At 47.0% G+C, this 72,089-nt stretch overlaps 3 pseudogenes; 1 reads left to right on the top strand and 2 right to left on the bottom strand.

Annotated features, from left to right (window-relative positions):
* Window positions 1–24,884: 24,884 nt before the first annotated feature.
* Window positions 24,885–25,122, bottom strand: LOC139229473 (U2 spliceosomal RNA; annotated as a pseudogene).
* Window positions 25,123–25,253: 131 nt separating this feature from the next.
* Window positions 25,254–25,491, bottom strand: LOC139229523 (U2 spliceosomal RNA; annotated as a pseudogene).
* A 32,368-nt stretch (window positions 25,492–57,859) lies between these two features.
* On the top strand, window positions 57,860–58,038 carry LOC139229413 (U2 spliceosomal RNA; annotated as a pseudogene).
* The last annotated feature ends 14,051 nt before the right edge of the window (window positions 58,039–72,089 follow it).

Genomic DNA, 72,089 nt, shown 5'->3' with positions numbered 1-72,089 from the left:
CATGGCAGCGAGGAAGTTTGAGAAGAGGGTTGGAGCGATGACGCAGCCCTGCTTAACCTCGGTCCGGACGTGGATTGGGTCTGTAATGGATCCATTGGTAAGGATCACGGCCTGCATGTCATCGTGGAGCAGGCGGAGGATGTTGAAGAACTTTTGGGGGCCATCCGAAATGGAGGAGGACGCTCCATAGACCCTCGCGGTGGACAGTGTTAAAGGCCTTTGTAAGGCCTTTATAGCCCCTTGACTATCCACTGTTGGGATATTGTTTGTGTCCTCTACCATAAAGATTGATACAAAAGTATGGACCAAAATCTTCTAGTAACACTGAACAAGCGGAAGTGATAAGTTGCAATTAAAATCCTTAACAGTCAGGATGGCCGAGCAGTGTAAGGGGAGGAGAATAAACCTAAAATAGTATATTAAAAATTATCTAAAAGTTCATTATAAGGCTCTGTGGGTGTTTTATTCAGAAAATAATTTAAAGGTAATATTTCTTCAAACCACGACCCAGGTTCTCCTGAATTCCAAGATTTTGAGGGGTATGGAGAGAAAGCAGGAAAGGGGTACTGAGGTGAATGATCAGCCATGATCTTATTGAATGGTGGTGCAGGCTCGAAGGGCCGAATGGCCTACTTCTGCACCTATTTTCTATGTTTCTATGTTTCTAATACAAAAAGAATGCAAGCCAAATTTATGCAACCTTTCCTCATAATTTAATCTCCAAACCCCAGTATCATTCTGGTGAATCTTCGCTGCACCTCCTGCAAGGCCAATATATCCTCCCTGAGGTTTGGTGTCCAGAACTGAACAATCGGGTCTGACCAAGGCTCTATACAACTTCCTCCACTTTGTATTCCAGCCCCCTTGAGATAAAGACTTACATTCAATTAGTCTTTTTGATAGTTTTTTTTTGTCTGTTGACTAGCTTTTAGTGATTTGTGTACTGCACTTGGATTCCCAAATGTCTTTACTCCTCTACAATCCCGAGTTTAATAAAATACTCCGATTTATCTTTCTTGGGTTCAATGTCTAATTTGAACTGAATAAGCGTCATGGCCCTGAGCGGTTTACTATATTATTGGGGCACAAAATGGTGGCACGAGAACGATGAGGACACCAGGTATTGGTCAGAGATCCATTCTCACTGGATTCTTGCCTGCCTTAGCCACAACGGACTTCCGTCTCGTTATAGGGAGGAGACACTTCCTCCACCCGTCCCTTATGCAGCATTTCCATGTCGATTAAATGGTAAAGATGGGATGACGTCACATAAAAATTCCCATCATTCCCGCCCTCTTTGTGCTGTGCGGAACATATGACGGGATGAAAGAGGTGATGTAGTCTGGTCAAAGTGGCCTGGTCAAAGTGCTGAATTAAAGGAGATCTGAGCCAGGGAAGGTTTTGATCCTGCCAGCATATCCTCAGCTTTTTTTTCTTGGGACATCAAACCACTAGAGTGAGAGACTCTCAGGTCATCTGCAACTTTTCACTCCCCCGCGCCCCCACCCCCCACAATACAATATATAACTCAACACTTAGTTTGGTCAAACCCACATTCCGCCCATGTACCGTCCAAAGAGCTGCTAAGATCCTGCCGGTACTTTGGGCGGAAGTTTGGTGGAAAAATGTAGGAAAAATCGCCCGGTGGAAAAAATGGGCCTTACATGCCAATTCTGGGCGGCAGCGGGCGGTAGGTCGGATTCCGGACGGCAAACGCGATTCCCGGCAAAGTAACGCCGAGGACAGAGTCGGGCCCAGGGAGGGGGAACAGGAAAAAAAAAAATTTTTTCAACAAATGTGAAAAAAAAACGATTACAAATCCTTCAGAAGACCCTATCCACCAAAATCGCTGCAAAAGAAATGAAGACAGCAAGTGCACTAACCTTTTCTTGCAGGTCTCCGTACTTACCGTTCAGGTAAGACCTGCCTCCACGCGGCAGTCTCTTCTGCTGCTGGAGTGGAGGACCGCACAGACCAATCTCGGGAGGAAGCGGGCGGGAGGACTTTTGTCGGCGTTGCACGCCGGCGCATGCCAGCGGACGCTCCCCAGCGGTCTTCTCTCCCCGCCCGCGTGAGGGCCTCACCAAACTCGCTCTGAGGGGAGAGCGCCCAAAAAACAGGGAGACCACCGACAGCCGACAGTAAGTCCACCAAATTCGGGCCCCATGTCTTTTGCTATGAGAATTCCTCTGTGCCCCACGTTAATGGAGGAAGAGAAAGATTTCTAATGAGAACAAAGGAGAGTGTTGCTGCATAGGTCATAGATGGGATCAATCCATCAATATTTCCCCACCTCCTTCCCCTAACAACTTTTATGAGAGCATGAGTGAGGATGTGCCTTCACAGGCTTAGATTCACCGAGGAAACCAGCTTCTGCACTCAGATCTACAGCCCAGATCAAGTGCCTGAACAGCTCTGTCACTGGCAGTCAATTAAGAACCACTCTCAACCATTATGGCACTGGCTTCTTCCAGCCAGCAGCTGAGGACCCGAGTAGCATCACCCAGGGTACTATTTCCAGATCGTGGATGCCCTCTATAGGAAGGCTGAGGAATTACTTCGATTTGGAATGACACCAAGGAGCAGCCAGAAAGGGCCATTCAGTTCTACAATGTTGCAGGTTTTCCCAAAGTTCAAGGAGAAAATTGCAGGCCCCTTTTGTGCACCAATTTAGAATTTATTTACTAAAATAGGATTCCACTCAATGAAAGTTCAAACAGTTTGTGACCAACAGCAATGACTTCACTCTGTGAATGCTGGATTTGCTGGGAGTTTTCCAGCTTCCCAGCTCTACTTAGGGAAAACGGTCAGGTGTCCAGATAGATTCTGGATGATAAGATGGACCATGGCTCATTGCATGGCTCATGACTCCTCTTCGAGTGCCATCCTCAGGAACTGAACATGAGTTCAGTGAGGCACATTCAGGCACCACAGTGGTAACTCGGAAGGGCTTCAGTGCCTCGCTAGATTAGGAAAGGCACTGAAGTTTGTTCGGAGCAAATCGAGTGCATCATGATTGCGTGCCGTGCCCTGTAGAATTTCACAAATCAAAATGGACTGGGGCTGGAATCTCTGGAGCAGGATGTCATGGTCCACTGTGGAGATAAATGCACCTGGAACCCAACAACAGGAAGATATTAATTTGGAGGAATTCACTGTCCTGTCTGCCAAGGAACCACACATGCAGATTATTAGTCAGACATTCTCATAGGATTACTAGCCCCTAACTGGGCATCCGTCACAACATCTTCCCAACATCCGTGGCTGTTCCAATCCTTTCATGTAAAAGCATCTGTCTCTGGTTCTCACAAACCCAACCATGTCAATTCACTCTTTCCACACCTCATGGAATTGAATGAACTCACTCATTAAATGTGATAGCAGTACATTGGCAAACAGACTTTTCCTGCATTGAGAAACCAATTTGAAGGGTCTAGGCTCATAGTGCAGGATATCACCAAGATTAGAAGGAGTAAGAGAGAAGATGAAATAAATCAACAAGCAGTGGCTAGATGTCACAAAGCTTAAGTTTTAAAAGCTGGTAGATTTGAACAAGAGGAGACGGAGTAAGATACAGTCCTCTACGGGTTTCAGGTTCTGGGAAAGAATGAGATAGCATTCTTACTGGCACAGGCGTGATGGGCCGAGTGGCCTCTTTCTGTGCTGTAGGATTCTATGATGCTACGAATAAGAATTGGTGTGATGAGTTTTGATTTGAACATTGAGAAGGCAAGGCTGAGCATAGGTGCGTAAAATACAGAGGATTTAATATCAGCATCTGCAAATGCACAGATGCAGAAAATGTATGATAATTGGATTCAAAAGGACAAATTATTTCCTGAAGATTCGGGCATTTTTTTTAAATGCATACTGGCATGAGATTTAGTTACAAGTTTGAACTGTAGGTCAAAGAAAAAATGCCATTTCTCTTTAACAAGCTTCTAATAAACTAATTTTCTTCAATCTCTACAATACTACTAAATGAAATTTTTTCATTAAAATTAATTTACTGAAAATGCGTGACTATTAATTAGAATTAGTGAAGTAGAAAGGAAAGGGTTTTGTAATGTTGCAGACAATGAGCACATTTAATGAGAATATTAATGGAGCTGTACCCTATAGGTGTTAGGTGCAGCTAAGCTGTTTCTACCTACTCCTGGGAAAGCAATTAGTTGCTGTCAAGATCAAATTTGACAAAAGTACGCCTAAAGTTAATGCTGGTCGGAAGAACAAAGAGAGGCAATATATATTAAAGGGTACAATTCTAAAGGGGGTGCATGAACAGAGAGGCCTGAGAGTATATGTGCTCAAATCGTTAAAGGTGGCAGGGCAGCTTGAGAAAGCAGTTAAAAACCATACAGGCTTCATAAATAGAGGCATCAAGTACAAAAGCAAGGAAGTTATGATGAACCTGTATAAAACACTAGTTCGGCCTCAACTGGAGTATTGTGTCCAATTCTGGGCACTGTACTTTCATCATCATCATCATCATAGGCAGTCCCTTGGAATCGAGAAAAACTTGCTTCCACTCCTGAAGTGAGTTCTTTGGTGATTGAACAGTCCAATACGAGAGCCACAGACTCTGTCACAGGTGGGACAGATAGTTGTTGAGGGAAGGGGAGTTTGGGACTGGTTTGCCGCATGCTCTTTCCGCTGCCTGCGCTTCATTTCTGCACGTTCTCAGTGTTGAGACTCGAAGTGCTCAACACCCTCCCGGATGCACTTTCTCTACTTAGGGCGGTCTTGGGCCAGGGACTCCCAGGTGTCAGTGGGGATGTCGCACTTTATCAGGGAGGCTTTGAGGATGTCCTTGTAGCGTTTCCGCTGTCCACCTTTGGCTCATTTGCCGTGAAGGAGCTCCGCATAGAACACTTGCTTTGGGAATCTCATATCTAGCATGCGAACTATGTGGCCTGCCCAGCGGAGCTAATCGAGTGTGGTCAGTGCTTCAATGCTGGGGATGTTAGCCTGGATGAGGACGCTGATGTTGGTGCGCCTGTCCTACCAGGGAATTTGTAGGATTTTATGGAGACATCGTTGGTGATATTTCTCCAGCAATTTGAGGTGTCTACTGTACATGGTCCATGCAGCCATACAGGAGGCCGGGTATTACTACAGCCCTGTAAACCATGAGCTTGGTGGTAGATTTGAGGGCCTGGTCTTTGAACACTCTTTTCTTCAGGCGGCCGAAGGCTGAATCTCCTCATCCATTCTGCTTTTGTTGATAAGAGGCTCCCAAGGTATGGGAAATGATCCACATTGTTGAAGGCCACGCCGTGGATCTTGATGGCTGGGGGGCAATGCTATGCAGCGAGGACAGGCTGGTGGAGGACCTTTGTCTTACGGATGTTTAGCATGAGGCCCATGCTTTCGTATGCCTCAGTAAATATGTCGACTATATCCTGGAGTTCAGTCTCAGAATGCGCGCAGATGCGGGCGTCGTCCGCGTACTGTAGCTCAACTTCTTCACTCAGAGAAATGTAAACTGTGGAATTCTCTACCACAGAAAGTTGTTGAGGCCAATTCATTAGATATATTCAAAAGGGAGATAGATGTGGCCTTACGGCTAAAGGGATCAAGGGGTATGGAGAGAAAGCATAATGGGGTACTGAAGTTGCATGATCAGCCATGATCATATTGAATGGTGGTGCAGGCTCAAAGGACCGAATGGCCTACTCCTGCACCTATTTTCTATGTTTCTATGTTTCAACAACAGAGGTTGGGGTAATCTTGGACCTGGCTTGGAGGTGGTGAAGGTTAAACAGCTTCCCACTGGTTCTGTAGTTTAGTTCCACTCCAGTGGGGAGCTTGTTGACTGTGAGTTGGAGCATTGCAGCACGGAAGATTGAGAAGAGGGTTGGAGCGATGACGCAGCCCTGTTTAACCCAGGTCCAGATGTGGATTGGGTCTGCAGTGGATCCGTTGGTAAGAATCACGGCCTGCATATCGTCGTGGAGCAGGTGAAGGATGTTGACAAACTTTTGGGAGCATCTGAAACATAGGAGGATGCTCCATAGACCCTCGCGGTTGACAGTGTCAAAGACCTTTGTAAGGCCGAAAAATGTCATGTATAAAGGCTGGTGCTGCTCCCTGCATTTTTCCTGCAGCTGTCGCGCTGCAAAGATCATGTCCGTTGTGATCTGTGGGGGACTAAATCCGCACTGTGACTCCGGGAGGAGCTCCTCGGCCTCAGGTTGAGGACCGTCAATTTTCCCAGTGGCTGATAGCAGGGAGATTCCCCTGTAATTGCCGCAGTCGGACTTGTCCCCTTTTTTAAAAATGGTCACGATCACTGCATCTCTGAGGTCACCCGGCATGCTCTCCCCCCTCCAGATGAGAGAGATGAGATCATGTATCTGCGCCAACAGTGTCTCTCCACCATACTTTAGCGCCTCAGCAGGGATTCCATCCGCTCCCGTAGCCTTGTTGTTGTTGACCTGTCAAATGGCTTTTCCTATCTCAATTGCCAATTCTGGGCACTGCACTTTAGGAAGGATGTGAAAGCCTTAGAGAGAGTGCAAAAAAGACTTACGAGAATGGTTCCAGGGATGAGGGACTTCAGCTAAGTGGATAGACTGGAGAAGCTGGGGTTGTTCTCCTTAGAGCAGAGAAGATTGAGAGGAGAATTGGGAGAGGTGTTCAAAATCATGAGGGGTCAAGACAGTGTAGATAGAGAGAAACTGTTCCCATTGGCAGATGGATCAAGAATCAGAGAACACAGATTTAAGGTGATTGGCAGAAGAACCAGAGGCGACATGAGAAAAAACATTTTTATGCAGGGAGTGGTTAGGATCTGGAATGCACTGCATGAAAGGTTGGTGAAGGCAGATTTCAATTGTGGCTTTCAAAAGGGAATTGGATAAGTACCTGAAGGAAACAAATGTGCAGGGCTACGGGGAAAGGGTGGGGGAGTGGGGCTACTGAAGTGCTCTTGCAGAGAGCCGGCACGGGCTCAATGGGCCAAATGGCCTCCTTCTGTGCTGAAACCATTCAATTATTCTATGATTCTATGAATTTTTAAATTAAGGGCGCGTGTAGTAGGTGTTACCCTGATCCCAAGAAAGAAGCTTTTTGTCCTCACAGATACAATCTTTGCAAACTTTTCCATGGATAGATGCACCATCTGATGGTGTACAGATCACGCAGAACCGGCTAGGTTCTCATCTTTAGTCTGTGCTCATTTGTACGATCTCACCAAGGGCAGCATTCAGGGTACGATAATCGGCCTCTCTATAGGCCCGCTTCTCGAGATCACTATCCAGCAATCCCTACTGGAAAAGGCTCCTGTGTGGAGTTCAATTGAGAACAGGATCCTCTTCGTAGCCTGCTAGTACTTGCTATCCGCGCACATACATGGAGATCGGCCACCTGTGTGAGGGACTGCAGGGCTGCCCACCACTATGGGCCTGTTCTCCAGTAAAAGGCAGCACCTACAGGAGAGAAGGTTAGAAAGCTGAAGGGTTGGGGGGTGGGGGGGCGGGGAGGTGAGAGAAAGGGTGGATAATTTACAAAAAAACAATTGTTTTCCAAACATCTGCTGTGCTATTTCAGAAGGAATAGTTCAATGCTAATGTAGCACTTCCCTTGAGTGCTGAATGCTAGGAAGTATACTCCTACTTTCCTGGTGACATCACCTCCTAACAGCTGCACCCTCTCATGTGGTTTATTTTGGACACAAATGATCTTACATTGCAACACTTGGTAATTTTTTATTCAGGTCTGTGGAGTTGCAAATCCAACCCTACAATGTGAGGCAACATGGATCAGCAAACTGGAGGAGAGGTGGGGAAGAGAGGCTTGGGTCCGGAGGGCGGATTAGCCCCAGCAAACCTATCCTTTTTCATAAATCTCACCTGCCACCTTCTCACCTTTTCCTTCAACACTTTCCATAATCTGAGGAAGGACATTCTTGCTATTGAGGGAGTGCAGCAAAGGTTCACCAGACTGATTCCCGGGATGGCAGGATTGACATATGAAGAAAGACTGGATCGACTAGACTTATATTCACTGGAATTTAGAAGAATGAGAGGGGATTTCATGGAAACATATAAAATTCTGACAGGATTGGACAGGTTAGATGCAGGAAGAATGTTCCTAATGTTGGAAAAGTCCAGAACCAGGGGTCACAGTCTAAGGATAAGGGGTAAGCCATTTAGGACCGAGATGAGGAGAAACTTCTTCACTCAGAGAATTATGAGTATGTGGAATTCTCTGCCACAGAAAATTGTTGAGGCCAGTTCATTAGATATATTCAAAAGGGAGTTAGATGTGGCACTTATGGCTAAAGGTATCAAAGGGTATGGAAAGAAAGCAGGAATAGGGTACTGAAGTGCATGATCAACCATGATCATATTGAATGGTGGTGCAGGCTCGAAGGGCCGAATGGCCTACTCCTGCACCTATTTTCTATGTTTCTATGTTTCTATAAGCACGCCTGCTGGTTTACTTTGCTGTGTTTTTCTGATTTTCTGTTCATCGGGCAGTTGTTAACTTTTCTCTATGCTTCTAAACTTGTGCCTGGGTGTATGTAATATTTCTAAGGCACAGACCTTGAGTTATTGCTTTTTTTGCTTGGTATTTCCATTGAAGTCAATGGAAAAAAAGTGGGGAGAGATGTAAAAGGGGCAAGCGATTTGCTATCGCTCGTTTTACACCATCGCACAAAGCCAATATCTATCCCATTGATTCTACACCATTAATGCAGATTCTTTCTGATTGGCTAATCAGTTGTGCTTTCATTATAATGCATCTGAACTATAAGAGAACATGCTAAGTAAACCTGCAAGAGGGAATAAGTAAAGGCCAAATTATCAACTGGTAGATTTAACACACTATCAGTGCACTAAAGCCACTAGTTGGGGCCAATTTTAACTTGGCAAATCAGCGCTAATGGGTTGGTGATGATCCCAATGAAGGATCGGTAGCTTTACCGCCCCATTAACATCAATGCTCCAGCTGCCAGCATTCTCAAAGAGGTCTTCCCTAGGGTAGCCGGAATGCCTGCCTGTTTCAGGAGGTAAGCTTCATTGCTATGTAAATCGGTGGGGTCCCATGGTCTAGATAGGACCAAAATTGCAATTTTCAAAGGTCCTGGTGCTGTGGCCTAACCGGCGATCATGAAAGCGACCATAGCTGCCTGCTCCAAAAACGACCCAGAAATTCGTTCTGTGAGATTTTGTGAGGCTAGGTGGAGCTGGAATGTCTCCTCGCTGAATTGACAGGCGGGCACTCAGCCTGTCAGCCACCCGCAGGTGAAAATCAAACCCCATTGTCTCTTGATCCTCCCCTTCAATGAATTTCCCTATTAGTCTATTGGATCTTTAATTCGAAAGGTAGAAAAGTGTTCCCTAATTTACCTTCTTTGTCATAACTTCCTAATTTCTAACTTGGTTCCCCAATAATTTGAACGTTTGCCTTCGTGAACAATTTACCCAGATTTATTTAATCACTTCTCCTAATCTTGGAAATGTTAATTTGATCATCTGAAAGACTTTGACTTTTCTGAAGGAAACCAGCCTGCCTTCCTCAGATAGTTGTGCTCTGTGCCTCGATCCTGCCAATGCAGAGCTTACCCCCTCAGCATCAGAAGTGTAGCCATGAATCCCACTCCACCAAGCTGCGGCGGAAACAGATGCATTCAGCTAAAGACACATCTAAGACTACCAGCAAAATGGACGCCGCAGATACATAAGCGCTCCCTCATAGCACCAAGGATGCTTAATCCACCAGACAACCAAAGGAATGGCCGTCTTAGTTGCATCACTGATGGATTACTACAGTGAGACACAGGTTGCTGCATAGAGTTTAAAGACTATTTAGGAAGCAGAAGAATACCATTGGGCCGAACTAGAGATTATCAATCAGCTCCTGAATATTCCCCTATCCTGGCATTGGTGCTGTTCACATTTGGCCTGTTGCCCTCCAGACCACGGTGCATGACTTGCCTTAAGCCGCATGGGAGCCATCATGTCCCATGGAGCATTTGATCATCAGTTTTACCTATCCCTATATGCATCAAACTGCATTTACTGAATGGCTGCACTCTTTCCCTCACAACATCCATCTGCCGAACAAATGAGAGATTCTGTCATGTACTGTAAAGAATACATGAAATAATTTCACCACAAACATAGGAACATAGGCACAGGAAAAGGCTATTCAGTCCCTCGAGCCTGTTCCGCCATTCAATTAGATCAGGGCTAATTTGTATCTTAACTCCATCTACCTGCCTTGATTCGGAACCATTAATACCCAACAAAAATCGATCAATCTCAGTTTTGAAATTTTCCCCTGAGCCTCAACAGCTTTTTGAGGGAGAGAGTTCCAGATTCCCACTTACCCTTTGTGTGAAGAAGTGCTTTCTGATCACCCCTGAATGGCCCAGTTCTAATTTTAAGTTTATGCCCCCTTGTTCTGTACTAATTTCACCCCAGGAAATAGTTTCTCTCTATCCACATTATGAAAACCTTTAAACATCTTAAACACCTTAATTAGATCACCCCTTAATCTTCTACATTCAAGGTACGAGCCTAGTCTATGCAGCCTGCATTTAGCCCATTTTTAGCCCATTTAGCACCTTTAGCCCATTTAGCCCATTTAACCCTTTTAGCCCCTGTATCTTTCTGGTGAATCTGCACTGCACCCCTCCAAGGCCGACATATCCTGAGGTACGGTGCCCAGAACTGAACAAAGTTCTCTAAATGGGGTCTAACCAGCACTTTATCTAACTGTAACATAACTTCCACCTTTTGTATTCCAGTCCCCTTGAGATAAAGGCCAACATTCCTTTAGCCTTTTTAATTATTTTTTATACCTGTCCATTGGCTTTTAGTGATTTCTGTACTTGGACCGCTAAAATATCTCTGCTCCTCCACAGTTCCGAGCTTCTCATCATTTAGAAAATACTCTGATCTCTCTTGTTTAGGTTCAAAATGGATGACCTCACACTTCCCCACATTGAACTCCATCTTCTACAGATTTGCCCACTCACTGAATCTGTCAATGTCTCTCTGTAGCTTTCTGCTCCCATCTGCACCGTTTACTGTGCCACCTAACTTGGTGTTGTCAGCAAACTTGGATATGTGGCTCTCTATTCCTTCATCCAAGTCATTTATAAATATAGTGACAAGCTGAGGCCCCAGTATAAAGCCCTGGGGGATCCCACTAGTCACAGCCTTCCAATGTGAGTACATATCCATTATATCTACTCTCTGTCTCCTATCTCCCCACCAATCCCCTATCCACACACAGCACACAAAGGAAGTAGCCTCCAAAAATGTTTGATCTCTGCTCAAAAGAAAATAAAAGAAAAGGACTTGCATTTATATAGCACCTTACATGGCCTCAGGGTATCCCAAAGTGCTTCACAGTCAATTAATTACTATTTGAGGTGTAATCACTGTTGTAATGTGGAAAACGTGGCTGCCAATTTTCACACAGCAAGATCCCACAAACAGCAATAAACTAATTGAACAGATCGTCTGTTTTTAGCTGTTGGTTGAGGGTTAAATGTTGGCCAGGACACCGGGAGAACTCCCGCGCGCTTCTTCAAATAGTGGCCTGGGATCTTTTACGTCTGCGTGAGAGGCCAGATGGGACCTAGGTTTAATGTCTCAACTGAAAAATGGTCCATATGGCAGTGTAACACTCCCTCTGTAATGCACTGTAGTGTCAGCCTGGATTATGTGCTCAGAGGCGAGAGTACCACTGAAAAATATATATATTAAAACAGTGTAACTATTTGTACTGCACTTTTTTTGGCAGACATGAGTCTGTCAAGCTCCGCCGCCCCCCCCCCCCCCACCCACGCTCCCCCCCCCCACCCCGGCCCGAATCAGTCTCTCCACGTGGTGCCGAGAAACAGGACCTGAGGCTCCGACACTCTTCGCCCACTCAGGCCCTGGCCCTCTCTCCTCTCCCCTCGCACTGACTCTCTCCACCCCCATGACTCTTTCCCCCTCCCACCACCCCCCGACCATCCTGCAGCCAAGAGCGGTGGGCGAGGGACTGAGAGCGGCGGGTCTGCAGACAAGAGGGCCCGTGGGCAGCTGAGAACGGCAGTGGCGGCAAGCAGAGAAGTGGCGGGGGATCTGATAATGAGAGAAAGGCTGTGGGGGGGGGATCAGAGGGGAGAGAGGGAACTTAGGGAAGATGGATCATGTTCTTCCAAACCCCTACAAGGGCCATTGTTGGAGTGGATGATATCCAGAAGTCATGACACTGTCAGTATTCACTTCATACCCAATAAACCAGTTAACAGTCTGTACACAATGCCCCATCTATGGTGGAGTAGAGGGGAGGGAAGGATGCACTTGCGCTGGGGTACGGCACTTTGGCTGGGGGAGACATGGCTTGGACTTGGGTAAGGCACTTTGGCTGGCCCTTGCTGTCTTCTAGGGAGCTCTGCCCTCTGTCACTTCAGGAAGTCAAAGTGGATTGAGTTACAATGTGGAAAGTCAGTGAGACTTTGGGATGGGCGGTTCCAGTTCCACATTCCTGTGAAACTTCAGGGTGTGGCTTATCCTCCAAGGGGACCAATCATAGACAAAGGGTGGCACATGGTGGCCATTTTTGCAGTACAAATAAGCACATCCTAAATAAAAACATAAAGATATGATCAGTAGCAGATACTATTGTACCCTGCAATAGCTCCACTTTACACTGCAAGGTCGAAGCTGCCTGGTGAGTTATGCAACATCCGTAGAGTGAGACATGAAGTGCTTCTACCCAGCAGCAAACTGTATTCTCTGTTGTTCTCCTTTCTCCTACAAATTTACCATTCCTTTTCTGAAGGCATTACTTATGCTAGGGTAGAGTTGCACAACCACAGCGAGCCCTCTTAAAGCTTGATCAAGTGACTATTCTTCATGTCTGAGCCTACACAGTGTCAGAAAGCTATTTGATTAGTGTATGCATCATAGCTGAACCTGACCCTGTCCTCAAGCATTGTCCGCATCCACACATTTTCCTCAATAGATCCCACTGCATCGTGATCGGGAGCAGCAACCCTGGCTTCTTCAGCAGATGGAGGAAGGAAGGGAGTGAACAAGGCAGCAATTCAATATTTTGCTACTTATATGGATAGGTACAAACTGATGATCAAATTTTTTTTTAATATTTCAAAATATACTTTATTCATATAAAAATTTGTACAGTACATTCAAAAGCAGTTCAGTACATTTAGCTGCAGTCAGCAATCCCATACACTACATTTGGGTGCTGACAGCAGTTCCGTTCGATACATTTCCTTGCTTTTCAGCTCAAGTACAATTCGATATATTGTAGTACGTTCAACAAATTACATTACATGTGTCACTATACAGTACACGGAATGGGTGACGGTACATTTACATTTTTCCTTTCCAACGTGCATCACGAAACAGGTCTTGCATTGTACATGGCACTACATAGGTGTTTACAGATCATGGTGCTCCATGTACTCTGGTAAGGTAAGAAAGACAACTTTATTGCGAACAGAGCTCTGGGAGAAGAGTTGAGATCCCGCGATCTGCGAACACAAATTGATGATCAAATGCTCCTTGGAACACGGATGTCAATTGTAGCACCTCTATCATGGCCCAGATCAGAGAACTTGGCACAGACGAGACCTGAACCTGGAACTTTCTGGTTTATATGGCTCAATACCATAATTAGGGAGCACATCTAGTGATTGTAGCAGGGGGTTTGTGTTCACATATTCATGGTACACAATTAGTATCTTTACTTTTGCCCAGGTTTGTGACAGACTAGTTGTCAGACCTACAACAAGATGAATATTATTACCTCGATTTTGAATCATGGGATTAGGAATGTAAGACAGACTTTGTTATTTGAAGGTACTGGAATCTGTTTTCTTAGCCTCTGTGGGTTGTGCCTGAGAGCGTCATCAATCAGATGGACATGTTTTGCAGCTGGAACATCCCCTGACATACTGAGTAGTTTACTAGGATTCATGCCCGACAATGGCTGCTTCTCTGAACAAGCACGGGATGTCCAACATTTACTTCAGTGCTCCTTTGCATGAAAATTGTTGCATGGATCACATCCACAGTGCTGTGCCATTCATCTATACCCAAGAAATGGCATCAATTCGGCCAAATTTAAAGTCAACAAAAAATCATGGGCTCTGCAGAGCATATAAATTTTCATTTTTAAAAGTATGATTTTGATATTTTTATTATACAGAAATTAATAGCATCTTGCTTATAAGAATTTAAAAGGGACATTTTGTTTTCTGCTATACTGTTCCTGTGGAGGGGGAGTATATGATGTAACATAAGAACATAAGAAATAGGAACAGGAGTAGGCCATATGACCCTTCGAGCCTGCTCCGTCATTCAACAAGATCATGGCTGATCTGATCATGGACTCAGCTCCACTTCTCCGCCCGCTCCCCATAATCCCTTATCATTTAAGAAACTGTCTATTTTTGTCTTAAAATTATTCAATGTCCCAGCTTCCACAGCTCTCTGAGGCAGCAAATTCCACAGATTCACAACCCTTTAGAAAAGAAATTTCTCCTCATCTCTGTACTAAATGGGCGGCCCCTTATTCTAAGATCATGCCTTCTAGTTCTAGTCTCCCCATCAGTGGAAACATCCTCTCTGCATCCATCTTGTCAAGCCCTCTCATAATCTTATGCATTTCAATAAGATCACCTCTCATTCTTCTGAATTCCAATGAGTAGAGGCCCAACCTACTCAACCTTTCCTCACAACCCCCTCATCTCCGGAATCAACCTAGTGAACTTTCTCTGAACTGCCTCCAAAGCAAGTATATCCTTTCGGAAATATGGAAACCAAAACTGCACGTAGTATTCCAGGTGTGGCCTCACCAATACTCTGTATAGCTGTAGCAAGACTTCCCTGCTTTTATACTCCATCCCCTTTGCAATAAAGGCAAAGATTCCACTGGCCTTCCTGATCACTTGTTGTACCTGCATACTATCCTTTTGTGTTTCATGCACAAGTACCCCCAGGTCCTGCTGTACTGAAGCACTTTGAAATCTTTCTCCATTTAAATAATAACTTGCTCTTTGATTTTTTTTCTGCCAAAGTGCATGACCTCGCACTTTCCAACATTATACTCCATCTGCCAAATTTTTGCCCACTCACTTAGCCTGTCTGTGTCCTTTTGCAGATTTTTTGTGTCCTCCTCACACATTGCTTTTCCTCCCATTTTTGTATCGTCAGCAAACTTGGCTACGTTACACTCAGTCCCTTCTTCTAAGTCGTTAATATAGATTGTAAATAGTTAGGGTCCCAGCACTGATCCTTGCAGCACCCCACTAGTTACTGGTTGCCAACCAAAGAATGAACCATTTATCCTGACTCTCTGTTTTCTGTTAGTTCGCTAATCCTCTATCCATGCTAATATATTACCCCCAACCCCGCGAACTTTTATCTTGTGCAGTAACCTTTTATGTGGCATCTTGTCAAATGCCTTCTGGAAGTCCAAATACACCACATCCACTGGTTCCCCTTTATCCACCCTGTTCGTTACATCCTCAAAGAATTCCAGCAAATTTGTCAAACATGACTTCCCCTTCATAAATCCATGCTGACTCTGCCTGACCGAATGTTGCTTTTTCAAATGTCCTGCTACTGCTTCTTTAATAATGGACTCAAACATTTTCCCAATGACAGATGTCAGGCTAACTGGTCTATAGTTTCCTGCTTTTTGTCTGCCTCCTTTTTGAAATAGGGCCGTCACATTTGCAGTTTTCCAATCTGCTGGGACCTCCCCAGAATCCAGGGAATTTTGGTAAATTACAATCAATGCATCCACAATCCCTGCTGCTACTTCTCTTAAAATCCTAGGATGCAAGCCATCAGGTCCAGGGGATTTATCTGCTTTTAGTCCCATTATTTTACTGAGTACCACCTCCTTAGTGATTGTGATTGTGTTAAGTTCCTCCCCCCCTATAGCCCCTTGACTATCCACTGTTGGAATATTGTTTGTGTCCTCTACCATAAAGACTCATACAAAATATTTGTTTAGAGTTTCTGGCATCTCCATGTTCCCCATTACTAATTTTCCGGTCTTGTCCTCTAAAGGATCAACATTTACTTTAGCCACTCTTTTTCTTTTTATATACCTATGGAAACTCTTGCTATCTGTTTTCATTGTCAGTGTGCCTATGGAGGGAGAGTATACAATGTACCTCATTGTCAGTGTTCCTACGTATCACAGGGATTAGGCTGGATAGCTCGGCCGGCACGGACACAATGGGCCGAAATGGCCTCCTTATAGGCTGTAAATTTCTATGATTTTACGTATTTATGATCACCTTCGTGCTTTAGGGAGAGATAACTTTAGGAACAGAAGAAACCTATTAGGCACAAAAAGCCATTCCCTTAAAGGTTGGCTTTCTTCTCATATCCTTCAAATCCTTCCCTCTCTCCAGGAGATTTATTTATATCCCATAAATATTGCAGAAGTACTTCCAGTGATCTAGTGATGATGTTCTGAATTCATCCTGTTTACACTGGAAGATGGATTCAGAGCATCACTGGAATAATTGCACATGCGTAATTGTTTAAAAGTTGCATATATGGCATTTTGTGACCCTTACCCAATATCGGAGGCTGGGGAATGGCAGGGGGTAGCTGGGAGTAGAGGGCGGGGTTCTGCACAGACTAGCGAACTGAAAAATACATTGCTAGCCCGCATGGACAGGCTGAGAATAAATTTTCCATTTGTCACTAGAACTGCTCACCACCAGTGTTCCCTGTAAGCTGCGCTTTGTTCTGTACGACCTGTTTTTTTTAGTGTACGGTCCCTTTAAATTTCCACGCATGCACCGTATTTACAATGGGAAAGCCGGTGAGCGGCCTGCATGGGATCCTGCCCATTACTGTGCAGCCGCGCAGGTTGGAGGGAGTACTGATCATATCCTCCAGACACTGGCCATTGGCGTGCATCCAAAATCTCTTGTATATTAGTAGAACAGGCAATCTTCTGTACCTTGCCTTTACTGTGTGCAGCTGAGCTTTCCGACCTTCAGTCCTCCTAACAAACATCCCAAAAGCAAAATGACTCCTCTGTAAGATTTTCCAGCTTGTAAGTCAGTGTTCAGTTTAACGATCAAAGTGCTGCTGCTGTTACATCGCACAATAATATGCTCACCCACCCAAAGGCCGCCCTCCCCTTCAGCCACCATTGAAAATCATCACAGGCCCACAAGCTGTCTGCGCTGATTGCCATGGCGCCTGCCCAGGACATGGTCTGCTTCGCTGCTCCCTCCGTCAAATCATTGTGGTCCAACTCCCATCAACCTCTGACCTGTTGTGCACCTGCAACTATCCCTGCCATATGATCTGTGATCCACTACCTGCCTCTGCTGCCTAATCAGCCTCCCCATACATCACTTCCCCCAGTCGATATCCCTCCGTACCTCCCTCACAGGTCCTTAATGCACTGCTTGCTTTGATTGGACAGCATAGCTCCCTACCTGTGGTGGTGCTCTTGATCAGTTTTCAGCAAGTTGGCGGACCTGCTTTGCGCACTACCTCCCCCCTCCCCAAGGCCCCATCTCCCCACTTCCTCACCTCCACACTCCCCCGCCTCCCCCATTCCCAAGTCCCCATCTCCCCACTTACTCACCTCCAGACTCACCCGCCTCCCCCCTCCCCAAGTCCCCATCTCCCCACTTCATCACCTCTGCACTCCCTCAGCTCCTCATCTCCCCACTCCCCCATCTTCCCAGACACCCACCTCCCCATTCCCCCATCCCAATCCCCATCTCCCCCACCTCCATCTCCCTACCTCCCCCACCTCCCCAGCTCCATACTCCCCCATCTTCCCAAACCCCCACCTGCCCATCTCCCCACCTCCATACTCCCCCACCTCCCCAATCTCCCCACTCCCCAACTCCTTACCTTCCTCATGGATCTTGCAAGATAGCCCTTATATTTCATTTTCGCCACTGAAGTCCTCACCTTTATTTGATTAATTTTAATGATTGAAGCCTCGGCCTTTATTTAATTAATGTTGATGATATGTTAGAGGCCACTCAATTCATTAACCCTACATTTTTATTTAGTTAACTTTGTCCCCAGTTTATGTAATTAATTTCCCCCACCTTTGGCATGTTTCTTTTAATTAATTTGTGCATTTCCCCATTTTGTAAAAGGCTGCTTTAAATTCATGAATCCCAAGCCTTTATTTAAATAGTTTTTGTCAGTTCCAGTTTTGTTTTCAACTACCCAGTCCTCTCCCCTGACTCTCTGCTGCACTCTTCCCCTTCTCTCTTCTTCCCCATCCTCTCCCTCCTCACCCTCCCGACCATTCTATCTCCACTTTCCCTCCCCATTTTTCTCCCCTTGCTCCTTAATATACTTGTGTCCCTGGTTGCAACAGTGTTGCTGCTCCCCTTAGCCTCCAATCCCCTCTGACATCCTTGGCAACCTTCAATTACCTCCCCTTTTCCACATCCCCAATGCTCCCCACAGACTTTTAACATTCTTTCTCTGGCCTCTCACTACTCTCTACCTTTCTCCTCCTCTGACCCTCTAACCCTACTCTATCAACCCCCTTCCACCTCGCCCCACTCTGCCTCCCTCCTTCCACCCGCCACACTCTACTTGCCCCCTCCTATCTCCCTTTCTCTTCTTGCATTATTTTGCCTCCCCTCCCACATCTTTGTAGTCCTACTTCTTCAGCCATGGTCCAATAACATTCATCCTCTAACCCTCCTTTAGTTGAAGACTGCAATTAGTCTAGACTCTCTGGGCTGCATTCTCTCTGAATTACCGCCTCCCCCCCGTCCCCCACACACACACTCATTTTGGGGTGGATTTGGGGCATACAACAGAGTAAAATTGGTTCTTAAAGGCTAACCTTTCAAAGCTGCTGGTAAAAGAACAGCACCTAAATTATCCTCCCAAAAATCGCTAGTCCAATTTAAGTCCTGCTGGAAGCCCATTCCCCCACATGTAAAGGTGGCATGAGGGCAAGACTAATTCCTCCAATCCATTTCCCCAAACTTCTGTCCTAATGAATTACCACCACTATATAATTGGTGGTTGGAGCTGCAGGGAGGTATCCCTGAGGTGGATACCACATTGAGAAGACTTTACTTGCATATTGATCTCCTTAGTACTTTGGAGGTTCAGTCAGGACTTTAGCTGCTAGGTTAACTCAGCCTGGCTCAAAGTTGTGCTGTGCATTGGGGACATGGATGCCTCAAGGGGAAACCCTTCTATTATGCTACAATGAGGAAGATGATGAGGAAATGAAAGAGGCTTGATTGAAGGCTCTTAGTATGAAGCATCACATCAGGTGTCTCTGGCTTACACCCACATACACACCCACAGCTGTCTGCATTCTAAGAAGGCCTTACTCAGACGCTGCTTTGAATTTCGAGTCAGCATCTGACGGCCTTTGCCACATTAGTCAGGCAGCTGATCACAACTGCATTCAGAGGTCACTGATGCTCTATTCAGGAGGGCTTTACAAGCAATCTCCTTCCCAGGAAACCACACAGAGAAAGAAAGAGAAACTCGTTCTACCAACTGGCAGGGTTCCCACCAGTGCAAGTAGCAATTAACAGAACATGTGTTACTTAAAGCCCCAGGTGACAACCCCCTCAACTTTATGAACAAGAAAGGCTTTCACTCCTCACAAAGTATTCACTGCTAAAGATTTGTGCCACGTTCTGTCACACTGTTTGGATAAAAGTCTAAATGGGGTAGAGGAGCAAAGGGATCTAAGGGTACAGACACATAAATCACTAAAAACAGCGACACAGGTTAATAAAGCCATAAAAAAGCAAACCAAACACTGGGGTTAATTTCTAAAGGAATAGAATTGAAAAGCAGACAAGTTATGTTAAACTTGTTTTGAACTTTAATTAGACCACACTTGGAGTACTGTGAACTGTGGTCTCCATATTATAAAAAGGATATAGAGGCACTGGAGAAGGGGCAAAAAAGATTCACAAGGATGTTACCAGAACTGAGAGGATATATCTATCAAGAAAAATTGAACAGACTAGGACTATTTTCTCGAGAGAAGAGAAGGCTCAGGGTTGACCTAATAGAGGTTTTTAAGATTATGAAAGGGTTTGATAGGGTAGACATAGAGAAGATGTTTCCACTTGTGGGAAGACCAAAACTAGGGGCCATGAATATAAGATAGTTACTAATAAATCTAATAGGAAATATCAGGAGAAACTTCATTGGAACACTCGATCACAAGGATTAATTAAGGCGAATAGCAGAGATGCATTTAAGGGGAAGCTAAATAAGCACATAAGGGAGAAAGGAATAGAAGGATATGTTGATGGTGTTAGACAAAAAGGTAATAAGACTAACGTGCACTTATATAGCACCTTTCACGACCATCGGACACCACAAAGCGCTTTACAGCCAATTAAGTACTTTTTGAAGTGTAGTCACTGTTGTAAAGTAGAAAACGTAGCAGCCAATTTGCACACAGCAAGCTCCCACAAAAAGCAATGTGATCATGACCAGAATCTGTTTTAGTGATGTTGATTGAGGGATAAATATTGGCTAGGACACAGGAGACACCAGGGATATCTCCCCTGCTCTTCTTTGAAATAGTGCCATGGAATCTTTTACATCCACCTGAGAGAGCAGGGCGGGGGGGCCTCAGGTTAACGTCTCATCTGAAATACAGCACCGAGATAGAGAAGAGTGAGAAGAGGCTCGTGTAGAGCATAAAATCATAGAGAGCTGGGCATAGAGAAGTTGGGTATAGAGAAGTTGGGCAAGGAGAAGTTGGGCATAGAGAAGTTGGGCATAGAGAAGCTGAAAGGCTTGTTTCTCTGCTGCAGACTCTATGTATTTCTATGTAAAGGACAGAAGTGTGCATTTTCCCTGTAATTATCCAATCACCCCAAAAGTGTAAGAATACACAGAAGTGAACTCAAAACTTTATGGTGCACAAGCTGTGTTTACTTTATAGGACACTATTCATTGAGAAATGCCAGCAATTCCAATTATCCAATCTACAACTGCTTCTTAACACCGTGTCTAACCGTTGTGCCACTAACTTACTTGCTCATGCTTCTGATCTACTACTCCTGAGAGGTGATTCCTGATTGAGATATGGTTGGGCTGTGGGTGGCTGGGATATTTCCCTTAAAGACTTGAGGTGACTTTCATCTAAGCCTTTCAGTTGCAATAGCAAGAGGTGCCATGCCCATGTCTAAATCTCCCTCCTGTGTCGGCATTCGATAGTGCCATAAGGAAGCAGGCTTGCTGCCACCCTACAGAGACAGCGGTGGCGGCCCCTACTCCTTGCAGCCTATGAGCTCAGAGGTGCTACAGGTCCATGCAATTTCTGATTAAAGGGTCCCAACCGGGTCTTGGGAGCCCTGTTCAAATGTGATGTTCAAGCTGACTCTTGGGGTATCTATTGATGCAGTTTTAACTGACACTCGTGGACCCACCAAAGTGCTTAGAATCTGTTACTGATGTATTCATAACCACCAATCTCCCAGGCCATCACTTGCTGTAAAGTGTGGCAATTCTTTCAAATATGGAAGCATTTGAACAGAGATGGGCAGGGGGAGAGTGACTTTTGTAACCCCGAACTATTTTAGCGCCCTTCTGAAAAATATAGCAGCACACTTAGTTTGTTCAATCCTTGTATTGCAGTCATATCACATTAACTCCTGCACAGCAGGTGAAGTCAGTTTTTGCTAAGGGTGAAAACAATTAAGCACAATTATGCTCTGAGGAGGATTTGAGTCAGCGCATTAGAGTCACAAATCTCTAAAGCAAAGGAACTGTTTGTGGCATATATTTTGAAGATTACGCTGTAGTACATTTTACAAATTGCAAAATCCATTCAGTTCAAAGGGTTTTTTAACTTTGCGTTGATGATTTATTTATGCTTGTCAAGGTGAGGGATGACAGTGCCGGGGAATGGAATGGAATAGTTTCCATTTCAAGCACCCTGTGGCTCCAGATCAGATGTAGCACACTGGGATGCAGAGTAAAGACCTTCCTTTTACTCAGCCCTGAGAATAAGCTTTAGCCCCAATCTCAGAAGAGTGGCCTTTACTGCACCCGTGTGACACTTTGCCACCTCGGTGAGATTGCCAGTTTGATGTCCCGTTACAGTTTTCTGTTGCAGACTCATCTGGGTTAAAACGATCCAAATCATCTAATTTAGATTTCCATTAAAACCAAAAAGTAGAGGAAACTTTGAGCCCATTAGTCTGGAGTGGATTGAACCCAAGTCCTAAAAGTGAAAGGTCAGTATCTCACCTATTGCACCCATAGTAGCTGATAATTTTAATGCTTTGGTATAAAATTCGAATCAGTAAATGTTTGTCATGAGTGATGATAAAGATGTGCCTCAGAGAAAGGAGCAGGACCTGATGTTTACGGGTCAGAGTTCACAGTTGCAGGCCTCATCTACCAATAGGCCACAAATATCCAATTATTAGTCCTCGCCTTCCCCCGCTCCTCCAGAACAAAGCCACGGACAATAGCAATCTCACCTGCAAGTTCTGACTCTATGGTGGTGTACCCTTCCACATTTACCAGCCACCTTCCACTATCTCACTGCATTTACCATTTTTCACGTGTGAGCCTAGGTAGGGAATATTGGCAGGCGATTTGTCGATGGGGGAAAGCCAGCTGAGTCTGATCCTGTCCTCATTTGATGCTCACTCATGCATACTTTTCCTTTGGTGTCACTTGTTAGCAATCAGAAGTAGGAGTTCTGGCTTTTTTTCCCTCCTCCATAGTCCTTAGGCGCTGAGGTTAATTGTAGCTCCCTAACCGCCATTCCGGCAGAGACCGTTTGGTCGAGGCCCTCTGGTTTTCAATAACGACGCAGAATGAACTGGTTATTATCCCTCTCTGCGCAATTGTAGTACCCCTACAATGTCAGCCGTGCCTCACTGGGTAGCACTCACGCCTCTGTGTCAGAAGTTTGTCGGTTCAAATCCCACTCCAGAGAGTTGAGCACAAATATCTAGGCTGACACTCCAGACTGAAAGAGCGCTGCACTGTCGGTGGTGCTGTCTGTCGGACGAGACGTTAAACCAAGGCCCCGTCTGCCCTCTCAGGTGGATGGTAAAGATCCCATGGCACTATTTCGAAGAAGAGCAGGGGGAGTTTTCCCTGGTGTCCTGGGCAATATTTATCCCTCAACCAACATCAATTAACATGGATTATCTGGTCACTATCACATTGCAGTTTGTGGGACCTTGCTGTGTGCAACTTGGTTACTGTGTTTTCTTACATTAGAACAGAGGCTGCATTTCAAAACTACTTCATTGGCTATAAAGTGCCTTGGGGCGTCCAGAGGTCGTGAAAGGCGCTTTATTACTACAGGTTCTTTCTTTACTTCATAACAGCCTGGTTGGAATCAGTTAAATCAGCAAAGACCAGGGATTAAAGCTCAGACTATATGATGTGTATGGATCAGTGGCCATCAGGGGAGCTCCTAATTCTTTGGTTAAAGAGGTCTGGGGGTTAAATTGAATAACCTCCAAAAGTGGGTGTGGGGACCATGGTACATGATTAATCTGTGCCCATACAATGGGCTGAAGTTTTGGCCTGAGTTGCTCCTACTTTTTTGGAGCAATTAGTTTAGAATGGAGCATTTTAGAAATTGCAATTCTCAGCATTTAGTTTGCTCCAGTTCTAGTGAGTTAGAATAGTTTCATTTTAGAACAGATGTTTTTTTCAAAAGGGGACGCGTCCAGCCACTTACGCCTGTTTTGCAAGTTTAGGCAGAGAAAACTTACTCCAAACTAACTTAGAATGGAGTAAGTGTAGATTTTTGTATGCTCAGAAAAACCTTGCTGACACTTATGAATCAGGCGTAGGGAACAAAAGATAGGGGGGAAGGGAAGTTTACAAACATTAAACACTTCACTTTTACAAATAAAGAGCCATCATCAATAATAAATGATAAATAAATCAATAAATCAACCAATAAATCAATCAAAAAAAATTAAAAAATTAAATATTTTTAAAAATCAATCAATAAATAAAAAATTATTTCCACTCACCTACTGCAGCACCGGGAGCCCTCCAACAGCGTGCTGGGATGGGCCCCCTCAGTGTCTCTCCCTCTGTCTCTGTCAGTGTCTCTCTCTCTGTCTCTGTCAGTGTCTCTGTGTTTCTGACAGCGAGGGGTGGGGGGAGAGGGGGGTGGGGGGAGAGAAAGGAGGGGGGGAGAGGGCGGAAGGGGGGAGGGGAGGGGGAGGGAGGGTGCAGAGGATGGGGAGAGTGGTGGGAGAGGGGAGAGAGGATGGGGGTGGGAGAGGAGTGGGGAGGGAGGGAGGGGAAAGGAGGGGGAGAGGAGGGAGAGAAAGGAGGGGGGAGAGGCTGAATGGGCCGGGTCGGGCCGCCGCCGCCGACACTTCGGGCGGGGCCCGCCCCCAGCGAGATGACAGGCGGGCGAGCCCCGCCGCCGACGAGGAGAGAGGGGAGGGGAGGGGGGTGGAGAGAAGAGGGGGGGGGAGAGAAGTGGGGGGAGGGAAGAGGGGGGAGGGAGGGGGGAAGGCTGAATGGGAGGGAGCTGAACGGGAGGGAGGTCCAGTCCGATCTTCGCCCGGTGAGCTCATTCGGCCAGGGCGAGGGTCGGGCCCCTCCTACGCAGCCTCGGGAGCCTGGAGCTACTGCACGTGCACGCATACTCTAGCGCGCATGTGCAGAGGTCCTGGCACTGTTTTCAGCGCAGGGACCTGGCTCCGCCCCCGACCCCTTGTGCTGCACCACGCCGAGCACGAAGACGTCCCGAGGAGACCGGAGAATCACAAGGTAAGTTTTCAGCGCCCTTTTTTTTTATTCGTTGCCAATCTTTCCAATTCTTTGTCAGATCACAAACGCCAGAGGTCACCTTGCACACATCAAGGATCACCCTGCGCCAATGCTCTTAGCCAAAAGGCCTAGAGCCCAAGCACCGTTCCTGGAAGTACTGCAATACCAGGTTCGTGCCATGGAGGTGGATGGGTCAGGCCCCCCACACACCTCCGTGGAGGTGGATGGGTCAAGCCACCCCACCCACCTCCTATTTCCAAAAAGCATAGGAGAATCACCTTCCTGATCCAGGGAGAACCACATTGGGGTCATGGTTACTCCCCTGTCAGGTCAGTTACACATGATCTTAGCCAAAAGGCCGAGAAGCGCCCTTTTTTTTTAAATTCGTTGCCAATCTTTCCAATTCTTTGTCAGATCATCTTGTCAGATTACAAACGCCAGAGGTCACCTTGCACACATCAAGGATCACTCTGCGCCAATGCTCTTAGCCAAAAGGCCTAGAGCCACTGCACCGTTCCTGGAAGTACTGCAATACCAGGTTCGTGCCATGGAGGTGGATGGGTCAGGCCCCCCACACACCTCCGTGGAGGTGGATGGGTCAAGCCACCCCACCCACCTCCTATTTCCAAAAAGCATAGGAGAATCACCTTCCTGATCCAGGGAGAACCACGTTGGGGTCATGGTTACTCCCCTGTCAGGTCAGTTATGCATGATCTTAGCCAAAAGGCCGAAAAGCGCCCTTTTTCTTCCAGAAAGTCGGCGCACCTTATCGAGATGTGCCGTTTTTCCAGAGGGCGGAAACTTGGGCCCATTGTGCTACAGGCAGCACGTTAAATTCATACTGCCTGCTGATTTCCATGATTGCTGCGTGCAGCCAACTCTACTTGCACTGTTCATTGGCTGCACGCATCAGTAAGGGGCCTGAGATTGTGAGTAGCAAGCCCTACTTAAAGGCAATCTACACCTCTTAAAGGTGTGGTGCATTGTGGATGCTGGAAGTGGTGTCAGGAAGTGAATTGACCTGGAAGAATTTGGTCAATGTGGTTCAACCAGTGAGAGGGCGCGTACCAAGGTTTTCTGATGATGCACTGGGAGCCTTGGTGTAGGAGGTGGGGAGAAGGAGGGACATCCTGTATCCTCAGGGGGGCAGGGGGCCCTCGAATTTTCTCAGGAGGCACTGGGAAGAAGTAACAACAGAGGTCAATGGCAGGAGTATTGTTCCAAAAATATGGATGCAGTGCAGGAAGGTTAATGATCAGACATGAGTGTCAAGTTTAATCTTCAAATGGCAAGGCCTACCAAATGCACCACTAGATTTATCCACCACTCAATTCATTACACCCCCATCACCCATCTGCCAACAATCACTATCATTCAATACTCAACCCTTCAATGCATACGCTTTACCTCACCCTCACACACTTAGCACCATTGCAAGCCACACACCTACATCTCACAGCTTACGCACACTGGCAGCGATTCAACCTTGACGGCCACAGGCAATGCCGTCCTTTCCCTGCTTTGAGGCTGCAGTTATGGCTGCAGCAGTTGACAGATTTCAGTCATGACCTCTTTTATGAAACAAAGACATCTCATGCATTGGTGCTTGCTGAAGTTGAGGTAAGAGAACTGTTCTGTACAGTCCCTTGGCAGTATGGCCTCCTGCTGAGTGCCTACTCCCATTCTCCTCCTCCCTCTGCTAGCAGCTGGTTCTGCTCTGCATGGCCTCTCTTCATTCTCCCAATCATGTTCAATTCCAAGAGGAAGCCCTACCAGGCCATCCATGTCTGGAAGCAACTTCTTTCAGCACAATATTTTAAATGACACGATAAAAATCAGCAAGACCAGCCAAACAACTTCCTGTAGAGCATTTAAATACTTTAGCCAAGTATAGAAAACCTCCAAAAACACATACCAGCAGCCAGAAGAAATAATCCAGCAACTATGAAAGGTCGTCGAGCTGAAACGTTAATTCTGTTTCTCTGTCCACAGATGCTGCCTGACCTGCTGAGTATTTCCAGCATTTTCTGTTTTTAATCCAGCAACTAACATATAAGTACTTTATGATCCCATTAAATAGCACCGGTGGGGGATCCTTCATGCTGTTTAATATCATGATTAGCTGTGCGAGGTTAAGAGAAGCGTTGGCTGGAATATGGTCCAAACTGGCAGTGTGGCTTCAGGTCAGTGTTGCACACTGATTCGCATCGTGATCTACCTGCTCTGCATGCTGCCAGCGGATGTTAAATGCGCGGGCACAAACCCCTTTACCAAGATGGCTTCCTACGCACTTCCAGTGCATACATCTTGGAACCCATTTTGAAACCTTAGCTGGCGACATAGCGCCTAAATAACAAGTACTAAACGGCCCAACATAACCTCCCGTAATATTCACAGGGCAGAAAAATTTAAAATTCCTTCAGGTCTTGCTGTTAGAAAATGAATTCTGCACAAGTGAAGGTTCTGCTAACATTGGCTATGTCCTAATCTTAATTAATCTGCGGAACTTCCCCGATGCATTTTAACAAGGAGAATTTCAGGCACCAGTGACATTTGCAGTTGTTAAAAAAAATACATTACTTTTATTAGACAGTGAACTCAATGGGGACTTTAATTTGACAGTGTTCAGTAATGAGCAGCCTTGGCCACAACTAGGAATGTTCTAACCACTGGGTCAGTCAAACATGAGTCATTGTGAAAGATTTTGAAATGCAGTCAATAATTTGGCTTTGAGATGAAGGATAAATCCTTCTTCATTGATCTTTCCATCTATCCAAGGCTGAGACATTTCAGCTTGTGGTAAAGTAAGTCTTCCCTTCGCCCTCCTTTGCAGTCATTATCCCCGGAGAGAGCTGTGGGTTTAATAATTGGATATTTTCACTGTAAATCTAACCTTAGAAGTACACCTCAAGTTTCTTGTTCCAATTCTAATCTTTTTGAAGGGGGTGTTAGGAGATGAGGTCCTGCAGACAGATTTTAGGCAGCTAGGAAATGAGGGATTACAGTTACGTGGATAGACTGAAGAAGCTGGGGTTCTCCTTAGAGCAGAGGAGGTTGAGAGGAGATTTAATAGAAATGTTCAAAATCACGAGAGTAGATAGAGAGAAATTGTTCCCATTGGTGAAAGGGTCGAGAACCAGAGGACACAGATTTAAGGTGATTGGCAGAAGAACCAAAGACAACATGAGAAAAATCTATTTTACGCAGGGAGTGGTTAGGATCTGGAATTCACTGCCTGAAAGGGTGGTGGAGCCAGACTCAATCATGGGTTTCAAAAAGGAATCAGATAAGTACCTGAAGGAAAGAAATGTACAGGGCTCCGGGGAAAGGGCGGGGGAGTGGGACTAGCTGACGTGCTCTTGCAGAGAGCCGGCACGGGCTCGACGAGCTGAATGGCCTCCTTCTGTGCTGTAACCATTCTATAATTCTGTGACTGAGTAAGCCTAGTGTCTGGGCCTTACATCATGCCATTGAGTGGGGAGGTGGAGGAGTCCTCTCGGTTTTACCCTGCCTCTCTGTAACCTTGTTAGTCCTTTCAGAAATGAAAGGTGTTCTTAAGCTATCAGTATGCTTGTAAATTAATCCTCGGGGAGATTGGGACAGTCATCATTTCGGCCTTATTTTGAGTCCATCATAAGGCCCCAACTAGCTCCGTACCTCACAGAGCTACATCCTCAAACTGTGCCCATATGAGTAATTGCCCCCCAAAAAAGTGAAATATCCCTTTTAATAAAAAAAACTGAGAGAATCAAAATGCTTGTATTTCTCTCTAATTAATGACCTGCTAACGAAGTTGGATTCTGAGATCTCCGCACGAGTGAAAGCTGAGATTTAATTCGCAACTGAGAGAGAAACAGGCAAACTCAGGTTTTCTTTTTAAATTAAAAGATAAGTTTCACGCCTCAAAGTTCCTTTTCAGAATTTAAAAATAAAATCCCATACCACCCTCTGCTTGTCGGCACTAAAGCAATGCTGGGAGTGATATTTGTGATTGGCAGCAGTGACATATGTGCAGTTCATTTAAATGTATGAAGCTGTACTGATTTCTAAGCCTTGCAGCCCTGTGGATGTTTACTGTCAATCTTCAATTTCCGCACTTTCCATTGGATTAAAAACAACCTTTAAAGCTCATTTTCAGTTAATGAAAATCCAATATTTTGAAAGCAGCTCCCACCTCCACAAATTGACAGCGGACGCTAGGAGGAAGAAGAAGTAATTAATTTTAAAACGGTTTTATTTCTTTTAGAGTTAAGGTAAGTAAAATTAACGCTCAAATGATTGGATGACAACTTGCATAAACACCTTTCACATAGAAAAACGCCCCAAGACAGAGGTGTAATTGGAAACAAATGGACACCAAGCCAAAGAAGAAGTGGTGGAGCAGGGAAAATGGTGGGAATCTCAGCACCTTAAAATGGCACCGCAAGTTTTGTTTTCCCCCAGAGCAGGGATCTCAGAGACCAAAAGCTTGGTCAAAGAGGTAGGCATTAAGGAGGGTCTTAAAACAAGAAAGCGAGGTGGATATGGTTGCCGAACCTCCAAGATTGCCTCAAATCTTTACCTAAAATAGCTGAGAAAGAAGCAAGAAGAGAGGAAGAGGAGACCAGCAGTAGGCTTTCTTCTTGCTTCAGTCCCTTCGGGTGATTTGCTTACCATGGCTACAATCTGTTATGTAGTGTGATGTCTGTAAGTGCTGTAAGCTTGTAATGCTTGTAGCTCCATACTGTGGATGTGGACGTATTGTGTACTGCAGCTGCAGAGTTATAATAAACAGACAGGCAACTACCGCAGCTTCCGGACCAAGCAGCCTCCATGTTAGGAGCTGTGTGTGTGTGCTCTGTGAAGACATGACAGTTGGCGACTGAGGATGGAGATTTCGGATGTTTAAAGCTTAAATTTTGTTGGTGAAGGATTCAGCCAGCCGACAGAAGACTTTGGAAGTTTCTGTCTTTGAAAAAAAAAGCTACAAAATCCAAGATAAACTACAGCACACGGTGAGAACAGCTAGAGATTAAGCATGGCAGGTGTAATCGGATATTTGGGTGAATATAGACATGACCAGGAACGTATTAAAGCATATGTGGATCGGCTAGAAATGTATTTCACTGCAAATAACATAATCGAAGTTCCAGACAATGCAGTCCAGAACCAAGCTGTGTTGGAACGGAAGAAAGCAATTTTCTTATCCGTGGCAGGTCCGGCCTTATACGAAACCCTTGTAAATCTGCTTGTGCCTGATGAGCCAAAGGACACAACGCTTAAAGGGATTTTAACGAAGCTGGAGAAGCACTATAACCTCAAACCATTAGAAATTGCTGAAAGCTATCGTTTCGGGATTCGGAATCAAAAGGCTGATGAAAGTATCAGTGATTACATCATAGCATTAAAAAAGCTATCGATGCACGGTAATTTTGAAAACTTTCAAAACCGAGCATTACGGGATCGTTTTGTTTGTGGGGTGAAAAATGATGCGATCAGAAGGAAGTTATTGATGACGGATGACTTGACTTTTGAGATTGCTTGTCAGACAGCGAGGTCGATGAGCATGGCCGAACAATATTCCCGAGAATTAAATAATGATTACGGTCGTCAGTCAACCGAGGTAAATCACCTGCAGGTTCAAAGTAAAAGACGGCCAGGGCCAAAAGTTTCAGAAACTGGAAATTCTGGAATGTCGAAGTCATGCTATAGGTGCCTGGGACAACACATTGCTCAAAGTTGTCCATACATGAAGGCAGAGTGTTTCTTCTGCAGAAAGACTGGGCATCTTGCGAAGGCATGCCGACTGAAGGGTAAACCAGCTTTTAAAGCTATGAGTCCAGCGTTCAAAGCTATGAGTAGTAATCCAAAGAGACTGCATGGCTTGGAAGTACAGCAGCAGGACGAGGAGATGTTAGAATTACACATCATCAGGAGCATGAGGTTAACGGACAGTGATTCGGAAAGCATCCAGAGTGGGGAAGCAGCATGGTGGATCAACTTTTATACCTGCATGCCACAGGGTGTACAGGTGACCCTTAGGTTTCCCACAGGTGTGCCCCCTTGTGGCAAGTCTTAGACATTGGTGAGGTTTACATACATACATAACACAATCAATACCACCATCCCTGTTTTCGGCTTACCTGGGGATGACAGTACAGCAATGGGAAGGAAGGAGAATTGGCCAGGCTCCCTAGCCCAGTAAGGTGGGCGGCTGAGTTCCCTGCTAGGGGGGATGAAAAAAAACCTCTGGTGGTGTTTTAAGGTGCGGGGATTCACATCCCATTTTCCCTGTTCCACCACTGCTATAGTGCCGAGAATAGTGGAGGAACATCCAGGTCTTAAAGTTTACATTCTTCATTACTTTTTTCAAAAGTTATTTTAGTAGTCTAGTATTCCAGTAACAGGGTATGTTAGAATATTTATGACTGTAATATTAGTGTTTGTTTCCCCGTCACAGTAAGCACAGGCAGACAGGCGATTCTGTGAAGCTACTGACAGTCAAAGGGTTAATCTTCTAGGTTTTAAGGAGATTGATGCTGAAATGATGTCTTGAAAGGGTTACGTCTTTGCAAAAGAAAAGTATCAGACATATAAGCAAATTGTTGATAGTCCAGATATGGTTACCATGGAGTTATTATCATAATATTTCATATCAATCTGCTCTTTATCAATGAATTCCAAATCAACAAACGATTTCCCACTTATTTCTGGGCGATCCATCTTACTCTACGTTAACCTCCAGCTGGCTGAGCCAATTTGTTCTGGAGTGTTACAGCCAGTCGGCCCGAGGATCAATACTCAGTCTGCAAATGGCAAGCACATTTCAGCAGGGGCGGCTACACTTGGCCTCAGTCCCCCTCAGAATGGGTGGGGGAATCGGCCAAGGTTCCTATTCCTAATTGCTATCCATTAATCCCTGCTGGAAAGTATGTGTGTGTGTGTGTGTGTTGGTGTGCGGTGTGTGCATGTATGTGATGTGTGTATGTATATGTGCGTGTGTATGCATGTATGTGTGTGTGTTTGTGTGTGTGTGTATGTGTGCGTGTGTGTGTGTGCATGTATGCAGCGTGCATGTGTGTGTGCACGTGTGTATGTGCATGTATGCATGTGTGCGTGTGTGTGATGTGTGTGTGTGCGCATGCGTGCGTGCGTGGTGTGAGCATGTATGTATGTGTGTTTGTGTGTGTGTTATGTGTGTGTGTGCATGTATGTGTGTGTGTGTGCATGTGTGTATGGTGTTGGCATATGTGAGTGTGTGCATATATCTATGTATGTGTGTGTGTGCACTTCAAATGAGGACAGAATGGAGGTGGCTACAATGACCTCACAGTTGCATATCTTACTGACACTCAGGGGTGAATTTCCACCGAGGTTCTCCTGCTCAGCTGTTGCAACTTCAGTGGTAGAGCCTTGGAATCCCTTCACTGTCTAAAGTATGGGCACTCGGGGGAGGCACTGGGGCAACTGTGTGCCAGCCCGGATCACCCGCCTTCAGCAAATGAGAAAAGAAAAAGAATACAGATAGAAAGAAGAAAGAAAGAAAAACTTGCATTTATATAGCATCTTTCACGACCGCCGGACTTCTCAAAGCACTTTACAGCCAATAAACTACTTTTGGAGTGTAGTCACTGTTGAAATATGGGAAACGCGGCAGCCAATTTGCGCACAGCAAGCTCCCACAAAAAGCAATGTGATAATGACCAGATAATCTGTTTTTGTTATGTTAATTGAAAGACAAATAATTGCTTTAATTGAGGACACCGGGATAACTCCCCTGCTCTTCTTCAAAATAGTGCCATGGGATTTTTCATGTCCACCTGAGAAAACAGACAGGACTTCAGTTTAATGTCTCATCTGAAAGACAGATCCTCTGACAGTGCAGCAATCCCTCAGCACTACACTAGACTGTCAGCCTAGATGTATTTGTTTATGTCCCTGGAGTGAGATCAGAACTCACAACCTTCCGACTCAAAAAACACATGCGCTACCCACTGAGCCACAGCTGACACTGGTGAAATGAGGAAAATAGATGGAGTGGCAGGGGTGGGGGCGATGTAAAGCTCACTGAATACTGTCAATTTGTTTCAGGTTAGAGATCATCAAATAAACTGAATTTAACACCCTGCACCCTCATCTCCTGACTCAGGTGTCAGATACTGTCTTTATGAATATATTCATCGTTTAATAGCCTTAACACTGAACTAGTCAGATTTGCAATATTTCTTTACAATAAATCCATCACAAGCTTTGACCTCATTTTTCACATCTATCATTTTTTTTGAGCTTCTATGTAATCCTTTATAGAACAGAAGGTGCTAGCACCTGATGCAATGGTCTACAATGTTGCTCTCCTGAAGGCACTGACCTATGCAGGATATGGATCCATGGACATTAACATTGGCCAATACGTCACACATTCTTCAAGTGTGAATCTGGACAGTGAGTGTTGGCAGGATATTTGACAATGGGGGCATCGCTCTCTTCACCTGATATCCCTCCACACATACTTTGCAGCAGGGGTCAATGTATATTGTCGGGAAGCAGGAATCCTGGCTGATTTTCATTCGCCCACAGCCCGAGCCCAGCTAATTGTTGTATTCTAACCACCATCCTGGCTGAAAACAGCTAACAAAGGTCAGTATACATGGCCGCTGTTATCAAGCCCATCTGAATCATTTGCCATAGAAACTTAGGGTTCCTCCTATCACAACGTCTAACCCCACTTGTACTGGGATAATATTCCATGGTCATTGGTCTTCCTCTGGGTATGTCACCCATTGGTATACCACTTAACTGTCCACTCTTCATGCATCAGTGTGTGTCAAAACCATTACAGCCAAAATCTGCCCTCATTCCATAAATAGTTTATCAAGTCACAATTTGTGATTTAGGTTTTTGCCAACGGCGGGAGAAGATGTTTATAGACTAGAAAGAAAGAAGCTTCATTCATGGTCTGAGCTGGTGGGCTGGGCACTCAATCTGGGCTTAGCAAGGAAGATGAGATTTGGCACCACTGGTGGCGTTGTTTACATGTACACACTTTCCAGCAGAAGTCACTGGGAAGTTAGGAGCAGAACCTCTGGCTGATTCTTTTTTCCATTCCCAACTCAGGTATGGGGGAGGTCAATTGTAATACTTACCTTGTCGTTTTTTTCTGAGGTCACCTAACTCAGCTCAGACCAGGGATCAAATCTGAGGCCTGACTGTCTTTCTGGCACATTTCCACGTCAGCCAGTGCACCTCCAAATACATCATCATCATCATAGGAGGTCCCTCGAATGAGGATGACTTGCTTCCACACCAAAAGGGATGAGTTTGCAGATGTTTTAATGAAGGACCCGATGTTCCAGTCCTGAACTCCAGGAGTGGAAGATGCCTGTGCGTGGATTTTTTTAATTGCACATTGCACATCGGCCACCACACGGGCTTGAAATGGCAAGGGTTAACTAGGACGACTGGAGACCAGCTCTGCTGCACAGACCTAGTGCGCACACATATCGCAGTGTGGGCTGGCCCATGCTGCCCCTGGGCCCTCGGCTCTTCTGGGCCCCATAGCCTCATTTGCCACACCTCAGCCACGATCTCTCGCCGCACCTCCGCCACAAACATTCGCCGTACTTCCGTCACGATCGCTCGCCGCTCCTCCGCCACAAACATTCACCGCACCTTCGCCACGATCTCTCATCGCATCTCCGCACCAAACATTCACCGCATCTCCGCCACGATCTCTTGCCGCTCCTCTGCCCTGACCATTTGCTGCATTTCTGCCTCGATCTCTCTCCGCTTCTCCACCTCAGTCATTCGCTGCACCTCCGTCATGATCTCTTGCCATTCATCCACCCCGACCTTCCCACTCCTCTGCTGTACCTTGTACCCTGCCGATGTTCCTGCCCACGTTCCAAATAGCGACCTAGGTTTTGATGATGTCACCCAGTTGCCCACCTCAAAGTCGTCGCACACTTGGAGCGGCTCGTGCTGGACGTTGTAGTGGCATGCTCCAGCTCTTTATCCTCCCGACCTGCAGTGGTGTCCTCTCACAGGTCGGGGTGGCCATTGGGGACCTCTGTTATATTTAAACCCTGCTTATGACAAATATATTTTCTTTATTTGTAGTTTGTACCTTTACATAAAAGTTTTATTTTAAATAGATCTGTGAGATGGATGAGGACCATAGTCAAATAGTTCGGGCTTCATTCAATGACCTGTATCAACACTTTATTGGAAGCTCTGTTTATAGATGGAACATGTCAAAACAATTCAACAAGATCTTGGCTATGTGAAAAATTCCAACAAGTACAGGATATCCAGTTCTTTGGTAACATGCATCATAATAAAGCCTGATATTAATAAAGTTCAAAACATACATTCAGAGTAATTCAGTTCAAATCATGCAGTTGATCACAGGGGTCAGCTATCTACCATAATACCAGCCCAGACATCGCCGGAGGGATGGAGGCCCGAAGGGGGGAAGGCTTGTGCAGGAAGACGAGGATAGAAGATAGGGCCCAAACCTGTGGTTTGAGCAGGTCAGAGGCTCACCGCGTTGAGATCGCCGGTGATTGGTTGGGGCAGCTGAGTCGGCCAGTGGGGAGCGAGAAGTGAAGGTCCAGTGGAGGGACTTGGCAGCAGGGAGGTCAATTTGGAAGGTAAGTCTTGATTGGGGGATGGGAGATGGGCAGTGGGCCCTTGCAGCACGGGTTTTAGGGGTAACAAAATACTTTGGGGGTCGAAGTGCACCCACTTTTAGAGCCGGGGGGTCTCAAACAGTGGGAGGGGGGGGATTGAAGGAGAGCGAGGTAAAGGATGGCAGCAGATGTATATAGGTTTAATAGAGTGTAGAATTTTCTGTCTGGGGAAGAATTTTTGTTCAGGGAGAGCTCCCTCGGGAGCTACAATTGCATCCGCCATCTTGAATATACCGCAAGATCCTGCAAATCACTTGGGAGGACAGACGCATCAACATCAGTGTTCTCGACCAGGTCAACATCCCCAGCTTCGAAGCACTGACTACACTCGACCAGCTCGGTTGGGCGAGCCACATTGTTCGCATGCCCGACACAAGACTCCCAAAGCAAGCACTCTACTTGGAACTCCTACACGGCAAGCAATCCCCAGGTGGGCAGAGGAAACGTTTCAAGGACACCGTCAAAGCCTCCTAGGTAAAATGCAACATCCCCACCGACACCTGTGAATCCCTGGTCAAAGACCGCCCTAAGTGGAGGAAGAGAATCCGGGAGGGCGCTGAGCACCTCGAGTCTCTTAGCCAAGAGCATGCAGAACTCAAGCATAGAGAGCGGAAGGAGCGTGCAGCAAACCAGACTCCCCACCCACTTCAACCACTGTCTATCCCACCTGTGACAGAGACTGTAATTCCCGTATTGGACTGTTCAGTCACCTGAGGAAGTCTTCCTCGATTTTGAGGGACTGCCTATGATAATGATGATAATAATACCAGCAGCCAGAAATGATCAACAGAAATTAACTCACTAGTGTCATGGAATCTTTTACATCCACCTGAGCAGGTATTTGAGGCCAAGGTTTAAAGTCACATTCAAAAGAAGGAATCTCTGACAGTGCAGCACTCCTTCAGTACTGCAGTGAAGTGTCTCTGGAGTGGGGCTTCAACCAAAAATCTCAGAGGCCGAGAGTGCTACCACTGAGCCAAGCCAACCGTTTGCCCCCCAAAATTAAAGTGTGTATTGTAATAATTCATCAGTACTATTCCAGTATTAAATCTGTTCTGGACATTAAAGCAGCTTCGGGTTAGAAATTCCCCAGCCTGTCTTTATTTGATAAATAACGTCATTTTTAGTGAATAAATAATAAAAATGTTGCCTTTTTTAAGGGGGTAAATTTGGCTACAAAATTAGCCTGTCGTTAAAAAACAGCATTGCATGACGATTGGTGTTAAAAAATGCGATCTGACCAACTTTAGCCCGAGGCCTATCATCGCCAAAAATGCAGCCCCGAGGAAGGGAGAAAACACAAAAAAAAATTGCAAAAAACAAAAAAATCAAAAATCACAAAACATTTACAAGACCCTTAGCTAAGTAATTGTTACAAAAGAATTAAAAATAAAAACTTTAACTTACCTTCTTTGCAGGTCTTCCTACTTACCGACGTTTCTGAGGCTGAAAAGCCCGCTTTTCTCGAGCGTTTTTTTCCCAAAAACGGGTTTGCCAAATGGCCAAACTTAGGCGGTGCATTTTTTTTTCGCGTTGCATATTGCCGATCCACTGTTTGGCGATATTTTGAAAATGCCATTCTTAAAGTTTGGGGAATTTTGTGCAATTCATTTTTGTTAAGTCCTGACTCTAATGTACTGACTTACACAAGACACATGCTGAAGTCAAAGTCACTCAGGACCTGCACCTTTAATTCCAGCTCTCCAGTGCTGCACTTGCCTGAGACCTCCCTTTATATACCACAGTGGTACAGGTATGGAGTGTCTCCTGCAAGTGCACCCCTGGTGGTAAGGTATGCTTATTGTTACAGGTCATATCCAGTTACAGTCATGTATAGCATGGTAAGATACAGTTATATACAGTAATGTGAGATACATGACATCACCCTCCCCCAAGATCTTATTGCCTTTATAGATTCAGTCTCTCAGGTGGTCTGCACTCTCGCGTGGAGCGTCTTAGTTGTGGTTCAGTTGTTTGCCTTGGTGCCTGTTTTTCATTCGGTGTGATTGCTGGTATCTCGCCTGGGCTGTCTGTTGAGACTGCCCTTTCCTCAGGTTGTTCCACCTGTCTGTCCACCAGGTGTGGTGTGAGTTCCACATTGTAGTCTGCCTCTGGTTCTTCAGTGTTATCAGTGAATCTACTTTTTACTTAGTCTACATGCCTCCGGCAGGTTTGGCCATTGTCCATTTGTATAACCAGTAGCTGTTTCCCTCTTTGTCTGTTACTGTCCCTGCAAGCCATTTGGGACCCCGGCCATAGTTTAGCACAAACACTTTGTCCCCTATCTCATTCCATCTCCCCCTTGAATTTTGGTCATGGTACTCAGTTAGCTTTTGACGCTTAGCCTCAACAATTTCATGCATGTCTGGGAGGATTAATGAGAGCCTGGTCTTTAAGGTTCATTTCATCAATAGTTGCGCGGGGGGAACCCCAATCAATGAATGCGGACGAGATCTGTATGCCAGCAGCAGTCGCGACAGGCGGCTCTGCAGCGTGGGACCTTGGATTCTGAGCATGCCTTGTTTAATGATCTGCACTGCTCGCTCTGCCTGGCCATTGGAGGCCGGCTTGAAAGGTGCCGTCTTAACGTGATTTATACCGTGATCAACTATAAAATTGTGAAATTCTGCGCTGGTGAAGCACAGACCATTATCACTGACCAATATGTCAGGAATGTCGTGCGTTGCAAACATGGTTCTAAGGCTCTCCACAGTGGTGGAGGTGGTGCTCGAGTTTAAAATGGTGCACTCGATCCATTTTGAAAATGCATCAACGACTACGAGGAACATTTTGCCCATGAATGGGCCCACATAGTCTACATGTACCCGCGACCACGGTTTGGTAGGCCAGGGCCAGGGGCTTAGGGGGCCCTCCCTGGGGGAATTACTGAGTTGGGCACAAATGGTGCACCGACGGACGCAGAGTTTCAAGTTCGCGTCAATGTCAGGCCACCAGACATGAGATCTGGCTATGGCCTTCATGAGAACGATCCCCGGGTGCTCGCGATGGAGCTCCTGGACAAATGCCTCCCTGCCTCGTAAGGGCATAACTACTCGGCTGCCCCACATCAGGCAGTCTGCCTGTAGTTAGAGTTCATGCATGCGCCTATGAAAGGGTTTGACCTCCTCGGGGCAAGCATCGCGAGCCTCTGCCCAGTTACCGGTTAAAATGCATCTTTTAACTAGAGATAACGTGGGGTCGCTGGTCGTCCAGGCTCTGATTTGGCGAGCCGTCATGGGCGAACCTGTGGATTCAAAGGCATTGATTACCATGACCATCTCACAGTCCTGTTCGTCGGACTCTTCTGTGGTCGCCAGGGGTAGCCTGCTAAGCGCGTCGGCACAGTTGTCTGTGCCTGGTCTGTGCCTTATTGTGTAGTCGTAAGCCGCCAGCATGAGTGCCCACCGCTGAATGCGCGCCGAGGCGTTGCCTTTGATTACCTTGCACTCGGATAGTAGGGATGTGAGGGGTTTGTGGTCGGTTTCTAACGCAAACTTGGCCCCGAAAAGGTATTGGTGCATCTTTTTGACACCGTACACGCACGCGAGTGCCTCCTTCTCAACCATACCGTACCCGTGCTCTGCCCGCGAAAGTGACCTGGAGGCATAAGCAACGGGCTGCAATTTACCCGCATCATTGACGTGCTGTAAAACGTACCTGACCCCGTACGCTGACGCATCACACTTAAGGACTAACTTTTTACCTGGGTCAAAAAAGGCAAAAATATTCTTGGAACATAGAAGATTGCATGCCTTATTAAAGGCGCGTTCTTGGGCGTCCCCCCAAAACCAATCGCACCCCTTTCTGAGTAGCACGTGGAGAGGCTCCAGCAGTGTGCTCAAGTTCTGCATAAAGTTCCCAAAGTAATTGAGTAGTCCGAGAAAGGCGCACAGTTCCGAGACATTCTGGGGCCTGGGTGCCAGGCGAATCCCTTCGGTTTTGGATTCTGTTGGGCGGATTCCACCAGCGGCAATCCTTCTGCCCAAAAATTCAACCTCAGGCGCGAGAAACGGACACTTGGATTTCTTAACTCTTAGGCCTACCCGATCCAATCGACTTAGTACTTCCTCAAGATTGCGGAGATGAGAGTCGGTGTCCCTGCCCGTGATGAGTATGTCATCTTGAAACACAACCGTCCCCGAGATGGACTTGAGCAGACTTTCCATGTTGCGCTGGAATATAGCAGCTGCCCACCTGATGCTGAATGGGCATTGAATGTACACAAAAAGGCCTCGATGTGTGTTGATGGTGGTGAATAGCTTAAACTCTTTGGTCAGTTCTTGCGTCATATACGCAGATTTGAGGTCAAGTTTCGAGAAAAGTTTTCCTCCAGCCAACGTGGCAAATAAGTCCTCCGCTCTGGACAGCGGGTATTGGTCCTGTAAGGAGACTCTGTTTATGGTAGACTTGTAATCCCCACAGATTTGCACGGATCCATCAGGCTTCATGACGGGGACGATGGGGCTTGTCCAATCGCTGAATTCCATGAGAGAAATTATGCCTTCCTGCAGAAGCCGGTCCAGTTCATTTTCAATCTTTTCCCTCATCACATAAGGCACAGCTCTAGCCTTGTGATGGGCCGGTCTGGCATTCTGTGTGATGTAGATTCTAACTTTAGCCCCTTTGAAGGTGCCCACACCTGGCTGAAAGAGATGTTCAAAACAGCTTCGAACTGTTGAGCAGGAGATCCGTTCCTCTGACGACATGGCGTGAACATCATCCCATTTCCAACTAAGTTCTGCTAGCCAGCTTCTCCCCAACAGGGCTGGGAGATCCCCGGGGACAATCCACAGGGAAAGTCGGTGCACCATCCCTTTGTGTGTGACTGAGAGCATGGCGCTGCCAAGGACTGGGACGATTTCTTTAGTATAGGTCCTTAGTTTGGTGTCGATCTTTGTGAGTTTTGGTCTGTTGCTTTTGTGCGGCCACAGCTGTTCAAATTGTTAAATGCTCATGAGGGACTGACTGGCCCCCGTGTCCAGTTCCATGTTGACGGGTATACCATTGAGTAGAACCCTCATCATAATTGGAGGCGTCTTGGTGTAAGAACAGTGGACATTGATCGTGTTAACCCGCTATACCTCGGCGTCCCGTGCACTGTTCCAACCGTCTTCTGGTCCGCTTTCCGACCCTTCCGATTCGTATACCAGCCAAGCTGCTGTTTTCCTGCACATGCGAGCCAGATGCCCTGTGTAGTTGCAGTTTCTGCAAATGGCATGCTGAAATCGACACACCCTGGTTGAGTGCCTTCCTGCACATCTCCAACACAGACCGTTTCCATTGTTTCCGAAGGATGAGCTGCGTCTGACTGATCTCCCTTGAGCTTCTCTCAATCTGTTGTTGATTGCTCGCATTGTGGGTTGATGAGGTGTGATCGGCCGTTCATGTGGCCCTTGATTTTGATGGCTTCTGGCGCCACTGTCTGCTGTTGAAGGCCTGCTCTCCTGCCTTTGTCTGTGCGTGGGGGTAGCAGTTTGTTTCACAATGTGAACCCCTTGTTCCGATGCCTCGTTGGTTGCCATACCCGAAGTATAGTTCAGCCTCGTTTCTTCTTCGCCTGCCAAGAACGTCTGTGCGACCTGTGCTGCTGCCTCTGGAGTCAAGTTCTTAGTCTCTATAAGCTTTCGGAATTTGCCTGCGTGGCCTATTCCTTCAATAAAAAAGTCTCTCAATACTTCTCTCCTTAGTTCATCGGGGAACTCACATGAACTAGCCAGCCTCCGAAGTTCCGCCACGAAGTCAGGTATGCTTTGGCCCACACAGCGTCTGTAGTTGTAGAACCTGTGTCTGGCCATGTGTAGGCTGCTCACTGGCTTCAGGTGGTCTCTCACCAGTGTGTTCAACTCCTCAAACGACTTGCTTGCTGGTTTCTCGGGTGCCAGCAGGTCTTTCATTAAAGCGTATGTTTTCGAGCTACAGCTGGTCAAGAGATGGGCTCTTCTTTTGTCTGCCTTATCGTCGCCTTACCAGTCTTTGGTCACAAAGCTTTACTGGAGCCTTTCTATGAAGTCATCCCAATTGTCTCCAGCATTGTATTTCACATCTGAGCTGTTGGTAGCCATTCTGTGGATTCTGTAATCCCGTAACTCGTCGCCACTGTTAAGTCCTGACTCTAATGTACTGACTTACACGAGACACATGCTGATGTCAAGGTCACTCAGGACCTGCACCTTTAATTCCAGCTCTCCAGTGCTGCACTTTATATACCACAGTGGGACAGGTATGGAGTGTCTCCTGCAAGTGCACCCCTGGTGGTAAGGTATGCTTATTGTTACAGGTCATATCCAGTTACAGTCATGTATAGCATGGTAAGATACAGTTATATACAGTAATGTGAGATGCATGACAATTTTAAGAACAAAAAAGCACTTTTAACACAAAAAAATCGTGTTAAAACGTGCGTTAAACTGGGGAAATTCTAGCCCATCGTTCCTGATTTAGTGCAGCTTTCTGACGACTATTCTAGATGTGTAAATATTAGTCATTCTCTTGCAGCTTTGACTTGATTAGAATGAGGTGAGAATTTCCTTCAAGTATTGAGTGGTGGGAAATGATTTCATTTACCTTGATGGTTTAACATGCTTGTATTTACATGGTTGAGTGATCAGACGAGACCAGTAGGTTCACTCAAGATGTGAATCATTGTGGCTTCTGTTTCTCCCCCTCCTCAAGGAATAAAATGCATCTGTGCATCCGATGCAAGATTGAGAACAGACATCACTTATCCTATTTATTCTTCCTTCTGATTTCCTCCCCTCCGAGGGCTGAGGTATGTTTCACAATCAATGCCTACCCTTTGTCCAAGTTGGCATTCTTCCTGTGTTGACCTGGGCACTGCCTTTCAGCAAGGTTGTTGGCCATGGCTGGCAGTGCAGCTGAGCTGATCCGAATCTCCCCTTGCTTCAATCAACCAATTCAAATATGCATTGGGAACGGCCAAATGTCTAGAGTCAGAATTAGCAAATGCAATGCGCGATTACTCAATGACCAGTGCTTCAGGGCAGCCACGAGGACAGTTCTGATCTTGACTTGGTTATGTTAACCGATCCTGACAGCATAGCGAAAATGGAAATCGTGGCGTTTCTTAGTGATAGTGACTGACCACATGATTAAATTTGACATGATTCAGGATTAAACACTGCTGACAACCAATACTCAGGTACACTGTTTCAAAAAGGTCAGCTGCAAGTGCAGTGAGGGCAGAGCTAAAATAGATTGACTGGAGAAATGATTTATTAACACCTCTGTAGAGAGAAAAATGTAATACGGTCAAAGACGCATACTGAGGAACATGTGGGTCAAATACATTACCTAAACTTAGCAAGTGGGTGCATTTAAAAAAGACCAAAATGGAAAAATTAGCATTATTAAACCTGGGAAGATAACAGGAAATTTCAGAAGCACATCTAAAGGGTAATCAGCAACTTAAAAGGGCACTGGAAATTAGCATAGATGCAGAGGTTAGACACACCGACAAGAATTTCTTCCAGTGCCATAATAGCTTTAGGACCATCAGGAAAGAGTTGAGAACTTTTAAAGAATCCTGAAGGAAATTAAATGAACAATGAGCACAGAATACTTGCAAAATCGAGGATTATTTCCTCGAAGTATTGACTAGCAAAAACTTCAGCACGAACAGAAATAATCAGTGCAGATGTATAGACTTTGACATCAACAAAGCAGAGGCTCTACAATGGCTTACAAGGGCTCATAACAGGCAAATCCTTGGGGATGGATGGTATGTATCCCAGGGAATTTGTGAAGTGCAGACAATCATCATGATGAAATTGCTGAATGATGGGGAGGTCCCAATGGATTGAAAGCAAGCCAACATGCTACAACTGTCTGAACGGGAGGAGCAACTGATATATCAGTGCAACCTCATTCTGGGACTGTTACTACTGGAGCAGAGAAGGCTAAAAGGAGATTTAGGAGGTTTTCAAAAATGGTAACGGTTTTTGTAAGGAAGGACTATCTCCTCTGTTTGGTGAGTCAGTGACAAGGGGTCAACAATTTAAAAGTGTCACTAAGAAATTGAGGAGAGAGATTAGGAGCAATCTCTTTACCCAGAGCGCAGTTCAGGTAGAGACCATTGCATGCTTTTAAAAGAAGAGTAGGAGTCAGACTCTCTGCGAGAGTTATGATTTCCCAGTGAAGCTGTGGTGGAAAATCAGTGGGAATCCCAGATTTGACTCCGAGCCATATAAGGAGATATTAGAACTGGTGGCCAAATACTTGGTCAAAGAGGTAGATTTTAAGGAGCATCTTAAAGGAGGAGAGAGAGAGAGTGAGAGGTGAAGAGGTTTATGGAGGTAATTCCAGAACTTAGGGCCTAGGCAGCTGAAGGCACAGCCACCAACAGTGGAGTGGTGAAAATCGGGCATGTGCAAGAGGCCATAATTGGAGGAGAGCAAAGATCTCAGAGAGTTATAGGGCTGGAGGAGGTTACAGAGATAATGATGGGGCGAGGCCATGGAGGGATTTAAAAACAAAGATGATAATTTTTAAATCGAGGCATTGTTGGACCGAGAGCCAATGTAGATCGGCAAGCGCAGGGGTGATGGGTGCATGGGGATTGATGTGAGTTAGGTTATGGGCAGCAGAGTTTTGAATGAGCTCAAGTTTTCGGGAGGCCGGCCAGGAATGGTCGAGTCTAGAGGCAACAAAGGCATGGATGAGGGTTTCAACAGCAGATGAGCTGAGGCAGGGGCAGAGACGTTACCGAGGTGGAAGTGGACGGTCTTAGTGATGGAGATGATATGGGGTCAGAAGCTCAGGGTGAATAAGGTGCCAAGGTTGCGAATGGCTTGGCTCAGCCTCAAATAATGGCCTGAGAAAAATATGGAGTCGGTGGCTAGGGACAGACTTTTAGTGGGGAACAGAGACAGGGTTCTGATCATCCAATTCAGGATGTTGGTCAAGCAGCATGCAAGTCAGAGGCAAGGAAGGGGTTGAGAAGAAGCAGATGTCTGTGCGTGAATTCTTTTAACGTGGGGTGGTCGTTGCACACTAGCTACCACACGAACTTGACAGAGCAAGGTCTTGGTCCAATGGCAAGGGGGCCCAAGACAATTGGAGACCAGGCTCTGCTGCATGGGCCTAGCACACACACACACACACACACACACATATTCCCACTGACCTCCTCCCTCACTCCTTCAGGTCCTCCTTGGTTTTCAGGGATTGTAGTGTAAGTGAACACATTAATCTTGGAACAGCTTGTGGGTTGAGAAAGGCGGTGGTGAGGTAATGCTGGGTGTCGTCAGCATACATGCTACTAAACATTGACAGGAAAATGGATGGCACAGTGAACTACGGATGATGTAGAAATAGCAGAAGGTGAAGTAGAAGGGGATCTGAGATAATGGCAAAGTTAGTAGTTAACATGGGCAATTTTCCTGGCCCTAGCTCCCCAAGAGCACCTATGATAGAGAATTCAAACAGGCTGCATTTAGTCAGGCTGTGAAAATTCACAGACAACAAGTCAGAGATGCTACATGCATTTCAGCCACATTGCGTTAAGTCATCAATCAACTTGATATTTTCGGACCTTGGGTAGTGAGTCAATAAAGTCAAAGAAGGCGAGTTCTTTTCTGTAAATTGATCCAGGTATAAATACAGCCATTTTGACCATGTGGTTTCAGTAAGACAAAGAAACTGGCAATCAGCCAGCAGCTTGTTACTCTCTGCCAAGATTAAAAAGTTAAAACTACCATCGGAGTTCGTATTTCATTAAAATTAAGAGATCTAACAACCTATAAAAGAAGCATAGTAAAAGGGGAATATAGACAGAAACCTGTACCACCAGTTCTCTACTCTGACATCGCTGCTCACCAATATCCTGCCATAAACATTGAGGGCTCCTCCATGGTGGTGCAGCAATGCAAATCAGACATTTTTGACGCTTTTATGATGCCATAGGAAGATGCTCCCCAGTTAGCGGGTGCAGCACCTGATAGGTATGGCACTTGCACATTGTTCACTCAACACGAGATGGCCCTTGATATGAGGAAGCACATTACAGCAATTACACACCAAGGCCTTCTCCTGTATTGCTTTGTTATTCTTTGACGGAATGTTGCGAAGGGTCTGGAAACAAAAGCAGCAAGTTATTACCACAACGATTTGAGAGATTATTTGCACATAACAACACCCGTTACAGGTCATGGGCAACTGGCTCCATCAGAGATGGCACTGTGAAAAGTATCCAGTTGAGAGGGTTTACAGACCAAGCTGACATTTCTGGACCGCTGAGAGGAGCACGTGTAAGGAGCCCTCATATTTATTTGTTCACCGTTTCCCGCATGGGCAAAATATAACATTGGAAAAGCCAGTCCCGGATTGCGCAGGACCAGCAGACAGCCGTAGCTGAGAGGGAACGTTGGTAAAGAGGCTGTGGCTTAACAGAGAGTGAGTACAAGGGATCTTTCACCTGTTGGAAGAGGTCAGTCCAGAGCCTCCACCGCTTTCAGTTGCAGATGTCTGCACCCCTCAAATTCTGCCCTCTTGAGCATCCCTGATTGTAATCACTCAACCATTGCTGGCCGTGCCTTCTGTTGCCTCGGCCCAGAGCTCTGGAACTCCCTCCCTAAACCTCTCCGCCTCTCTACCTTTCTTTCCTCCTTCAAGACGCTCCTTAAAACCTACCTCGTTGACCAAGCTTTTGCTCATCTGCCGTACTTTCTTCTTATCTGGCTCAGTATCAAATTTATTTTTTTGTCTTATAACACTGCTGTTACTGTTGACATTTTACTATGTTAAAGGCGCTATATAAATACAAGTTGTTGTTGTAGTGAAAGTAACAACTGAACTGAAAGGTTTCAGGGGGCCATGGGTGGCAGTCTCAGCATCACCCAGTCCCCAGTGCGCTGATGCCTCAGCGAGATCACCGATGCCCCATTTATTTGGGCAATTGACCACATAGTTTACTCCATGGATGTCAGGGGGCAGCAAGCAGATGCCCTTGGTTTTTATTGTCTCACTTGTTTTCCCTTTATGTAACTAACGGTCCACCATGTGGGTCTGCAAGCTCCAATTGACAGCAGTGCCTCTTACAAGAATCATAAGGGGTACTACCCATCAGTGTGCTGATAATCTGTAATCATCAGCATAAAGTAATTCAGGTGAATGCCAAGTTCCCCGGCAGCTCACCACAATGTTTTTATCCTTTCTCAATTGAGAATCGCCCAAATTCTTGACGAAGGGCAAGGGTCTAGGGGCTGGCTGCGAAGGAACCCTGGTAGCGATGGCTCATAGCTTCCCTGCATTCGCCATCTCCTGCAGTGGAGAGGAGGTACAACGATGCTCAGTCCTTCCACCAGTCACCAAGGAAAACACCATTGGTGTCGAGGATCATCTCGGCCTATTATCTTCTCCATAACCTGGCAATCAGCAGGGCATCCGCCTGAAGGAGGCAGATGTTGAACGGGCAGAGCAGAAACAGGATCGTACAACACATGAGGAGACAAAAAGCAGTTCATTCTAGTTGAGGCATCCAGAGAAACCTTATTGTGTAGACCTTCGACTGGCCATTTCAGCCATTGTAACTCAGGCATTCCATCCCTCCCTCCTAATCATTGTGTACAATAAAAACACTCATGAGAAATCAAACTACTATCAATCTATAGAACCTCTTCCCCAAATTACATATATTACAGCAACCTGATCATCTTGATGTATAAAAATACCCTGCACAAAGCATGATTTGACTGCAAAACATGAATTTTACAGAATTCCAAGGTCATTGTCAATCTAGCTGTTTCCACTACTGTGCATTCCTTATGTAAGAGTAGGTTTCCTTTGTACTCAAGCACAAAGTGTTCAGCATCAGTCTGGTAGTTCATCCAACTGGTTCCCTGGTGCAGGAAGAGGGGAGGGGGATGATTGTCAGATTTTGGGACCTGAACTGGCTCTCAGTCTCTGTGAGCTGACACAACAGCTGGGCCGGCTTCAGACTGTTGTACTTCTGCTGCTGCAGGGCTGCCTGGCCATGCCTGCTTTCAGGCCCCTGTGGAGTCATGAGGGGAAAACTAATAGCAATAGAACTGCAGCCAATTTCAAGGGAGCACCAATATCCGTGGTCTGTTCCAAACTTTCCTTTCTGCTGGCTTCCTTGCCGCTTTAGGTCTGAAGGTTATCAGAGCACATGGCAGGTTGGGCAGTGTGCACGACAAACACTGTCCCCTCCTTGCTTGAGCTACTTCTTCTGTGAGCCTATCCAGGGAGGCTTCCAAAGTGCAGCCAAGGAGCTGTACCACAGTAGTTTGAGCATTCATGAGGGAACCTAAGGTTACAACCTCTCAAAGATTCTCTGTTGCTTGGCTAGATCATCCACCAACAGGAATCCAGAAATCCGATCCAATGTCGCCAATGAGATATCGTCTTTACGACATCACGGCACACGACACACATGGTATATCACGTGACTTTATTGTTATACATCAGTAGTTGCATTACCACAGTAGTCCACTAAGTGGAGCTCTATTACACCTAAGGTTGACAACAAGACCTCAGCCATGAAAGACGGTGCAGTAACTAGCTCTGGAGCTGCTACGCACTCCAAGGAGATCCACGTGCATTAAATACTGTGCCTCATCACCTCACATATACAGGGTATTTACTCCTCCACACTTGTCATATGGTGCAGAAGCAGCTGACCAGATCACCCATTGACTGCAACATGCTCTGAAAGCATTCTTCTTTTTAATGTGGAGTCATGAAAATCTGAATACATTCCTGTGCAGAGCTTGCTGGAGGAGGCTCTCTCTCCCCTTGAATGAGAGGCCACAACTTCATCCTCCTCCTACTCTTCCTATTGTGGTTCTCTGATGTTCAGTGATTCCACTCAATGCTTCACTCATCCCATCGAGTGACTGTAATCTGGGCTGTTGCAAGTCTTGGAACTGCGACAGGGTGCCTGATGAGGTATTTCTAGCTGGTTGCATGGAATGTCCAGCCTCTGATTGCTCTATTGTTTCTGTGAAGACATAGGCTGCAACTTTTCCTATCGGGTCGGGAGTGAGGTGGGCGACTTCGGGTGCAGGTTATTAAGCAGCTTCATCCCGCTCTATTGAAGTCATTTTACCTTGATTGGGCTTGTTAAGCCCACCCTGTGAGGTTCCCGGTCAATTAAAAGGAAGCATGTCATCAGCCGGTTTCCTTAAAGGGACCATGTCCACATTAATTTTGATAGTTGTGCTGTAAGTGTTCTACAGCATTGAGGTGCTGCAAACACTGACAAACACAGCACAGAGGTGCACGGCTACACCAAGGTTCTCCCATGACTCCCTCCAGATGCATATGGAGAGAGTCACAGCACATAGGGAGGTTCTCTTCCCTTCCAAAGAGCGGAAGGTACCTCCCCAGGAGACCAACACAGCCTGGTTGCACATTGCAACAGGAGGGCACAAGCAGGGATGTCGTCAGGAGGACCTGGCTGCAGTGGCACAAACCTTTCAATGATCTCAGTAGATCACAAAACGTTACTGCAAAGCCACACACAACCTCATCCTGCTGTGCCTCTCATCACATCCCCATCACTCTGCCTTCCCTACCCTACTCCTGCACATCCTTACTCACACCAACTGACCTTACACCTCCACCTTTCCCTCTCTCTCTATCTACATCATCACTTCCCCATTTCACTAGCCACCCCTCACACTCATCCTCATCCTTGTCCAATCATACCAATTAACAACACAAGTGTAGGCACTTGTGTCTTTTAGCCAATGTTCATGTAAAGTTTATGTTAAAATGTTGTCAAACATTGAAATCTTTATTTTCAAAACTTTGCCTTCTTGGACAGATTTGTGTGCTCCTTTGGAAGTGGCTTATTGAGTTGTAGTGAATGGTGGGACATAATAGTATCCCAGCAATGCTGATGAGTGTGAAAGGAATGGCTTAGGCATTGTAGGGATGCTTTATGGTATAGCTGTGGGGTGGTGCCAACCTGGCACGTCATGTGGCAACCAGTGTGTACAGCATCAAGTGAAGTAAATGTGGCCATGGTGAGGCCATCCCTGGTCTCCCAGGCAGCAATGTGGTCAGGTGCTGATGCCCTCTGTCCTGTGCAGCATCAGGTGATTGCGGAGAAGGTTGGTGTTGTTATTGGTGATGCTGGTGTGTTTAATGATGTTGGTGTTGGGACTGATCGTGGTGGGATTCTGAGGACTAACGTGAGATTTTTTTCAAGGGCACCGATACTGATGGAATACATAAGAACATAAGAAATGGGAGCAGAAGTAGACCATTTGGTTCCTCGAGCATGCTCCGCCATTCAATAAGATCATGGCTGATCTGATCATGGGCTCAGCTCCACTTTCCTGCCCGCTCCCCATAACCCTTTATTCCCTTATCGCTCAAAAATCTGTCTATCTCCGCTTTAAATATATTCAATGATCCAGCCTCCACAGCTCTCTGGGGCAGAGAATTCCACAGATTCACAATCCTCTGAGAGAAGAAATTCCTCCTCATCTCAGTTTTAAATGGGCGACCCCTTATTCTAAAACTGTGGCCCCTAGTTCTAGTTTCCCCCTAGAATAGAGGGCAGCTGAAGTTTATATGACAGAAGCGATCTGTCAATGGTGAGAGAGGTTGCTCCAAGGTGGTGACAGTGGATAGAGAGTTTACTCGAAACACTTCCAACGTTTCTAAACCAGAAAAGTGTATTCCAAATCCTGAAGGTTCCAGCTTCTAACATTGGAAAGTGAACAGCTGTGAAATGGTAGCTTTTATACCACTTCTCCAGCAGCTGTCAGGAATTCACAGCAATGGAGTATCACTGAAAACCCGACCTACTTTTCCTGACGTGATCCCCGAGCGATGGGAACTTCCTGAAAAAAATTGGAAAAATGGTTAGTAGCTAGTAAAATGCTGCTTAAATACTTTTAAGCAGCTTCTTAAGTATTTCAATTGTCTGACCCGCTGCTCAGTGCCGGGTCTGCAAAGCACAGGCAGAGCCGGCACTTGGGAAACTTACAAGGAGGTGGGTTCAGAGCGGAATACCGCCCTGCTGTCAATCTTTTAGTTTCTGACAGCGGACCCGCCTCCAAACCCACCCTCTGAGCACCGCTAAAATTCTGGCCATAAAGTGGGACATAGAAAAAGGCAAATTAATAGTTCGGTGAATGTATACTGATGGCCTTCATCATCAATCTCAACAGTACGGGAAGGTTCCTGAAAATTGACATGTTTAGATTTTTAACCCCTCAGGATGGGCGGGAGGGGTGGTGGGTTTCAAAATTCAAAAATGAGAAGCCAACCCCAAACCAGTTCCAGTTCTGGTTTTAATGGAGGCAGGTTGCGGGGGGGGGGGGGGTGCGGGGGTGACTAACCTGGTCTCCGGAGGCGGGTCCATCATTTAAATATTTTAATGAGGCTGCGTGGCTGAAATATTAGCTGTGCTTTAAATTTAACGGATGTAAGTCAGGTTTCCCAGAATGCAACAACTGAAGGGAGGCAAGATGGCTGAATGCAGCAGCACGTGAATGCCTTTCTAGCACCACTTGTGGGCCAGGAGGACCAAGAATGCATCCCCCAGCCCCTCAAGCTAACCTATTTCCGTCTCCCTGCGATCTCCATCACGATTGGACCCCCGCGATCAATCCTCAGCCCCCCCACCCCATCTCTCTGGTCTGCAATATATCTATGGACCCCATCACCCAATGTTCTCTCCCCACCACCCCAACCCCGAGCCACCCATCTCTCCCTCCCTCCTCTCCGGTCCCTGGCTGCGGTCTGGTGCCTTAGGCCTGCTCACCCAACGGTCCGCCTCTGAGCCTCTCCATTAAATTTGGCAGGACCTCCGGCAAACCTTTACTCCCGGGCAGCTGTTAGATCTTCACCAGCAACCCTTCCCCCTGCTTCCTGCCTGCCTTCCCTGTAAATATCAGGCCCGTTGATCAGGATTGGGCATGCCCACTCGCTTTACCTGCTCCGGCCACCTCCCTCAAGTAGCGGCACTGGAGTTCCATGGACCGATCATCAAAAGGGGTGACTTTCTAAACTATAGCAAGATCTCCTGCAGTAGCTTCCGTTAAATGTCACCTTTTCTTGCAGAGATATACAAGACTTCTATGAATTATTGCATCTCTGTGACCTTCTACAACATTAGCAGTGCTCCTTCACTTTACATTCAGAAGCAGTTGTAGTTATTGTGATGTGCTGCTGATTTACTGAGCTTTGATGGATTGGATCCTTGCAGATATTTGAGTGGAGTGAGTGTGACTTGCGACTACTGAGTTAATCCTTATTGTGCAAGAAACAGTACCATCATCACTCGCTGCTTTTTAAGTGGCTCATTACATTGAGTGATAGGGAACAATGGGTTGTTGCCACATGGCTAGCAAACATTTTTAAATCACTTACTTTCCGATCTCCTGCTGAGGTCATCAAACTTCTTTTGGCTTTGCTCCGGAGTGTCCTTGGGCACAGCGCTGCTGCTGTTGTTGGTCTCTGGCACCTCCTGCCATGCCCAGTATGCCAGTGACATCACGGCTTTCATTCCGTGGTGGGAGAAACTGGCTAGCCCCTCCTCCCCTCGAACTCCTGCAGCAGCTGCTCAATGGCCTTAATCACAAACCAAGGTGCCCTTCTGTGGCCGGCCGTCTTTATGGCCATGCTGCTGGATTGCAAACTGTTTTGTTTTACCATTGCCACTAAAACGTGCTCCTTTGCACTGCTACTTTACAAATTCTCTTCATGGAAAAATCAATACTTAGGAGCACTCGAGGATACTTAGCTGCAAGTTGTAGGTTCCCACATTATTCACAGGCTCAAGCTCTGCCAAGGCTCTAGAATACTCCAGGCCCCTTTAAGGTCCGTTTCTGTTCTTCAATTTCCTGTGCCCTCATGACTGCGCCCAATAGCAAGCCTCAGAACCCGCGCAGTCAATAAAAGAAAGACTTGTATTCATATAGCGCTTTTCACGTCCCAAAGCGCTTTGCAGCCAATGAAGTATGTTTGCAGTGTAGTCACTGTTATAAGGTACAACACACGGCAGCCAATTGCACACAGCAAGCTCCCACAAACAGCAATGTGACAAAGACACATTGTGATGTTGGTTGAGGGATAGTACTGGCCAGGACACTAGGGAGAACCCTCCTGTTCTTTTACGTCCACCTAAGAGAGCAGACATGGCCTCTTTTTAATGTCTCATCTGAAAGGCGGTGCCTCTGATGGTGCAGTGCTCCCTCAGCACTGCACTGGAATGTCTGCCTCAATGGACAGTTAGCTGAGGTGTTTTCTCTTCGTTGCAGGTGGATGAGCTACGATGGATGAGTGGCCTCCCTCACCTGCCTCTGTCTTGGGAAGTCCACAAACACTAAGGCCTGGAGTTTCTGTTAAGTTGCACTGTTTGTTTTCAGTGCAATTTGCCCCAAATCGGCCAAACCAGCAAAACGCTAAAAAAAAATTACATTTCCACGATCTTTTGCGCTAGTTTAAAAAAACATCTCGCGAGAAGACGGCCTCGCCCACAAAACTGTCCATGCCCCCAGTACGCGTTAATCACCATTCCTAATTTCTGCGAATTGCATCCATTGGCGGGCCTTCGAAGAGGCTCTTAAAATTAAACCATTGTTTGAGGCACAAGGACATCAACAGGCACGTTTCAAAATCTTTTGAATATAATGTTTCATTTAATAAGAAAGTGACTACTGTACACCAATATAACTAGTTTATGGTTCTGTATAGCTTTTTAAAGTCAGCTTCAGTTATTTAAAATCAGGTTACTCACAAGAGGTAGACTAGATAGTTTGGCGGGCATTTTAAGCTAACCCAACTGTTGGGAAACTGATGGGATTGGGAGAAACGCTGCTTTAACACCCAGCCTGATCTAACTCTCCATTGAAATCAATGGAAAAAAATGTCGGGTGGGATGGAAAACAGGCGTTCCACCCGATCCCGTGAGATTTCCGCCTGGCGAGCTCGGTTAAAATGATCCCTTCTGATTAAAAATGCTTATTTTTCATGATAAACCCATTTTCAGCTGTATTCATAAAGCTGCGCCAAGTTACCACGCTGAAATATATCAAGGAATATTTATTAAGTCTGATACGTCCTTACTATACAGTATAAATGCACATGAGGCCCATGCTTGAGAGAAGGTCACTCTGTGACCTGTCCTTTATTCCTTGGCACTCAAGTGATGAAGGTGGGTGGAGCTTCCCCTTTTATACCTGAAGGTCCAGGTTAGGAGTGTTTCCCACCTAGTGGTCATTGTTCTCACAGTGTACAACTGAGGTCAGATTATCCATGGGTTACAATGCTGGTTGAATACATGACATCACCTCCCCCCCAAAGTCTTATTGGGATCACAGGTTAAGTTTCTCTGGTGGTTTACGCTCTCCTGTGGAGCGCCTGAGTTGGGGCTCCGGTTGTTGGGCGCTGGCCTGAGTGTCTGCTGTTTGCAGTGCCTCAGGCCTGTCCGGACTGCCCACAGTGATTGGGCTCTCCTCCCTTTGGTTCCGGTGTTCGGTCACCTGTGGTGGAGTAACCTCTACATCGTGTTCTTCCTCTGCTTCTGCTATGGGTTTACTGAACCTCCTTTTTGTCTGATCCACGTGTTTGCGGCAGATTTGTCCATTGGTAAGTTTAACTATCAGAATCCTATTTCCCTCTTTGGCAACCACAGTGCCTGCGAGCCATTTGGGCCCTGCAGCGTAGTTGAGGACAAAAACAGGATCATTTACATCAATACACTGCGCCCTCGCATTCCTGTCATGGTAATCATATTGCGGCTGGCGCCTGCTCTCGACAATTTCTTTCATGGTGGGGTGTATAAGGGATAGCCGGGTTTTGAACGTCCTTTTCATTAGCAGCTCTGCGGGTGGAACCCCTGTGAGCGAGTGTGGTCGCGATCTATAGGCCAACAGGAGGCATGATAAGCGGGTTTGGAGGCAACCCCCTTGGATTCTAAGCATTCCTTGTTTGATTATCTGCACTGCTTGTTCTGTCTGGCCATTTGAGGTTCTGACATAGTTAATTCCATTGCCTGCCATGAAGTCCTGGAATTCAGTGCTTGTGAAGCACGGGCCATTGTCGCTGACCAAGACGTCCGGTAGACCGTGGGCGGCGAACATTGCCCGTAGACTTTCTACCGTGGCAGAGTCTGTGCTTGAATTTAAAATGACACATTGGATCCATTTGGAGTAGGCGTCTACTACAACCAAAAATATTTTTCCCATGAAAGGACCTGCGTAGTGTGACCAAGGCTTGGCGGGATATGGCCAGAGGCTAAGGGGGGCTTCCCTGGGCGCATTGCCCAGCTGGGCGCACGTGTTGCACCTGCGAACACAAAGTTCCAGATCTGCGTCTATCCCTGGCGTGTGACCTGGCAATTGCCTTCATCGTGACAATGCCCGGGTGCCCATTGTGGAGTTCTCTGATGAACACCTCTCTGCCCATCTGGGGCATGACTACGCAGTTTCCCCACAGTAGGCAATCGGCCTGAATCGAGAGTTCATCCCTGCGCCTGTGAAATGCTTTAAATTCCTCAGGGCATGCCCTGTACGTGGCTGCCCAGTCCCCATTCGGGACACATTTCTTGACTAGAGACAATAGCGGGTCTCTATTTGTCCAGACTTTAATCTGACGGGCTGTCATGGGTGAGCCTTCACTTCCGAAAGCTTCAACAGCCATGACCATCTCAGCAGCATGCTTGGTAGCCCCTTCAGTGATGGCTAGTGAGAGCCTGCTGAGTGCATCGGCGCAGTTTTCGGTGCCCGGTCTGTGCCGAATTGTATAGTCATAGGCGGCTAACGTGAGTGCCCACCTCTGTATGCGGGCCGATGCGTTTGCATTTATGGCCTTGTTGTCAGCCAAAAGGGACGTTAGGGGTTTGTGATCTGTCTCCAGCTCAAATTTCCTGCCAAACAGGTACTGGTGCATTTTCTTTACAGCATATACACATGCGAGCGCCTCCTTTTCTACCATCCCGTAACTCCTTTCTGCCTGGGACAGACTCCTGGAGGCATAAGCTATCGGCTGTAACTGACCCTTGACATTGACATGCTGCAACACACACCCGACACCATAGGATGACGCATCGCACATTAACACAAGTTTCTTACATGGGTCGTATCGTGTTAACAGAGTGTTGGAACATAACAAATTGCATGCTCTATTAAAAGCCCTTTCCTGGCTGTCCCCCCAGACCCATTCGCGACCTTTGCGTAGGAGCACGTGTAGCAGCTCTAGCAGCGTGTTCAATTTGGGAAGAAAGTTACCAAAATAGTTCAGGAGCCCCAGGAACGAACGCAGCTCCGTCGTGTTACGGGGTCTGGGTGCTCTCTGGATCGCTTCCGTCTTGGACGCAGTCGGACTGATCCCGTCTGCTGCTACCCTCATCCTCAGGAATTCTACCTCTGGAGCTAGGAAGACGCACTTCGCCTTTTTCAGTCGCAGCCCTACCCGGTCCAGTCTGCGTAGCACCTCCTCCAGGTTGTGGAGATGTTCTTCAGTATCGTAACCCGTGATGAGGATGTCAACCTAAAAAACCACCGTCCCTGGAATCGACTCGAGGAGGCTTTCCATATTTCGTTGGAAGATCGCGAACGGACATCTGTTGTACTCAAACAACCTCTTGTGTGTCGTGATGGTGGTCAGCTTCATTGACTCACTCGCCAGCTCCTGGGTCATGTAAGCTGAGGTCAGGTCCAATTTTGTAAAAAGTTTGCCACCGGATAGCGTCACAAAGAGGTCCTCCGCTCTCGGTCACGGGTACTGGTCTTGGAGTGACACCCAATTGATGGTGGCCTTGTAATCACCACATATCCTGACCGACCCATCCGCCTTGAGCACCGGCACGATCGGGCTCGCCCAGTCACTGAATTCGACTGGCGAGATGATGCCTTCCCTCAGCAGGCGGTCCAATTCGCATTCCATCTTTTCCCGCATCACAAACAGCAGCGCTCTGGCCTTGTGATGTACTGGCCTGGCGTCCGGGTTTATGTGAATCACTACCTTGGCCCCCATGAAAGTGCCGATGCCAGGTTGAAATAATGAGTCAAATTTGTCCAGGATCTGTGAGCAAGATACTCGCTCCACAGAGGAAATTGCATTGACAACGCCCCATTTTCAGTTCATGACAGCAAGCCAACTCCTCCCCAGTAGTGCGGGACCACCCCATGGGACAATCCAGAGTGACAACCTGTTCTCCAAATCTTTTGGGTCACGACTACCGTGGCGCTGCCTAGCACCGGAATGATCTGCTTTGTGTAAGTTCGTAGCTGTGCGTCAATCGGCGATAATTTTGTCCTCCTGGCCTTGGACGCCCACAACTTTTTGAACTGTTTGATACCCATCAGGGACTGGCTGGCCCCCGTGTCTAGCTCCATTGATACTGGGATGCCATTGAGGAGCACTTTCATCATTATCGGTGGCGTCCTGGTGTATGAACTGTATACGTGCTCCACATGAACTCGCTGACCTTCAGCTTCCAGCGATTTCCCCCAGCGTTCACTTCTGCAATTTCTGCAGGTATTTTGCTCATCTCTGCAAACTCCGGCTGAGTGTATGCCTCCACGCCTCCACGCCTCCAACATGAGCTGTTGTTAGAAACAAAAGGTCCCTTGCCAGTCGATCGTCCCTGACTGCCCCTGTGACTGTCCTTGCATGCGCCATTAACAGGTGTTGATGGCCCCATTACTGGCCGCATTGTCTCTTGCAATGGCGTGAATCACCGTTCAGCTTGCCATTGTCTGTGTCGAACTCCCCCTCTGGGTTCGACTACATGTTGGGGCATGTCCGATTGCCCTTGTCTGCCTGGAGAACTGTGTGCTGCTTTAACAATGTTGAATCTCTGTCCCAACCATTCCTTAACACAGTACCTCTCGTCTGTTCTGCTGGTGGCCATGCTCGCGTGGTTTGAATCCCAGTTTCTCGTCGCCATTGATACGTTCTTACTATACAGTATAAATGCACAAGAGGCCCATGCTTGAGAGAAGGTCAGTCTGTGACCTGTCCTTTATTCCTTGGCACTCAAGTGATGAAGGTGGGTGGAGCTTCCCCTTTTATATCTGAAGGTTCAGGTTAGGAGTATCTCCCACCTAGTGGTCATTGTTCTCACAGTGTACAACTTAGGTCAGATTATACATGGGTTACAATGCTGGTTGAATACATGACAAGTCAAAACCATTATTTTTTAACTACGTTGTAAAACACTGTCCGATTGCACTGGTTCATGGCAGAGTTTATGTTTGGCAATATGCAAATGAGTTTGAACAGAAACTTTAGGAACAAAAATGGACGCAATTTACACCCAGATCGCCGACTGTGCCCTCTTTGCAACAGAGGCCACTGGATAGTTATCGGGCACAGGTGGCTGGTTTGATATTTTTTCCTCACCTTAGCCAAGAGGATGTGTCCCTGTTGCTGCCCCAGCTGAGATTAACTAATTCACTAAGATTCAGCATTGTCCCCTCTTGCTCTGTTTAGCTCAGTACCACTGTGAGGCCTTTTGGTTAAGATCAAGTGTAGTATCTGTTCTTATCAGTTTAATATCCCCTATGGGGACATGATATTGAATTGATTTTTGGACAGGGAGCTGGATCAGGGGCTTGCCCCGTCCACTCCATGCACCGACCTGGTATTGCAATATTTCCAGGAATGGTGCAACTTCGCCTCTCGGCCTTTTGGCCTAAGATCAAACACATTGGCGCAAAGTGATCTTTGGTGTTAGAGTTGATCTGGAACGAAATTGGATTAAAAAAATAAATAAATGTAAAAAAAAATTTAAAAAAACCCACTGTGAGCTGTGCATTTGCCAACTAAGTTTTTTTTGGAGGAAAGTAGAGTGAAGACCTTTTTACTCAGCGAGTTGTTATGATCTGGAATGCACTGCCTGAAAGGCTGGTGGATGCAGATTTAATAGTAACTTTCAAAGGGGATTGTATCTCTATTTGAAAAGTAAAAAAATTGCAGGGCTATCGGGAAAGAGCAGGGGAGTGGAATTAAGTGGTAGCTCTTTCAGAGAGCCGGCACAGGCACGATGGGTTGAATGCCCTCCCTCTGTGCTGCATAATTCTATGATTCTATCACAAAAGATGAATTACTGATTCTGACTACAATCAGTAAAATAATATTAGCTCAAAATGTTGCGACAAAATTTGCAGAACAGAGTAATCCTAGCAGTGTATCTACATGGAGTGCACAAACTCCCTGCTTTTAAAGTTTGCCCAACTGTGAAAATTGAAATAATGGATCATTTATAACCGGCAAGCTGACTTCAGCTGTCAATCTCTTAAGGTACATATGTGATTCCAGGCAGTTTGCTAGCTGTCGTGGGGACAGGACTTTTGTGCATCATTAATCATTTCAACACCGCTCGCAGTTAAATCGAGTAGAGCATTTTATGGAGTACTGTATTCAGAACTCCTCAGATAGACATTACGTAGAGGTTAGTAGGAGGTCATCAGAATACAGTTTCCACTTTGGGCACACTTGGTGAAACGGGCACAAATCGTGTCCAAAATTGCACCTGTTTCGAGAAGTTTTGTTTTCCCTGGAGTTTCCTCTCAAACTCATTTGCATATCGCCCAACGTAAGATCTCCGTGAAGCCCCGCAATCGGACGGCAATTTAAAACACAATTATTTTTTAATGTTGCTTTTAAAAATATTCCTTGATATATTTAAGAGTGGTAACTTGGTACAATTTGATTAATACAGCTGAAAATGGGTTTATCACAAAAAATAAGCATTTTAAAATCAGTGTCAATCTACCATCACGAGTTTAAATAACTGAAAATGACTTTCAAAAATATACAGAATGATTTGCTAGTTATATTAAGGTATAGTAGTCAGCCGTACAGTAGAACCACATAATCGACTAATAAATAAGGTCACAGAATGTGAAGTCAGGGGACAAGTAGCAGAATGGCTAGCTAACTGGCTTCAAGATAGAAAGCAGAGAGTCAGGTTAAAGGGTAGCTATTCACAGTGGCAGAAGGTGGGAAGTGGGGTCCCATAAGGATCAGTGTTGGGACCACTGTTGTTCACAATTTATATTAACAATTTTGTCATGTATTCAACCAGCATTGTAACCCATGTATAAACTAACCTAAGTTGTACACCGTGAGAACACTGACCACTAGGTGGGAGACACTCCTAACCTGGACCTTAAGGTATAAAAGGGGAAGCTCCACCCACCTTCATCACTTGAGTGCTAAGGAATAAAGGACAGGTCACAGACTGACCTTCTCTCAAGCATGGGCCTCGTGTGCATTTATACTGTAGAGTAAGGACGTATCAATGGCGACAAGAAACTGGGATTTAAACCACGCGAGCATGGCCACTAGCAGAACAGACGAGAGGTACTGTGTTGAGGAATGGTTGGGACAGAGATTCAACATTGTTAAAGCAGCACACAGTTCTCCAGGCAGACAAGGGCAGTCAGGCATGCCCCAACATGTAGTCGAACCCAGAGGGGGAGTTCGACAGAGACAATGGCAAGCTGAACAGCGATTCACGCCATTGCAAGGGACAATGCGGCCAGTAATGGGGCCATCAACACATGTTAATGGTGCACTCAAGGACAATAACAGGGGCAGTCAGGGACGATCGATTGGCAAGGGACCTTTTGTTTCAAACCACAACTCATGTTGGAGGCGTGGAGGCATACATTCAGCCGGAGTTTGCAGAGATGAGCAAAATACCTGCAGAAATTGCAGAAATGGACACTGGGGGAAATCGCTGGAAGCTGAAGTTCAGCGAGTTCATGTGGAGCACGTATACAGTTCATACACCAGGACGCCACCGATAATGATGAAAGTGCTCCTCAATGGCATCCCAGTATCAATGGAGTTAGACACGGGTGCCAGCCAGTCCCTGATGGGTATCAAACAGTTCGAAAAGTTGTGGGCATCCAAGGCCAGGAGGTCAAAATTATCGCCGATTGACGCACAGCTACGGACTTACACAAAGCAGATCATTCCGGTGCTAGGCAGCGCCACGGTAGTCGTGACCCACAAAGATTCGGAGAGCAGGTTGCCACTCTGGATTGTCCCAGGGGACGGTCCCGCACTACTGGGGAGGAGTTGGCTTGCTGTCATGAACTGGAAATGGGACGATGTCAATGCAATTTCCTCTGTGGAGCGAGTATCATGCTCACAGGTCCTGGACAAATTTGACTCATTGGACCCAAGTTTCCACATGCGCCTAGAATGGCACAGTCTCGACCTGGACGCCCGTTTTTCGCGCCACAAAGTGCGCCTAAAAAAATCTTCGGTATTCTCCACCTCCATGCAGGTCCTCTGGCCCTCGGCGCAGCGCAGCACGAGCTGTGGGGGGGGGGGCGGAGCCAGGTCCCTGCGCTGAAAACAGTGCCGGGACCTCTGCACATGCGCGCTACAGTCGGCACGCAAGTGCAGTAGCTCCAGGCGCCCGAAACTGTGTGGAGGGGCCAGAAGCACGCAGCCCCTAGCCCTGGCCGAATGGCCTCACTGGGGCTGCGTGAATAAGGCTCCCCCCACGCCCAACTCCTGCTTCCTCCCGACCCGACTCGACTCCCGCTTCCCACCGCCCCCCCCACCCGACACCCGCTCCCCACCCGCCCCGGACCGGACCCGACACCCACTCCCCCCCCATCCCCGACTGGACTGGACTGGGCCCGACCCGACTCCCGCCCCCCGACCCGACTCCCGCTCCCGCTCCGCCCCCCCCGACTGGACCCGACCCAACCCGACCCGCGCTCCCACCCCCCGACCCAACCCCCCCCCCACTGGACCCGACCCAACCTGACCCGACTCCCGCTCCCCCCCCCTCCGACTGGACCCAACCCGACCCGCGCTCCTGCTCCCCCCGCCGACTGGACCCGCCCCGACCCGACTCGACTCCCGCTCCCCCCACCCCTGGACTGGATCCGACCTGACCTCCCCCTCCCTCCCCCCCTCTCTCTCCCTCCCTCCCTCCCTCCCCCCCTCTCTCTCCCCCTCTCTCTTCCTCCCTCCCCCCCTCTCTCTCCCTCCCTCCCACCCCCCCTCTCTCACCCTCCCTCCTCCCCCCCTCTCTCTCCCTCCCTCCCCCCGACCCGACCCGACCCGACCCAACGCCACCTACCTGTAAATCTGGTGCTGGGGACGGGCCCTGCCCAAAGTCTCGGGCCGGCCCGTTCAGCCTTCGGTCCCGAAAGGCCTGCCTGAAGCACTTTCACACAGGTAGGAAGATGGTTTATTTAATCTTTTCTTTGCTGAAAAATGTTTATTCAGGTTGGATTTATTTGTATAATATTTATATAAGTATAAATAAGGATTTATTATAGAATTTAATGACTTCCCTTCCCTCCCACTCCCCCCCCACCCCCACCTCATTCTGGACGCCTAATTTGTAACCTGCGCCTGATTTTTTAATGTGTAGAACAGGTTTTTTCAGTTCAACAAAAATCTTCAGTTGCTCCATTCTAAGTTAGTTTGGAGTACGTTTTCATTGTGGAAACTTTGAAATCAGGCGTCAGTGGCCGGACACGCCCCCTTTTGAAGAAAAAATTCTGTTCCAAAGTGGAACTGTTCTACCTGACTAGAACTGCAGAAAAAAAAATGTGGAGAATTGCGATTTCTAAGATAGTCCGTTCTCCACCAGTTACTCCTAAAAATCAGGCGCAAATCATGTGGAAACTTGGGCCCATTATTTCAACCCGGCATTGGTACTTTAATGGGGGCCAAGGTAGTGATTCACATAAACCCGGACGCCAGACCAGTACACCACAAGGCCAGAGCGGTGCCGTACGTGATGCGGGAAAAGATAGAAGGCGAATTGGACCACCTGCTGAGGGAAGGCATCATCTCGCCAGTCGAATTCAGTGACTGGGCGAGCCGGATTGTGCCGGTGCTCAAGGCGGATGGGTCGGTCAGGATATGTGGCGATTACAAGGCCACCATCAATCGGGTGTTACTCCAAGACCAGTACCCGCTACCAAGAGCGGAGGACCTCTTTGCGACGCTATCCGGTGGCAAACCTTTTACAAAATTGGACCTGACCTCAGCTTACATGACCCAGGAGCTGGCGAGTGAGTCGAAGAAGCTGACCACCATCACGACACACAAGGGGTTGTTTGAGTACAACAGATGTCCGTTCGGGATTCGCTCGGCCACCGCGATCTTCCAACGAAATATGGAAAGCCTCCTCAAGTCGACTCCAGGTACGGTGGTTTTTCAGGACGACATCCTCATTACGGGTTACGATACTGAAGAACACCTCCACAACCTGGAGGAGGTGCTACGCAGACTGGACCGGGTAGGGCTGCGACTGAAAAAGGCGAAGTGCGTCTTCCTAGCTCCAGAGGTAGAATTCCTGAGGATGAGGGTAGCAGCAGACGGGATCAGCTACTGCATCCAAGACGGAAGCGATCCAGAGAGCACCCAGACCCCGTAACACGATGGAGCTGCGTTCGTTCCTGGGGCTCCTGAACTATTTTGGTAACTTTCTTCCCAAATTGAGCACGCTGCTACAGCCGCTACACATGCTCCTACGCAAAGGTCGCAAATGGATCTGGGGGGACAGCCAGGAAAGGGCTTTTAATAGAGCACGCAATTTGTTATGTTCCAACAATCTGTTAACGCTATATGACCCATGTAAGAAATTTGTGTTAACGTGCGATGCGTCGTCCTATGGTGTCGGGTGTGTGTTGCAGCATGTCAATGCCAAGGGTCAGTTACAGCCGGTAGCTTATGCCTCCAGGAGTCTGTCCCAGGCAGATAGGGGCTACGGGATGGTAGAAAAGGAGGCGCTCGCATGTGTATATGCGGTCAAGAAAATGCACCAGTACCTGTTTGGCAGGAAATTTGAGCTGGAGACAGATCACAAACCCCTAACGTCCCTTTTGGCCGACAACAAGGCCATAAATGCAAATGCATCGGCCCGCATACAGAGGTGGGCACTCACGTTAGCTGCCTATGACTACACAATTCGGCACAGACCGGGCACCGAAAACTGCGCCGATGCGCTCAGCAGGCTCCCACTAGCCACCACTGAGGGGTCATGGCTGTTGAAGCTTTCGGAATCGAAGGCTCACCCGTGACAGCCCGTCAGATTAAAGTCTGGACAAATAGAGACCCGCTATTGTCTCTAGTCAAGAAATGTGTCCTGAATGGGGACTGGGCAGCCACGTACAGGGCATGCCCTGAGGAATTTAAACCATTTCACAGGCGCAAGGATGAACTCTCGATTCAGGCCGATTGCCTACTGTGGGGAAACCGCGTAGTCATGCCCCAGATGGGCAGAGAGGTGTTCATCAGTGAACTCCACAATGGGCACCCGGGCATTGTCACGATGAAGGCAATTGCCAGGTCACACGTTTGGTGGCCAGGGATAGACGCAGATCTGGAACTTTGTGTTCGCAGGTGCAACACGTGTGCCCAGCTGGGCCATGCGCCCAGGGAAGCCCCCCTTAGCGTCTGGCCATGGCCCGCCAAGCCTTGGTCACGCATCCATGTGGACTACGCAGGTCCTTTCATGAGGAAAATGTTTTTGGTTGTAGTAGACGCCTACTCCAAATGGATCGAGTGTGACATTTTAAATTCAAGCACATCCTCTGCCACGGTAGAAAGTCTACGGGCAATGTTCGCCGCCCACGGTCTACCGGACATCTTGGTCAGCGACAATGGCCCGTGCTTCACAAGCACTGAATTCCAGGACTTCATGGCAGGCAATGGAATTAACCATGTTAGAACGGCACCGTTCAAGCCGGCCTCAAACGGCCAGGCAGAACGAGCAGTGCAGATAATCAAACAGGGGATGCTCAGATTCCAAGGGGGTTCCCTACAAACCCGCTTATCACGCCTCCTGTTGGCCTATAGATCCCGACCACACTCGCTCACAGGGGTTCCACCCGCAGAGCTACTAATGAAAAGGACGCTCAAAACCCGATTATCCCTTATACACCCCACCATGAAAGAAATTGTCGAGAGCAGGCGCCAGTCACAATATCACTACCATGACAGGAATGCGAGGGCGCGATGTATTGATGTAAATGATCCTGTTTTTGTTCTCAACTACGCTGCAGGGCCCAAATGGCTCGCAGGCACTGTGGTTGCCAAAGAGGGAAATAGGATTCTGGTAGTTAAACTTACCAATGGACAAATCTGCCGCAAACATGTGGATCAAACAAAAAGGAGGTTCAGCAACCCCATAGAAGAAGCAGAGGAAGAACACGATATAGAGTTCACTCCACCACAGGTGACCGAATACCGGAACCAAAGGGAGGAGAGCCCTGTCACTGTGGGCAGTCTGGACAGGCCTGAGGCACTGCAAACAGCAGACAGTCAGGCCAGCGCCCAACATATGGAGCCCCAACTCAGGCGCTCTACAAGGGAGCGTAAACCACCAGAGAGACTCAACCTGTGATCTCAATAAGACTTTGCGGGGGGAGGTGATGTCATGTATTCAACCAGCATTGTAACCCATGTATAAACTGAACTAAGTTGTACACCGTGAGAACACTGACCACTAGGTGGGAGATACTCCTAACCTGGACCTTCAGATATAAAAGAGGAAGCTCCACCCACCTTCATCACTTGAGTGCCAAGGAATAAAGGACAGGTCACAGACTGACCTTCTCTCAAGCATGGGCCTGATGTGCATTTATACTGTATAGTAAGAATGTATCAATGGCGACGAGAAACTGGGATTCAAACCACGCGAGCATGGCCACCAGCAGAACAGACGAGAGGTACTGTGTTAAGGAATGGTTGGGACAGAGATTCAACATTGTTAAAGCAGCACACAGTTCTCCAGGCAGACAAGGGCAGTCGGGCATGCCCCAACATGTAGTCGAACCCAGAGGGGGAGTTCGACACAGACAATGGCAAGCTGAACGGTGATTCACGCCATTGCAAGAGACAATGCGGCCAGTAATGGGGCCATCAACACCTGTTAATGGTGCACTCAAGGACAGTCACAGGGGCAGTCAGGGACGATCGACTGGCAAGGGACCTTTTGTTTCTAACAACAGCTCATGTTGGAGGCGTGGAGGCATACACTCAGCCGGAGTTTGCAGAGATGAGCAAAATACCTGCAGAAATTGCAGAAGTGAACGCTGGGGGAAATCGCTGGAAGCTGAAGGTCAGCGAGTTCATGTGGAGCACGTATACAGTTCATACACCAGGACGCCACCGATAATGATGAAAGTGCTCCTCAATGGCATCCCAGTATCAATGGAGCTAGACACGGGGGCCAGCCAGTCCCTGATGGGTATCAAACAGTTCAAAAAGTTGTGGGTGTCCAAGGCCAGGAGGCCAAAATTATCGCCGATTGACGCACAGCTACGAACATACACAAAGCAGATCATTCTGGTGCTAGGCAGCGCCATGGTAGTCGTGACCCACAAAGATTTGGAGAACAGGTTGTCACTCTGGATTGTCCCAGGAGGTGGTCCCGCACTACTGGGGAGGAGTTGGCTTGCTGTCATGAACTGAAAATGGGGCGATGTCAATGCAATTTCCTCTGTGGAGCGAGTATCTTGCTCATAGATCCTGGACAAATTTGACTCATTATTTCAACCTGGCATCGGCACTTTCATGGGGGCCAAGGTAGTGATTCACATAGACCCGGACGCCAGGCCAGTACATCACAAGGCCAGAGCGCTGCCGTTTGTGATGCGGGAAAAGATAGAATGCGACTTGGACCGCCTGCTTGAGGGAAGGCATCATCTCGCCAGTCGAATTCAGTGACTGGGTGAGCCCGATCGTGCCGGTGCTCAAGGCGGATGGGTCGGTCAGGATATGTGGTGATTACAAGGCCACCATCAATTGGGTGTCACTCCAAGACCAGTACCCGCGACCGAGAGCCGAGGATCTCTTTGTGACGCTATCCGGTGGCAAACTTTTTACAAAATTCATCTTTTGTGATAGAATCATAGAATTATGCAGCACAGAGGGAGGGCATTCAACCCATCGTGCCTGTGCCGGCTCTCTGAAAGAGCTACCACTTAATTCCACTCCCCTGCTCTTTCCCGATAGCCCTGCAATTTTTTTACTTTTCAAATAGAGATACAATCCCCTTTGAAAGTTACTATTAAATCTGCATCCACCAGCCTTTCAGGCAGTGCATTCCAGATCATAACAACTCGCTGAGTAAAAAGGTCTTCACTCTACTTTTCCCCCAAAAAAACTTAGTTGGCAAATGCACAGCTCACAGTTGTACTGAGCTAAACAGAGCAAGAGGGGACAATGCTGAATCTTAGTGAATTAGTTAATCTCAGCTGGGGCAGCAACAGGGACACATCCTCTTGGCTAAGGTGAGGAATAAATATCAAACCAGCCACCTGTGCCCGATAACTATCCAGTGGCCTCTGTTGCAAAGAGGGCACAGTCGGCGATCTGGGTGTAAATTGCGTCCATTTTTGTTCCTGAAGTTTCTGTTCAAACTCATTTGCATATTGCCAAACATAAACTCTGCCATGAACCGGTGCAATCAGACAGTGTTTTACAACGTAGTTAAAAAATAATGGTTTTGACTTGTCATGTATTCAACCAGCATTGTAACCCATGTATAATCTGACCTAAGTTGTACACTGTGAGAACACTGACCACTAGGTGGGAAGACACTCCTAACCTGGACCTTCAGATATAAAAGGGGAAGCTCCACCCACCTTCATCACTTGAGTGCTAAGGAATAAAGGACAGGTCACAGACTGACCTTCTCTCAAGCATGGGCCTCGTGTGCATTTATACTGTGTAGTAAGGACGTATCAGATTTAGACTTTGGAATCCAAAAACACAATTTCTAAATTTGCGGTGACACCAAATTGGGCGAGGGATAGTCAATTCTGAGGAGGACTGCAGCAAATTACAGGAAGACATTAGTAAACATGCAGAATGGGCATATAATTGACAAATGAATTTCAACACAGATAAATGTGGGGTTTTACATTTTGGTAGGAAGGATAGGGGGGTCACTTAATGCTTGGAGGGTGTGAGTCTAGGTGGGGAGAGGAGCAAAGCGATCTCGGAGTACAAGTACACAAATCACTAAAAGTAGCGACACAAGTTAACAAAATCATGAGAAAAGAAAACCAAGAACTAGGGTTTATTTCTAGATCATTAGAATTGAAAAGTAGTGAAGTTATGCTTAACGTGTATCGAAACTTGGTTCGACCACATGGAGTATTGTGTGTAATTCTGGTCACCATATTATAAAAATGATATAGAGGCACTGGAGAGAGGGTACAGAGAAGATCTACAAGGATGATACCAGAAATGCGAGGGTATACATATCAGGAAAGGATGAACAGCCTGGATCTCTTTTCTCTTGAAAAAAGAAGGCTAAGGGGTGATCTATTAGAGGTCTTTAAAATTATGAAAGGTTTTGATAGAGTGGATACAGAGGAAGTGTTTCCACTTGTGGGGAAGAGCAAAACTGAAGGCCATCAATATAAGATAGTCTGCAAGAAATCCAATAGGGAATTCAGAAGAAGCTTCTTTACCCAAAGAGTGGTGAGGATGTGGAACTCGCTCCCACAGGGACTGGTTGAAGCGAATAGTATAGAAGCTGGGCTGTGCTGTACCTTTCCTGGATCCCGACCTTGTTGCTGGCCCATGGTGAACCTTTCCTGGGTTCTTAAGATGGCGCTCCTGGGCCCTTTCTTTGCTGAGGTATGGTTGGGCCCAGCGGCTGGAAAGAGAGTGTAGAGAGCGGAAAAAGCGAAGCCTGCACATGGAGAGCAGCGTGTTGGAGCTGGAGGCGGGGAGCCCGGGGTACAGTGCCAGTATTCTATGGACAAATACGCAAGCTGCTCCAAGATCAATGCGCTCACCTACACTGCGATCTCTGAAAACCAGGGAGAGAGGACCTGAGAGAGGGAGGGAGGGGGTTAGCAGGAATATGTGTGTATGTGTGTGCAAGTGTGTGTTAGGCCCATGCAGCAGAGCCTCGTCTCCAATCGTCTTGGATCCCCTTGCCATTAGACCAAGACCTTGCTCCGTCAAGACCGTGTGGTGGCTGGTGTGCAACGGCCACCCCACATTAAAAGAATTCATGCACAGGCATCTTCCATCCTTTAAAATGAAGTTCAGGACCTGGCCCGCATTGGTCTCATCAGTCACCTTAGAACTTATTTTAGTGTGGAAGCAAGACATCCTCGACTTTGAGGGACTGCCTAAGAAGAGAAGAAAAGATGCATTTAAGGGATGGCCTGCAAGACCATCAGCAGGCCGGGGCCACTGCAGGGAGCAGCGTGTGCTGTTGCAGGAGGGCGACGGCTGCGAAGCCAGGTCGCTGATTGCAATGCCGGCAGGCACAGCAGGAGGGGCGAAGGAGCGGCAAGAGTTTGTAGAGGGATGTCACTGGGACACGGGAGAGGCGCGAGTTTGGGGCCCAGAAGAGGCGAGAGCCCAGGTGCAGCTCGGGCCAGCCCACACTGCGATATGTGTGCACACTAGGTCCGTACAGCAGAGCTAGTCTCCAGTCGTCTTGGGTAATCCTTGCCACTGGACCAAGACTTGGCTCTGTCAAGCCCGTGTGGTGGCTGGTGTGCAACGGCCACCACACGTTAAAAAAATCCACGCACAGGCATCTTCCACCCTTCAACATGTAGTTCAGGATCTGGAATATTAGGTCCTTCATTGAAACACCTGTGAACTCATCCCTTTTTGGCGTGGAAGCAAGTCATCCTCGCTTCGAGGGACTGCCTATGATGATGAGATAAGCATATGAGGGAGAAGGGAATAGAGGGTTATGCTGATCGAGTTAGATGAGGAAAGACGGGAGGAGGCTCGAGTGGAGCATAAATGCTGGCATGGACTGGTTGGGCCAGATGGCCTGTTTTTGCACTGTATATCCTATGTAATCCTACGTAGCTTTTTAGTAAATAAAAAAAATGATATTCAAAAGCTTTTAAAACATGCCTATTATTGTTTTGCGGCAAAAGAACCAGATTAATTTTTGGAGTTCCCTCAAAGGCCCACAAACTAATGCAATTAGCAGATACTCGCCGTGGTGATTAATTCACCCTGGTGGTGTTTTGTGGGCGGGGTCGGATTCTAGCGCGATGTTTTTAAAACTGCCGCAAAAGATTGCAGAAATCTGAGTTGTGCAGTAAACGTAAATTGTGCTTAAAATGCCGCGATCCTTTACACTGATTTCGGGTGAATTTGATTCTCATGCTAAAAAATAATAAAGATAAACCACCAAGGCTGGACATTGAAGATAAAAACAGAAAATGTAACTACGCAGCAGGTTGATCTTGGAAGAGAGAAACATGGGTTCAAGCTGGTCCTGTACTGACTTTATTTAAAAGCAAAAGTCATTCTGAAATGTTAGCATATCTTGTGTTTTCACAGGCTAACTGACCCTCTGTACCTTTCCAGCATTTTTGAAATGGAGGCGCCAGTAATATTATAGGTACCAGGCTCAGTACAGTACCTGTGGAGTGTGTCACTGGGTGAGCAGACCGTAGTTATACTACTAGCACCTATAAGTCTCTCTGGCCCTATAAGCCAGTGATAATGCATATGTTTGTACAGAACTCCACTTAATGGCTCATGAGTTACAGAGCCCAGCTGAGGCATGGGCCCAGGGGCAGCACGGGCCAGCCCACACTGCGATATGTGTGCGCATAGGTCCGTGCTGCAGAGCAAGTCTCCAGTCGTCTTGGTTAACCCTTGCCACTGGACCAAGACTTGGCTCTGTCAAGCCCTCTGTGGTAGCTGGTGTGCAACGGCCACCACACGATCAAAAAATCCACGCACAGGCATCTTCCACCCTTCAACATGTAGTTTGGTACCTGGAATATTAGGTCCTCCATTGAAACACCTGTGAACTTATCCCTTTTTGGTGTGGAAGCAAGTTGTTGTTGATATGTCCTTACGATACAGTATAAATGCAAACGAGGCCCATACTTGAGAGAAAGTCATTCTGTGACCAGTTACCTTTATTACCAAGACCTCAAGTGATGAAGGTGGGTGGAGCTTCTCCTTTTATACCTGAAAGTCCAGGTTAGGAGTGTCTCCCACAAGTTCACCCCCTTGTGGTCAATATTCTCAAGGTGTACAACTTAGGTCAGCTTATACATGGGTTACAATGATAGTTGAATACATGACATCACCTCCCCTCAAAGTCTTATTGGGATCACAGGTTAAGTCTCTGGTGGTTAACGCTCCCTTGTAGAGCGCCTGAGTTGGGGCTCCGGTTGTTGGGCGCTGGCCTGAGTGTCTGCTGTTTGCGGTGCCTCAGGCCTGTCCGGACTGCTCACAGTGACTGGGCTCTCCTCCACTTGGTTCCGGTGTTCGGTGACCTGTGGTGGAGTAAACTTTACATTGTGTATTCCTCTGCTTCTTCTATGGGGTTGCTGAACCTCCTTTTAGTTTGATCCACGTGTTTGCGGCAGATTTGTCCATTGGTAAGTTTAACTACCAAAACCCTATTCTCCTCTTTGGCAATCAAAGTACCTGCAAGCCATTTGGACAATTAAGGACAAAAACAGGATCATTGACATCAATACATCGCGCCCTCGCATTCCTGTCATGGTAGTCACATTGTGACTGATGCCTGCTCTCAATAATTTCTTTCATAGTGGGGTGTATAAGGGATAACCTGGTTTTGAGCGTCCTTTTCATTAGCAGCTCTGCGGGTGGGACCCCTGTGAGCGAGAGTGGTCAGGATCTATTGGCCAACAGGAGGCGTGATAAGCGGCTTTGTAGGGAACCCCCTTGGATTCTGAGCATCCCCTGTTTGATTATCTGCACTGCTCGTTCTGCCTGGCCGTTTGAGGCCGGCTTGAACGGTGCCGTTCTGACATGGTTGATTCCATTGCCTGCCATGAAGTCCTGGAATTCAGTGATTGTGAAGCATGGGCCATTGTCGCTGACCAAGCCATCCGGTAGGCCATGGGTGGCGAACATTGCCCGTAGACTTTCTACCGTGGCAGAGGATATGCTTGAATTTAAAATGGCACACTCAAGCCATTTGGAGTAGGCGTCTACTACAAGCAAAAACATTTTTCCCATGAAAGGACTTGCGTAGTCCACATGGATGCGTGACCATGGCTTGGCGGTCCAGGACCAGGGGCTAAGGGGGGCTTCCCTGGGCACGTTGCCCAGCTGAGCACACGTGTTGCACCTGCGAACACAAAGTTCCAGGTCTGCATCTATCCCTGGCCACCAAACGTGTGACCTGGCAATTGCCTTTATCATGACAATGCCCGGGTGCTCATTGTGAAGTTCTCTGATAAACACCTCTCTGCCCCTCTGGGGTATGACTACTCGGTTTCCCCACAGTAAGCAATCGGCCTGAATCGAGAGTTCATCCTTGCGCCTATGAAACGGTTTAAATTCCTCAGGGCATGCCCCGTACGTGGCTGGCCAGTCCCCATTCAGGACACATTTCTTAACTAAAGACAGTAGCGGGTCTTTATTTGTCCAGACTTTAAACTGATGGGCTGTGACAGGAGAGCTTTCGAAAGCTTCAACAGCCATGACCATCTTAGGATCATGCTCAGTTGCTCCCTCGGTGGTGGCTAGTGGGAGCCTGCTGAGTGCATCGGCGCAGTTTTCAGTGCGAATTGTGTAGTCATAGGCGGCTAACGTAAGTGCCCACCTCTGTATGCGGGCCGATGCATTCGCATTTATGGCCTTGTTGTCGGCCAAAATGGATGTTATGGGTTTGTGATCTGTCTCCAGGTCAAATTTCCTGCCAAACAGGTACTGGTGCATTTTTTTTACTGCATACACTTCTGCCATCCCA

The sequence above is a fragment of the Pristiophorus japonicus genome, chromosome 18 (assembly GCF_044704955.1).
Source record: "Pristiophorus japonicus isolate sPriJap1 chromosome 18, sPriJap1.hap1, whole genome shotgun sequence".
NCBI classification, from domain to species: domain Eukaryota; kingdom Metazoa; phylum Chordata; class Chondrichthyes; family Pristiophoridae; genus Pristiophorus; species Pristiophorus japonicus.
This window is presented reverse-complemented; position numbering and strand designations above follow the sequence as displayed.